We start from the raw sequence: 72089 nt of genomic DNA on the forward strand, positions 1-72089 counted from the left end.
TCTTCCAAAACCAGAAGTCATGCCCATCAAAGTTGTCGATCTTAATATTCCAATCTTCTGCCATGTTGACCCAATAATTAACTAGCTTGAGCTCTAATACCACTAAACAATATGACGACTTTATAAAAAGATTTCACAGATGGGACTCCCCTAGTAGATATAAATGAACCTACTGACTTCTAACAGACCTGCTGATCTGCGACTTTAGTCTTTATATTTATAATAATAAGAGGATAAAGACTAAAACAGAGTAATTGATCTTCCTGCCTAAAATAGCTGATTTGCAATTAATTAGAATTCTTTCCTTATGTGGCTAGGGCCGGCTGCCAAAACAACCTCCACAACCTAACAGTTTTCACTCTCATATTCTAAAACATTTTAAGTATGCCTTGATTGTTGAAAAAAAGGTGAATTTATAATTAGGTGGACTTAACATTAGGAAGAGCACTGTTGAAGTCACAGAAACTCCGTCTGACATGCTAAAAGCTATAAACCAATTACTAATATTTCACAAGATTGCAATTAAATGAAAAAAGAAAAATAAAATAAAATCGAATTTTTAATAAGTCATAACATCTAAATTATTATCAAACAGAACTATTTACCTAGTCAAAACACAAAGCGTTGCTTTGCTTAACAATTGACGGCATAACTATATTGTAAACAGCTTTAACATAACCAGATCACAAAAAGATCAAGAAAAGTAACTACCTGATAAGAGTGTGTAAGTTTGTAACTATAACCAAAGTACCAAACATCTAAAATCCACTTACATGTTGACAGAATAATTAATTTTTGGAGCAAAAGCAATTAGCATAATTAGCATTAGTATTAATGTATAAACAGTTAGTCACTGCACAAACCGGTAACTTAAAGTTGACAAAATGGCAACAAAAATTTCGCAGTGTTGATGTAAAATCAAACAATCAATCATATTGTTGTAATTTTGTCCGAGATGAGAGTAAAAGTTGCACCCTACTAGTGAATCACAGAGTGCCAAATCTATAACTTTGAGACGAACCAAATATGTGAAATACAACATACAATTACTAAACAATTGGTCTATTATAAGCCCCAGCAGACAAAATACATAACTAGCAAAGTATACTAGAACAGAGTTAGCAGATAAAAATATATAATGAAATTAATAATTTGGGAGTAAAGAAAGCCTAAAATCATTTTCTGGGGCCTTAAACCCTAACAAAAGGCAAACTGGTGTACGAGGCAATAATAATTGAAATGAATAATGCATAAACCCTAGGAAACATAAATCAGTACCTTGTGCTGTGAATCCAGAAGAGAATGAAACTGATTTCCAAAGATTGAATTCGAGAGAAGATTATTATTATTATGAGGTCCGCCACGGAGGATTAAAGAGCTCCGGAACCGAGTAACGACGGTCCTTGCAATCCTGCCGACTAACATATCTCAATTTCTACAACTGATGATGAATGATGAAATGTGTAATTATTAGGGTTTTAAGAAGAAGAGAGTGTAATTACTTTAGGGTTCTTATTTGTCCGGAATTAAACAAAACGGGTCGGATCCAGATTTTATTCCGATCCTACTATTTTACACAATTAAAAAAAATTATAAAATTATGACACCTTGTTATTTCTATACACTAAAATTTGTTTTTCACGAAGAAAAATCCCTAACAAGTTCGACTAATCATTCTATCAAACCTTTTTTGTCAAGCTTATGCTTCTCTTACCCTAATCAGTAACACTAAAAAAAGTCAACCCAAGTTAACACGTCACCTCGCCTTAAAAAATCCTTTCTTTACATGAAATAAGGATGTTTTTTCGACTGAGGCGGGTCAAGTCGAGCAAGGCTTCCGCAAATAACACCTGGGAACATGTAGAATCTTGGAGTTCGAGATTGCCTATGGAAAGAAGGTAATATAAATTCATACACCCTCAAACATCTCTTATATCATTCATTACTCTCGCATTTACTACTCCCTATATACACATGCGCATTAATCGCCCATACAACCTGCTTTCAATAGAGCAACATTCACGAGCATATGTGTAGCACGAGAATGAAAATTACTTTTTCTTAACAAATTCTCATAATAGTCATACAACATAACATATGACATGAATCTTATCTTTCTTAATGGTTCACGAAAGGCGGCGGGTGGGTGACTCCATGTTTTCGAGTGAAGTGGATTTGAAAATAAACGATTTACCCCCCCCCCTCCCAAAAAAAATTCCCACCAATACCTCCTGCAACGCGGGGGTGTAAATACTAGTTTTCACTTTGTTGTACCCATGAGCGGACCTAGCTTGTAGCTAGGGGCAACCTCCGCTACCCCTCAACTTTCGTTGGTAGTGCAAATTTATTAATATTTTGGTCGGTTTTTGTAGTTCGCTACCACTGAAAATATATAACGTTACCCCTATTTATGTATAGTCCAACCAAATTAAAAAGCTAAAATTAATTAAAGTCCAAACCAAATAATACATTGTTTGTTGTTTCCTGATATTGGAAGTTTGGTTTAATCCGGACATCAACATTCAACAAAACAAAGTTTCATTCAGCAATTTCTTCCACCCTACAATTCCCCGACCCCCAACTGCCCTCCTCTGGCCACTGGGGCTCCACCCTACAGCCGAGTAGCCGACGTCCTATGCTTCCTCAATCTCTCTTCTACGGTTACTTGTTCAATTTATGTGTTCTTCTACTTTTATCTAAAAATGTAATTGTCATTTATTTATATAAATTGTGTATATTAGTTAGATATTTAAGGTTTATGTGTAAATTGAAGTTGATTTTGGGTTTATAGTTTAAATTTTGTTTCTTTTAATATTAGGGAACTTGGAAGATGAAACGGAAACATCTTAGTACTAATCTTTTTAAATGAAAAATCTAAGAAAACTATGACATCGATCCAACATCATGTTAAATAAAATATTGTATGAATACAGTAACAAAAAATTTCAGTTGTATGAAATACGGTAAGAAAACTTGTTGGTTATTTTATGAAATATGGTGTAAAAAAATTCGTACATAGTATGGAAGACGGTAAAAATAAATTGAACGTTACCCCTAAGATTTTGGTCTAAATCCACCACTGATTGTACCTTTTGTTTCATATGTTGTATTTTTTGTATTTTAATATATGGTAAATGTGCATTGTTGATGGGTGGTCCATGGGACAACCTTTAAGTGGTTTAAGAACAATAATAATCATGTGTTTAATGGGGTTATCTTGTTGAATTAGTTGACTATTGTTACTCATATAATTGCAAGTACGAGAAGATAGAGAATGTAATTACGAGAACGTGGGCGAAAACGGTGAAGAAAGCGGACTTGAAACGAGAAAGTTATGACGAAAACAAGGAGGCCATGTTAAAGGCCACCGTAGCTTACGGTAGCCACCGTAAGCTACGGTGGAATCTGAAGAAAAACCCACCGTATGGCAGTTTAAAACCACCGTAAGGCATTTGGAAGCCACCGTAAGCTACGGTGGCCACCGTAGCTTACGGTGGGCCTGACGCTGAAACTCGTAACAGCCTTATAAACTCGTTTTAGGGACGCCTTTTGAGATCCTAATCATATCTTTTCACCCTAGAGCAACCAAGAGGCGATTTTGGAGTGCAAGAACAATATTTTGAGTGTGGTAATCATTAAAGACTCGTTTTTTATTCATATGCAAACTATAATCGAAGGAATGATGAACCGAATCATGCTCGGCTAAACTCCTTATTGTTTTCCCTCGGATTGTAAAGTTTATTTATGAATGTTTTGTTGAATGTTTATGCAATTTCTGAGATAATAATTGATCTTATTGATTTCATTATTATGGTGTTTATGTACTGATTGATAGATTGTTAGTTTATCGAATTTGTGTTCTAAACCGTCAGTTCTTGGTGCTTTAAGTAATCGAGATTAATCGGGAGGGATTCGGGGTTGGATAAACTAATTGGTTTTTGAATGATTACCTTGCGTTTTATAATCCAAGTACTTGATCCTCAATTATCGCAATCGTATACATAAACACGAACTTTATTTATTGTTTATCTCAGTTAAACATTAACGTTGACATTCATAGAAACCTGAAACCAAGGAAGGCATATTATCTCATATTGATTAAAACTCGTTTATTGTTTTAGCTATTTTTGTTAATCAAAACCAACAACCAAATCTTTGAATTTACTTTTTGCACTTAGTTTAATATAGTTTAATTATAAAACTACTTAGTAATACATTTTCCACAAACTCCCTGTGTTCGATATCCGCTTACCGCTATCTAATTAGTTGTATTCGGTTTATTTTTGAGTGAGTCTTCGACCTCACGTCAATTGTTCATGAAGGCTAAATTCCTTTATGTATCTATACATGTGTGTATATATATAATAGGATGGAGAGCTACTTCAACATGCATTATCTTTCTATCAATTAAAGCGGTTTTGTTGGAACATCGTATAAGCGGTTTTAAAGGGGTGTTTGGCTGAGCTTTTAAAATTATTTGTTTGCTTATTTACTTTTTGAAAAACAAAAGCCACTGTTGAAAAGCTTCAATTTGAAGCTTTTGAAGGAGCGTTGTCAGACACATTTTGCTTTTTAACAAACTAACAAGCAAATAAGCAAGTTTTAAAAGCTCACTCAAACACCCCCTAAAATGCCTTTACCACAGTCTTGTCCTATGGAATTTGCATGCATGCCTAAACATTTTGTGGAATGTGTCATGGAATTTCTTGCTTTTGCACCTGGGATTTCACGAGCGTTAGATGGTGTCAAATTGGTAAAAAAAAAGAAATATTAATATTTGTTTGCGTTTTGTAGCATTGTATAACTGTTTCTTTATGAATGTATCCATCTTTATTTGGTAGAATGATTTTATGAACTTCATTTCATGGCAAATTCGGAGTACATTTAGAAATCCCTAATTAAGAGCAAAGATGGTTGAAGTACTTAAGTGTTGGATGCCATGTAGGAGGTTCTTTATATTCTATATCTTTGATACTTTTATTTTTTATTTATGGTTTTTACATTTTTGTGTTTGTAGTGGCACATTGTCAATCATACGTACACTTTTTTAGGGGCACCAACCAACTGCCCAGTATCCCGTGAGAAATATTTTTGAAACCTTATGTCGATATTGAGTTCACAGGCTCACACACTCGAGTGATATTTCTACAATAATAATTTTGTTTTGGTGGGCGTTATTACCTAGCGAGTAATTCACACGTTTTTAACTGTTGTGCAGTTCTGTCACACCCCAAACCACGGGCTAGGCGTATGACACATATGTTGGTACCACAATTGTAATTAAATCAGAGTAGCGGGTTTTATGCGGAAATATTAGCGTGGGTTAAAATATTATATTCACATTAACAAAAGACGGGATTTAAAAGTTTCCTGTTCAATGTTTTACAAAAGTATTACTTGTTTCTTTAAAACCACCATTGCATATATTTAAAGTTAATCAAAATAATCCGAGCCATCAGATATCTTAAGCACTTCGGCATCCCATGCTCTTATTCTTGATTACCTACAAAATGTTTAGAAAATACGTCAGCAACACATGCTGGTGAATATGCTGACGCTAAAATATTTTCTTTTACTTGATTACCCCTCGAGACATAACTTAGGTCCTGCTCATCGTGGCTTAGTAATAATCAAGCTTTTAAAACAAACACACAATTATAAACTTAAGTCTCACACAAGACACCCCAGCAAACACCGTAGCGTTCGACATGACTTAGGTATCATACGTATACACATGGTCAGTCTCACACGGACGTAACATAGGTCCGGCCCATCGTGGCGGAGGTCATGGCCAAGTGTGGTGCGGTGTGCCCACCGACTTTTTACCACATATGTATGGATCCAAACAAACGTACACGACAACCTGAGGGCTAGCAATTACTTTTGTTTATAACGTTTTAGAGATACGTAGTCCCATGTAATTATATTTCATTTATTTGACTCGATTAAACAAGTTTGTAAAGTTGGGGCGTATTCGTCTTTTCTTTTTGGATCAGCTTCAATACACTGTCCGATGGTCTTTCCCTTTTCTTTGTTATCTCGCACCTATGGTACGAGTATAATCATTTGTTAGTCGGATCTTATATCCGGCTTAAGACTTTTAGTCTCTTTTTATATTTTTTAACTCGATTATATTTTCTTTATGAACCTTTTAGTTCAAAACATTCTTTCTATACTTAAAACTTTTAACTTATTTACTTTTCTTTATAAGATAGTCCTTTAGTTTAACTTATTTGACTTTTCTATAAAACCCTACGTTTCTTCTTCTATAAAAAACGTATACTTTCTTTTCTTTATCTAAGATTATAATAATTATAAACTTAAATAACATGTATAACAAAGATTCATATTATAATCATATTTCCTTTTTTCTTTTCTTCGTTATGATTTCTTTTGTTATTTATCGAGGTATCGAGTATATCCTCGACTTAGGGTTTTAAGCCTTTATTTTATTATTATTTTATTCGGGCATTATGTCTACCTTACTTGGCTTATATTAACCCTAGATAATAGAGCAGCACTTCGACGCCGCTTCGTTTTCTTGAACTTCTTTAATCAACCCTTTCTTCGACACCTTTTCCTTTGCACGCAAAACGAGACACCAATACTTCTCCACACGCCGGCATGCTTATCAAGGCGGGTCGTTGGGACGTCTCTTGGCTCGAACTTCAAGATAACATCGTCGGTATCATCGTTGTATTGCACGTAGATTGAGAAAACGTCGGTATTTGGCACAGTTATCGAGGAAGGCTTGCACGAACTTCGAGGTAGTGAGAGGGAGTATTTTAGAGAGAGAGGGGGGGAGCTGTGGATTTGGGTTGAGGAGTGAGAGAGAGCCCTAAGCCCTCTATTTATAGGCTGATCAGGGTTCCCATCGTGATACGTGATGGCCCCTTGATCAGCCTGTTGCGTATCGCGACGTAGGCTCGGCCAGTCACCCATAGGTTTGCCACATGGCGACACGTGGCACACGTGATGCCACGTGGTGACACGTGGCGGACGTTGTGCCATGTGTGGACATGTGGCAGGCCACGTGTCTACCCTGTCAGACAACCCATCACGATCGCGATGGGTTTTCCTTTTGATCCATCGCGTATAGTAAGGGTCAGGAAAATAGATTTTCATTATATACCCTGGAGTTTTGATTTTGACATTTTTGGTCCTTTAACTTTCAAACTTGGTATTTTAAACCCGAAACTTTCACGATGTTACATCCTCCCCACCTTGGAATGAATCTCGTCCACGAGATTCGCTTCTTAGAACAAGTGGGGGTACTTTTTCTTCATTTCATATTCAAGTTCCCAAGTGTATTCGGGGCATCTTCTTGAGTCCCACTTTACTTTCACAATTTTCAATGTTCGTCTTTTTAATTTCTTTGTCTTCGAATACTCGATTTGGATTGGTCGTTCTACGAATTTTTAGTTTTCATTTATTTCGACATCTCTTAGAGGCATAGACAAAGATTCGCCAGCTAAACATTTTCGCAGATTAGAGACATGGAATACATCGTGTATCCCGTTCATTTCCTCGGGTAGTTGCAAACGGTATGCAACAGTACCAATTCGTTCAAGTACCTCTAAAGGTCCAACGAATCGAGGACTTAACTTTCCTTTCTTGCCGAAGCGAATGACACCTTTCCATGGTGAAACTTTCAATAGAACTTTATCACCGACGTTGAATTCCAACGGCTTACGAAGGACATCGGCGTGCCGTCTTAAGTCGTTCTCGGATTTATAAGACTTTGTTGGTGGTTTCTTGGACTACCAAGGGTCAAGACAATTGATTATCTCCAGTTTCAGACCAGCACACAAACGTTCTACATTTTCGGCCATATAACGCTTCAAACGGTGTGGATTGAATACTCGTGTGATAGCTATTGTTATATGAGAATTCCATTAGTGGTAGATGGTCATCCCAACTTTCACCTAAGTCTATCACATAAGCACAAAGCATATCTTCCAACGTTTGAATTGTCCTTTCGCTTTGCCCATCAGTTTGTGAATGATAGGCAGTGTTAAGGTTTAACTTTGTGCCTAACGCTTGTTGGAAGCTTTTCCAGAAATGAGACGTGAATCGGCTGTCTCGATCAGAAATTATAGACAACAGTACTCCATGCAAAGCAACGATGTTGCTTACATAGATACGCGCTAATCTATCCATTGAGTATGATTCATTTATGGGTATAAAGTGTGCGGATTTTGTTAGTCTATCCACAATGACCCAAATAGCATTATGTTGACGAGTCGTTTTTGGGAGTTTTATGATAAAATCCATTGTTATTAACTCCCACTTCCAAACAGGAAGTTCGGGTTGCTGAAGCAATCCCGATGACTTTTGATGTTCAGCCTTGACTTTCAAACAAGTTAGACATTTCGCAACATGCGAAGCGATATCCTTTTTCATTCCGTTCCACCAGTAGTTTGGTTTTAGGTTTTGGTACATTTTGTCACTACCGGGGTGCATCATGTACTTGGACTTGTGAGCTTCGCTCATGATCTTTTCACGTAAGTCTCCAAGGATTGGTACCCAAATCTGGTTTCCCATTCTTAGGATACCATCGTCGCCCTTGACTAGCGAGTCAATGGTGCCGTTACGTTTTTCAACGGAGATCTTTTTTCATTGATAGCTTGGAGTTGAGCGGATTTGATTTGTTCGAGGAGATCTGCTTGAAGTTCTAGTCGTAACGCTCGAACTCTTATTGGCTTTTCATGTTCTTTACGACTTAGGGCATCCGCTACAACGTTAGCTTTCCCTTCATGATAAACAATTTCACAGTCGTAGTCATTCAGAGTTTCCATCCAGCGCCTTTGACGCATGTTAAGTTCTTTTTGCTCGAATATGTGTTTCAAACTTTTGTGATCGGTAAACACGACAAATTTGACTCCATAGAGATAGTGCCTCCATATCTTTAACGCAAAGATTATGGCGCCAGATCATGAGTTGTGTAGTTATTTTCGTGTACCTTGAGTTGACGAGAGGCGTAAGCGATCACTTTCTTTCGTTGCATTAGTACGCTTCCTAATCCAGAATGGGACGCGTCACTAAAGATTACAAAATCTTTGGTACCTTCTGGAAAGGCCAGTATAGGTGCTTGGGTGAGTCTTTGCTTAAGTATATCGAATGTCTCTTGTTGTTTAGTTCCCCATTCATACTTGATATTTTTACGAGTCAACGAGGTTAGGGGACCGACTATACGAGAAGTTTTCAATGAACCTACGATAATAACCAGCCAACCTAAGAAACTTTGGATCTCGATTGGCGACTTAGGGATTTCCCACTTTTAGATAGCTTCAATCTTAGCGGGGTCCACTTGAATACCGTTCAAGTTTATGATGTGACCAAGGAATTGCACTCCGTGAAGCCAAAATTTGTATTTCAAGAACTTGTCGTACAATTTCTCGGTTCTAAGTAATTCAAGTAAGGTTCGGAGGTGAGTTGCATGATCTACCTTAGACTTAGAGTAAATAAGTATGTCATCGGTGAATACGATAACAAATTTATCCAAGTATGGCTTACAGATTAGATTCATCATATCCATGAACACGGCTGGGATATTAGTGAGACCAAACGACATGACCGTGAACTTATAATGTCCATACCTTGTCCGGAATGCGGTTTTTGGAATGTCTTCGGATTGGACTTTGAGTTGGTGATAGCTAGAACGAAGATCGATTATAGAGAAATAGCTTGCGCCTTGGAGTTGGTCGAAAATATCGTCGATTCGAGGGAGTGGATATCGATTCTTGATGGTTACTTTGTTTAGAGCTCGGTAGTCGATACACATGCGCATTGATCAATCTTTCTTCTTGACAAATAGAATTGGCGCTCCCCACGGCGATGAACTTGGGGGAATGAAACCTTTCTCTAGTAGCTCATCAAGTTGTTTCTTTAACTCCTTCATTTTGGTTGGTGCTAAGCGATACGGAGCTTTGGCGATCAGAGCAGTTCTGGGCATGAGATCAATCCTAAATTTGACTTCTCTATCGGGAGGGATTCCAGGAAGTTCATCGGGAAAGACATCGGAAAAGTCGGAGATAATAGGTACGTCATTTATCTCCTTGGGTTTGGATTCTTCGGTGACGTAGGCCATGAATGCTAGGCATATTTTATTTAAACATTTGTTAGCCTTAGTCATAGAAATTATGCTAACTTGGCTAGCGTTTGTCCCCTTCAATTTGAATAGTTCGTTTATCAGGGGCTCGAAGTTCCACGGTTTTGCTATTGTAAATGATACGAGCGTGGTTGTTTGATAATCAATCCATACCAAGTATAATGTCAAAGCCAGCAAGAGTCATCGGTAGCAATTGAATCGGGAGAACATAACCAGCTAATAAGATTTTTTTGTTTTCTAGAGCTTCAGAGATTTTAACGATTTCACCACTAGCGGTCTCAACGCTTAGAGTTTTATTTAGTTTTGATAATGGTTCATTTAGTAGACTACAAAAGCTATAAAACTCTAGCATACGTGTCGTAACTAGGAACGTACCGGTGATGGTTTCCGGCATGTCGCCCACTTTCTTCGTGTCAAGCATGAAAACTCTTGCATCGCCTTTCTTCGCTTGGCCACTTCCACCCGCACCACCAGTAATGAGTTTGTTTTTAGGGCACTCGAAGCTTAAGTGTCTCATTTCCATGCAATTGTAGCAAGTCATCGTCTTCTTCAAGCAGTCGGCCGTTGCGTGGCCAGGTCTGTGACACGATTCACAGACAGTTGTGGTTGAAGACGGAGCGAAGTGGCAGCGTTTGTGGTACTTTTTGCAAGTTTTGCATTGAGAGAAGTTGGAGTTAAATCCAGAATTGTGTTGGTCAACACCTTTGCCCTTGAAGCGGGCATTCCTCCTTTCTTTTGGTCGTGAGACGGCACAACCTTTTTGTCTTCTTCCTTGTTGCAGACTAGGCCGCTTATCAAATAACTTGCCAATTCCATTGCGGAGTCAGCGGTTTGAAGGAGATGTGATCTCACCATGTCGCGGATTTCCCGTGGAAGTCCTCAAATGTAACGAGTGACTTTGCTGGACTCAAGGATTACCAGATGAGGCACGAGTCAGCAGTACTCGTGGAATTTGGTATTATACTCTCGATGATTAGTTCCTACGACTTTATGATTAAGAAATTTTGTTTGGATTTGGTTGATTTCATGCATCAGGCAGAACTTTGCCATCATCATTTCTTTGAATTCTTCCCACATCAGATTGTACATAACTTGCCTTCCCTTGCTCAATATTAACGTGTTCCACCACTCTAAAGCCTCTTTCTTGAACATTTGGGCAGAGTATTGGATCTTTTCTTGCTCAGTACACTTACTTATTATTACATTGGATTCCATCTCCTCAAGCCATCTCACAGTCGCAATGGCGCCCTTGTCGTCATAGAACTCCTTTGATGCAAAGTACTTAAAATCCTTAAATGAGCAACCTTCGATTTTTAATTTCTTTTGTCTAACATCACCATCAGCATTGGACTCATGAACACTTTCTTCTACATGAGACGGTTTAGGACGGGATTTGACAGATTTACGAGAATGTTCAACGGATTGGGATTGCCTAGATTGAGTTCTAGGTTGAGATTCAGCCTTAATGGCTTCTTTTATCATTAGTTGTATTTGGTTCATGTATTTTTCGGGGATTTGCTCTTACTGTTCTTTTTATTGTTCTTTTTCTTTTCTATTTTCTGCTTCCTTTCGAGAAGCTTCAGCATCGTTGTGATTTGACATTGCTGAAATTTAATTTACAATTTTATTTCTTAAACACATATTTTATTTATTCGCTTATATATATATATGTTAAAAGACACACACACACACACACACACACATATATATATATATATATATATTACATTTATTCATTGCACACACACACACACACACACATATATATGTATATATATATATATATCATCACTTTGATATATATATTTTTCTTATCCTTAGCAAGATGATTTAACGTCCTTTATTAAATACATAAAACACACAAACATTACAACCATGATAACACGTCATTCATTCCTTCATCTCTCAGTCTCTCATGAACTTCTTCACCATCTTGGTAATCTTATTACATTTTCGAAGAAGCTTGTCTCCTATCTTCGTCTTCTTGGCTCCATCAACAACTACCTTCTTCCTCCGATCATCAGTCTCGTGCAAGGCCATATCAAGATGCTTTTCCTGCGATTGCGGGATTTCATTTGGGTATCCATATCGAGGTGGCGGATGACGGTACTCCATCATGACGATGTCGTAGTGGTTCTTGGGGTACGGTGATGATGTCACATCAGACGGGTAGTTGAAGAAAGCCTCGGCCTCTTCATTTTGTTGACGGATCTCATTCGCCTGTTCCTCAATTGTCGGAATTGTGCCTTAATATGGTGGGAAACTTGAGGACGACTTGTTCTTGAGTTCTTGGAGGTATTGCATGTACGGGTCCACAGAGTCATAGCTTAAGTCTTTGTGGAAGAACGGTTGCACACATCATTGTCTAGGTGGGCAGTCACAATCTGAAGGTTCCTCCATTGGAGTTGTTTCCTCACCGGGTTCTTCTTCGGGGTCTTCTTCCTCTTTAGGATCTTCCTCCTCTATCAACTGGGCAGTCTCTTTTTGTAAGACCCAAAAATAAATAGTTACAAACTTACTCTTTTATTTCCATTAGATATAACAATAAAGTTTTAAATATATGTATATATATATTTTTTTCTCGTAACTATGCAATTTGTTATTTAGTATGCTACACTATATACAATAAAAAAAATGTGTATGTCAAACTAATAATAAAGAAAATATTCAATATGCATAAAAAAAAGAAAGATTCTGATTTCTTGAACCAATATAATTAACCTCAGACTTTATTTGTCGTATCAATAGGGAGTAGTTAATGTACTTGTCATATAAAGCAAACATATGTTGAAAGTCAAAATAAAAACACTCCCTCCAGAAAAACGCATGAACCTCAATTCATCAATCCTTCTGCACATGTCTTTGGAATTAGCATGTTCATTACTCTTCATTACACCATTCTCTGGCACCTCATAAACTCATCCACGTTTCAACCAGATATGACCTCCCTAGAACAACCCTCCAATAATTATACCTTTATAACCTCCTGGAAATTTATCATTTCAAGCACATAAATTCCATCCCTTTCTCAATCAATTCTGCTATGTTTAAGGTGTAATTCAAGAATCTTGAAGCTATCTTCACATCTCTGTTATCTCATTTCTCTAGGTGAGTAATTTTGGGTCTAAGACCTAATTTTAATCTAATTTTGGGGTTCTTAAAGAATTTGGTATAAACACAGGCTTGATATAATAGAAGGCTTAAAATCATTCAATTCTCTATTTATATTAAGTAATCAATAAAACCCCACTAAAATGGATGACGACTTCTTTTAATTGGGCGGCATTTCAAACGAAGAGAAAGCTGAAAACTAATAACCCTATTATTTAGTTATCATACTATTATTTTCAAACGATAACAATCAAACTGACTTCTAAAGAAGAATTTTAATTTAATCAATTAGTGATATACGGAATATTAAAAAAAGAATATAAAATAATAAAATATTATGTTTCTGAATTAAGTAAACTTAAGGTATACATCATATATTTTATATAATTAATATCTTTACAAGTTTTAAAAATACAGTGTAATTTAATATTATATTTCTTTTAAGCGAATTCATACGAGCACCGCAATTGAACCTACATTAGAATCTGAAATATGCAAGCAATACAGGTTATAGGCGAATTTCAAGTTAGAGGTCCAAAGGAAAACAATTATCAACCAAGGTGGATTTTCATGATAAATCCCCCTTTTAAATTATTTTTTTTTTGGTGGATACATGCTATAAATGTTTATCAAGTTGAAATATTTTTGAAGTGTATCTTGTTGAAGGTAAACACATGCTAGTCATTAAGTTTCTTAACTCGGGGCATATATACGTATAGTCGTCGGTACCGTTACTATATTTAAAAGATATACATTCTTGCGTCGAATGTGGTGTAAAAGGGTGGTGTGACATGTTCGTGGATGTCGTGAACTTAAAAGTATATATGTTAGCAAATATTCTTGCGAGAATAAGAATTGATTTATCGGCATGTTATGTTTGTACTTTACAAGATGATACACTTAAATTGATTATTGTTTTCTACTCTCATGAACTCACCAACTTTATGTTGACACAAATATTTTTGAGCATGTATTTCAAGGAATTAGAAATCAATAAGGAAATAAGAAGCCAACCGAAGGAATATTGCGTATAAATAAATGTTGGTGGAGTCACGATGTTGTTTAAAATCCTATGCATGTATTAATAGTTTTCTTTAAAAAAACACTCATGTATCAAATAAAGTTTGTAAGATTAATAAATTTATCGTTTCCACTGTTTAATTGATATCAATCGGTCACGTTTTAGCCCCATCTCGGCGGGGCGGGGCGGGATACTTTTACTATAGGATGCATACGAAAACTCTCATACGACATCATAACCCTCATCTTTGACTTTCGCGAAGGTCCATCATAGGTGTTGGGGTGAGAATCATCTGAGTTGTAGGCATAGGTTCCAGTATGCCATCTTCTTTGGTCGAAGTGGCTCATGTTATCCTTTGGTAGTGGTTCGGGAATTCCAGCTCTTCTCGCGTTTCTCATGAATTCATCCATCATCTTCTTGAACGACATCTATGGGTTTGGGTGGTTTAGATTGAGAAGGGATAGAAAAGGTTTACCAACCTATCTTATCCCTATTTTAAATTTAAACAAGTAATAAAAATATTTTTCCTATTTACTTGGATCGAAGCTTAGGTATTATCTATTAATACCTAATACGCTAAGATCGATGGCTCTGATACCAACACTTGTCACACCCCAAACCACGGCCTAGACGTATGACACGTATGTTGGTACCACAATTGTAATTAAATCAGAGTAGCGGGTTTTATGCGGAAATATTAGTGTGGGTTAAAATATTATATTCACATTAACAAAAGACAGGATTTAAAAGTTTCCCGTTTAATGTTTTACGAAAGTATTACTTGTTTCTTTAAAACCACCATTACATATATTTAAAGTTTATCAAAATAATCCTAGCCATCGGATATCTTAAGTACTTCAGCATCCCAAGCTCCTATTCTTGATTACCTGCAAAATGTTTAGAAAATACGTCTGGTGAATATGCTGACGCTAAAATATTTTCTTTTACTTGATTACCTCTCGAGACATAACTTAGGTCCGGCACATCATGGCTTAGGAATAATCAAGCTTTTAAAACAAACACACAATTATAAACTTAAGTCTCACACAAGACACCTGAGCAAAAACTGCAGCGTTCAACATTACTTAGCACCATACGTATACACATGGTCAGTCTCACACGGACGTAACTTAGGTCCGATTCATCATGGCGCAGGTCATGGCCAAGTGTGGTGCGGTGTGCCCCCGACTTTTTACCACATATGTAAGGATCCAAACAAACGTACACGACATTCCGAGGGCTAGCGATTACTTTTGTTTATAACGTTTTAGAGACACGTGGTCCCATGTAATTCTTTTTCATTTATTTGACTCGATTAAACAAGTTTGTAAAGTTGGGACGTATTCACCTTTTCTTTTTGGATCGGCTTCAAGACACCGTCCGAGGGTCTTTCCCTTTTCTTTGTTATCTCGCACCTATAGTACGAGTATAATAATTTGTTAGTCGAATCCTAAATCCGGCTTAAGACCTTTAGTCTCTTTTTATAATTTTTACCTCTTATATTTTCTTTATGAACCTTTCAGTTCAAAACATTCTTTCTTTACTTTAAACTTTTAGTTTAAAAGTATCTTTTCTTTCTTTTATAAGTTCAAACTCTTTCTTTTAACTTATTTACTTTTCTTTATAAGATAAACATTTAGTTTAACTTATTTTACTTTTCTTTAAAACCCTACGTTTCTTCTTCTATAAGAAAGGTATACTTTCTTGTCTTTATCTAAGATTATAATAATTATAAACTTATATACCATGTATAACAAAGATTCATATTATAATCATATTTCTTTCTTTTATTTTCTTTGTTATGATTCTTTTGTTATTCATCGAGGTATCGAGTATATCCTCGACTTAGGGTTTTAAGCCTTTATTTTATTATTATTTTATTCGGGCATTATGTCTACCTTACTTGGCTTATATTAACCCTAGATAATCGAGCAGCACTTCGACGCCGCTTCGTTTTCTTGAACTTCTTTAATCAACCCTTTCTTCGACACCTTTTCCTTTGCACGTAAAACAAGACACCAATACTTTTCCACACGTCGGCACGCTTATCAAGGTGGGTCGTTGGGACGTCTCTTGGCTCGAACTTCAAGATAACATCGTCAGTATCATCGGTGTATTGCACGTAGATTGAGGAAACGTCGATATTTGGCACAGTTATCGAGGAAGGCTTGCACGAACTTCGAGGTATTGAGAGGAAGTATTTTAAAGAGAGAGAGGGGAGCTGTGGAATTGGTTTGAGGAGTGAGAGAGCCCTAAGCCCTCTATTTATAGGCTGATAAGGGTCCCATTGTGATACGCGATGGCCCCTTGATCGGCCCGTCGCGTATCGCGACGTAGACTCGGCCAGTCACCCATAGGTTTGCCACATGGCGACACGTGGCAGACGTGATGCCACGTGGTGACACGTGGCAGACGTTGTGCCATGTGTGGACATGTGGCAGGCCACGTGTCTAGCCTGTCAGACAACCCATTGCGATGCGCGATGGATTTTCCTTTTGGTCAATCGCGTATCGCGATGGGTCAGGAAAACAGATTTTTCATTTTAAACCCTGGAGTTTAGATTTTGAAATTTTTGGTCCTTTAACTTTCAAACTTGGTATTTTAAACCCGAAACTTTCACGATGTTACAAGTTCTATGACAAAACTAATATATGGCATAACATTTCCGAGCACATGTACGGGTTTTTATTAGACGTTTGTTGCTTTTATTGCTGTTAAAAATATAAATAACGTAAAACCTAGTATATACATATGAAATCAAAACAAAACTCGGTTTAAAAATAAAACAAATTATTAGACTAATAAAATTGGAAAATGATTAAGAACAAAAGGCCTAAATAAACCCGCGAAATACGCATGCTAAAAGCTAGTACTTTATAAATAGATTGAACGTATACACATTCTAAAAGGTAAGATATATCGACGTCTTTAAAGAAAGATTACACGTATTCACCTTATCGTCCTTTGATAACCATTGTTAATAACCTTGACACTTGATTATGTTCCTTGAGCTAATACCAAAATAAGTCATTTCAATACTTTGATCAGTTACTTGATCTAATGCCAGACCTTTACAGGGTATGATTTTCATATCTTCAAAACCTTTTTTAAAACCGTTAACTTCGTTTTATAGTTAAAACATAGATTTTAAAACATTCTTTATAAACTATCATATAAGATGGCCCTTCGGCCTTTTGTTCGAATAGTCATCTTTACTTAATGGAAATAACATTCCTTCTTGATGAAGAAACATACGTTTGTCAAAATCTTCAAGTATAAATTTAAACCAATAGTTGAACTTTTATTGTTTTGGTTATATTCATTTTTAAGGCCGTAGCTTAGATAATAATTTATTAAAACAACAACAATTACATTAATTATGAGTGATCGGGCAAAATCTTCACTTAAATAAACGTTGGGACTTCAAAAATACGACTCAAACTTCAAGGGCTCGGGAACATGCCTTGGGCTTGATGGGAACTCACGGAATCAAGGGAAATCATCGGGTTGGAACGCTCCAAATGAGCACCCTGGATCCCTATTTATAGTCGAGTTCGCTAACCCAAACGGACCGTTGGAACTTTCTGAGTGGTCTGTTGCCAATCTCGGAGGACCGTTGGGGTGTAATATTGTCGAATTATTAGACATGTGTCAAAATATGCCACTCCAAATATTAGAGTAATAACCATAACCAAACAAATATGGCATGTATATGTATGAAGTTCAATTGTAGTTTTGATGAAACTAGTCCAATTAATCTTGATTTGCCTTTTTTATTTAAACATCTTATCGCCTCCACGCTGTTGTAATGAATTGTAATTCTGTTTTCTTTCAATATTGAGAATCAAAATATTGTGCATAAAAAAGTATTTTGCACAGACAAACAAGTTATGAAAGTATTTTGAGTTTATGAGTAATTAATGTAAATCAATAACGTAAAGAAAATAATAAATATTATTTAGTATTGATTATAACCGAATTTCCCATTAACAAGTATGAACAACACTATAAATAGCATGTGGTTAATTGTAAGCATGAATAAAAAAAACTTCTTAAATCTCAAAAAGATCTGTGTTAGCGATGAAGAAAAATATCACATATTTTCTATTCCTTCACTTGTTATTTATAAATTATAATAACAATGTTATCGCTCAGTCTGTGACATTTGTCAATTTTTATTTGTATTTGTATTCGTTAAACCGACCCGTTGTGTCGTTTCAATAAATTCGTGTTTGTCGTTTATCATTTAATATTAATTACAACGATTTATGGTTATTACTCGTTCATTGACTATTTGTATAATTCAATCAACGAATCTCCGAGCTATAAAAGTCTATAAAATATTCAAGGTTCAAATCTATCAGGCATAAAATGTAAGCAATCTAAGGATATTAAAAATATAACAAGTTTTAATCAACTTTGCAAAATTATAAAGCTCAAGGTTCAAGTGTAAACAAAGTTTAAAATAAGTTTATATATATATATATATATATATATATATATATATATATATATATATATATATATATATATATTCTTAAAGTCTAGGGTTTAAATTGAAACTTGGATTTTAAATTATAATATAATAATAATAATAATCAACACCAACCGCCCCTGCCCATCTTCCTCACGTTTTTCCGGCAAGGCATCTCCGGCCGGCGACGAATAAAATCCGGCGACCTTTAAAACCCCTTCAAAACGCCATATTAACCCAATTCTAATGATAAAAATTCGTTTCTCCATCATCTTAAATCCTAATCAAGTCGTATATGTGTATTAACACACTAAAACGAATACACTAAAACGTTCAGATTAATCCCCTAAACCGATGGATAGTAATTAAGTTTCATTAACTCGATTTAATCATCCAACAGATCAATTTAGGCTATAAATAGCACCCTAATCTTCTTCTAAACGTGCTACAAACATAAAATCACACTAACAAAGCTCTTAATATCACCAAATTGTTTTTATAAACTCGGTTCCTGCCAACTCGTCGTTCACCCACTTTCCGGCATCTTTAGAGGTAATTGATAGGTGGGTTTTCATTGGTTTGATCCGTCTAACAAAACCCTTAACCTAAATCTAACAAACATGGAACGATTTTGGATAATTGATTCTAGGGTTTTGTGGGGAAGAATATGAGTATGAGATCTTGTTTATAACTAATAGTTTCCATCTTTTAACAATAGAAGCTGTCTGGTCTAATGGTTATGCTTGTTGGCTGAGTTCATGAGGACCCGGGTTCAAACCCGGGTCACAACAATTCTATTTCATTTTTTAAACCATTTTTACTAGTTTTAATAAATTAAATATATATTTATAAATCATACAAAACAAATAAAATTAGTTTTATAGTTAAATAAAAGATGTTTTGATTTCCGTTAACAATTTCCGTTCAAGAATCAACTACTACAAACCAAACCACTCGTTAAATAATTATGTAGATAATATATATATATATATATATATATATATATATATATAATAACGTTGTAACTATATAAATTCTAACCAAAAACGATAAATTCCGTAAATATGATTTAAATCTAATATTCGACATATAAGTAGTATTATAATAAGATTCATGAAAAAAAACCCGTCAACTTAAATATTAATACACTTAAAAATGTGTAATAAAATACTTATAAATAATAATGCATGAACCTTAAAACCAACACTTTATTTTCCATAAAAGTAGTTAGTAATTCTTGTGTTTTTATTATTTTAGCTCGTGAGATTCGATCGTTCGGTTTCATATAACGCGCTTTCGTTTCATTTTCAAGTTTCTCATCCCAATTCAAAGGTGAGTTTCTCATACCCCCTTTTTACCCTTTTTACTATTTTTGGGGTAGCATATATATCCTATCAACAATGAAATTTCGTTTAATTATTATTACAAACTACAATTCGTTACATGGACTTGTGTGCTTATTTGCTTACCTGCTCAAAAACTATTTGCTCATGGTTTCCTCAATAAGTATGATCATACGCCCCCCCTATGCACTCAGGAGGTGGTTGCCAAAGCTCCGAGTGAACCCGAAATAGGCCATGGACTTGGATCTACCAAATGATATGAGTGCCTCTGAGATTCAATCATAAACAACTTTGCCTCGGTTGCAAGTAAACCCCCCCTTCACCCCCGCCTTCTAAAGTGGTAAAGAAGGCTCTTTGGGGTCCCTCTTTCTATCTGACAGGACAAACAAAAAGGAATGGATGGTTCTTTCATTGCAAGAAGTCTAACTAGAAAAGGATCTCCCTATTACTTTGAGAAGAGAATTGTTGGTTTGACCGACGAACTACGTGGGAAAATGGACCTTCTTTCTTTTCAGAAAGCATTTTTGAAAGTAACAATTCCATTCAGTTCGGTTTCGGAAAACTTTCCGCCGGGGCCTAACATCAAAGGCGCAGGTTGATCTCTCTGGTTGAGGCTGCAATTCATTTTGACACGTGGGAAGGGCTTACTCTACTAGTGGCTCGGCTTGGTCTCGCTCCCTTCCCGTACTATTCCTCCCCACTAAAAAAAGAGCGATTGAGAATCTGGAGAACCTTTCTGAACGTCTGTCTTCGCGGGGCAATGACCTCTATGTTATGAGTGGAATAGGGACCCCCGATCCGAGTACATTTGGTTGTTACCGAATGGAAAAGACATTGCTTGCGCTATTACTACACCAAGTTTCATGGAATTGTATGGTTTTATGTACTTGTATCAAACTTGTGTGAACTCACAAACTATTCAATTAGTTGACTTTATTTTATATATACGCTACAGGTACTTACATTAGAGGATAAAATGGCGAAAGACACTAGAAGTTAGGTTATTTAAAGAATAAACAAGAAGATGTGTTTTATTGTTTTTCCTTTATATTTGTCTTATTGAACAACTTGTGTACTTGGGATTTGAATGAATTAATGATATTATTGTCACTTAATAGTGTCACATGTGTTTTGGGCAATCTGTACGTCACACTCGGGCGTATTCCGCTAAAGCCAGGGTGATACACAGTCCCCCGGAGAAGATTTTTGCAAGGGCTCCGGTAATACTTTGGAAAGTCCTATATCATTGTCCACTAACACCTATTATTTCTTGTTTTTCATTATCTTATTTTTCTCTATCTTATTTTGTTTTGCATGTCCTGATCTAACACCTGTTGTTTATAATTTTGAGCCCGCACTTTGCCAAGGCGGTAATTGTGCACGAGTGTGCCTAGATCGTGCACCTAGACCAGGACCCCTAGTGCTTTATGAATGCCAAGGGACACTTTGTATTTGTTGTATGAAATACGAATAACTATTAAATACGTCAATACAAAGACGTGATAATATAGTCATCTTAATCATTGTCTTTTCCATGAATTTCTTTTTAATTATTTTAGCATTGTTAGAAGAACGTAGACTAAGTCTTTTTCTACACATGAACTCACTTTACAACGAGCATTCTCACATACTCTTTTCATTTATTCAGTCTTCACATATTTCCTTCGCCGAGCTCGACAAGCAAATTTCAAGAAAGTTCTTGTTCTTATTCATGATTTTTAGGAGCCTTAATTAATCATACATAAAAATTATTTGAGAGGTTTAATAGAGACATGCACACTACATTTAAAAAAAATAGATAATGTTCAGACATATAGTACCTGACACTCTAAGTCACTGCTAAAGTTTGATGCGAGACTTACTAGTTACTACCAATGTTTTTAAAACCCGTGTTTTATTTGTACCGAATTTAGATCAAAAATGATACAATCGGTTGAACCGAAATATACCGGGAGATTCAACGGGTTGAATAATTAACCTTGTAATTTCATATAAATACAAATGCAACTCAAAAAATAACCCAAGACTACATTAATACACATCACATTAACCAGATATCACGCATGAACATGGTCTTGCCAGATAGAAAGTTTGCACTTTGTAAACAAAATTAATCAATTACAAAAGATGTAAATAAACCAGCATTGGATTTGCATGATACAAAATTGGTTGATGAACGAATTGTCGTTTACTGTTTATACTCGTTTCAATTTTTATCCGCTATGTTAAAAGTCATTTTTAAAGATATAGGCCGCAAAAAATGTCAAAAATCTTTTTGGTATAAAACGGGTATTTTTTTTAAACACCGACGGTACAATGTTTTAGCAAACCGCCAAAAAATACCGGACTCTAAAAACCAGTTGCCTTATAAAAATTCGATATAACCAATTTAACCGGCCTTTACGATTGGTTACTACAAAGGATAGTGTATGTGTCAACATTATTCATCGTAATCGTTTCTAGTAGAACGTGGCATTAACTAAAATTGGTTATTTGGCCAACAGTCCAACATATACTATCTACTTCTACTATACCTAAAATATCTCTATTTTCCACCGAAAGTATCATTTTAAATAAAGGTTTATATTTAAAGTACACAAATTTAAATTTAAAAGAAAACTATGATTTGCTTCCCTATGTAATATTGATGGGGGCACCATTAACTCATAAAAACTAAATTTCGGGTATTGTATCCATATGTTTTTATAATGCTGACATGAGCCACTAGTTGCGCGTATTGAACCCTTGTTTTTAAGTTGACCCTTGGTTGACCGTTTGGTTCAAGGGCACTTTAGTAATTAGATAGATAAATAATAATAATAATAATAATAAGAAGAAGAAGAAGAAGAAGAAGAAGAAGAAGAAGAAGAATACAGATCATCATCATCATCTCACAACCTCAGGACTCTCATCTTTCCTCTACCGTCGCCGTCCACCGGAAAACTTCCCACCACCAAACCCAAACACGAACCACATTCAATTCAAACTAAACATCATCCTCATCCAGATTTAAACCCCTAACCACATGTGTTTTATACAAGAATATAAAAAAAACATAGATCTAAGGTGTGTGAATGATTAGAAGCTACGGCGAAGGATACACGACGACAGGGACGGGTACGGGGAGGTGGAGTGGAGCTACGGGGACGGCGACGGGAGGTGGTGTGGCGACGGACGGGAGCGGTGGTGTGGAGCTACGGCGACGGGGAGGTGGAGTGGAACTACGAAGACGGCGACGAGAGGTGGTATGGTTATTATAGTACTAACCATAACCAAACAAATATGGCATGTATATGTATGAAGTTCAATAGTAGTTTTGTTGAAACTAGTCCAATTAATCTTGATTTGCTTTTTTTATTTAAACATGTTATCGCCTCCACGGCGTTGTAATGAATTGTTATTCTATTTTCTTTCAATATTGAGAATCAAAATATTGTGCATAAAAGAGTATTTTGCACAAACAAACAAGTTATGAAAGTATTTTGAGTTTATGAGTAATTAATGTAAATCAATAACGTAAAGAAAGTAATAAATATTATTTAGTATTAATTATAACCGAATTTCCAATTAAAAGTATGAACAACACTATAAATAGCATGTGGTTAATTGTGAGCATGAATAAAATAAAACTTCTTAAATCTAAAAAAGATCTGTGTTAGCGATTTAAGAAAAATATCACATATTTTCTATTCCTTCACCACTTATTTATAAATTATAATAACAATGTTATTGCTCAGTCCCCTGGAGAAGATTTTTGCAAGGGCTCCGGTAATGTTTTGGAAAGTTCTATATCATTGTCCACTAACACCTATTATTTCTCATTTTTCATTATATTATTTTTCTCTATCTTATTTTGTTTTGCAGGTCTTGATCTAACACCTGTTGTTTATAATTTTGCGCCCGCGACTTGCCAAGGCGGTAATTGTGCGCAAGTGTTCCTAGATCGTGCGCCTAGACCAAGACCCCTAGTGCTTTATGAATGCCAAGGGACACTTTGTATTTGTTGTATGAAATACGGATAACTATTAACTACGTCAATACAAAGACGTGATAATATAGTCACCTTAATCAATGTCTTTTCCATGAATTTCTTCTTAATTGTTTTAACGTTGTTAGAAGAACATAGACTAAGTCTTTTTCTACACATAAACTCACTTTACAATGAGCATCCTCACATACTCTTTTCATTTATTCAGTCTTCACATATTTCCTTCGCCGAGCTCGACAAGCAAATTTCAAGAAAGTTCTTGTTCTTATTCATGATTTCAGTAAAGTTCTTGTTCTTATTCATGATTTTTAGGAGCCTTAATTAATCATACATAAAAATTATTTGATAGGTTTAATAGAGACATGCACACTACATTTAAAAATTTTAATAAATAATGTTCCGACATATAGTACATGACACTCTAACAGCCACTGCTAAAGTTTGATGCGAGACTTACTAGTTACTACCAATGTTTTTAAAAACCGGTGTTTTATTTGTACCGAATTTAGTTCAAAAATGATACAACCGGTTGAACCGGAATATATCGGGAGATTCAACGGGTTGAATAATTAACCTTGTAATTTTATATAAATACAAATGCAACTCAAAAAATAACCCAAAAGTACATTAATACACATCACATTAACCAGATATCACGCATGAACAATGGTCGGGCTAGATTGAAAGTTTTCACTTTGTAAACAAAATTAATCAATTACAAAAGATATAAATAAACCAGCATTGGATTTGCACGATACAAAATTGGTTGATGAACGAATTGTCGTTTACTGTTTACACTAGTTTCAATTTTTATCCGCTATGTTAAAAGTCATTTTTAAAAATATAGGCCGCAAAAAATGTCAAAAATCTTTTTGGTTGAAAACTATTTTTTTAAACACCGACGGTACGATGTTTTAGCAAACCGCCAAAAAATACCGGACTCTAAAAACCAGTTGCCTTATAAAAATTCGATATAACCAATTTAAATGGCCTTTACGATTGGTCTACAAAGGATAGTGTATGTGGCAACATTATTCATCGTAAGCGTTTCTAGTAGAACGTGGCATTAACTAAAATTGGTTCTTTGGCCAACAGTCCAACATATACTATCTATTTCTACTATACCTAAAATATCTCTATTTTCCACCGAAAGAATCATTTTCAATAAAGGTTTATATTTAAAGGACACAAATTTAAATTTAAAAGAAAACTATGATTTGCCTCCCTGTGTAATATCGACGGGGGCACCATTAACCCATAAAAACTAAATTTCGGGTATTGTATCCATATGTTTTTATATTGCTGACATGAGCCACTGGTTGCGCGTATTGAACCCTTGTTTTTAAGTTGACCCTTGGTTGACCGTTTGGTTCAAGGGCACTTTAGTAATTAGATAGATAAATAATAATAATAATAATAATAATAATAATAATAATAATAAGAAGAAGAAGAAGAATAAGAAGAACACAGATCAACATCTCACAACCACAGGACTCTCATCCTTCCTCTACCGTCGCTGTCCACCGGAAAACTTCCCACCACCAAACCCAAACACGAACCACATTCTATTCAAACCAAACATCATCCTCATCCAGATTTAAACCCCTAACCACATGGGTTTTATACAAGAATATTAAAAAAAACATAGATCTAAGGTGTGTAAATGATTAGAAGCTACGGCGACGGATACACGACGACGGGGACGGGGACAGCGACGGGAGGTGGTGTGGCGACGGACGGGAGTGTGCCTAGACCGTGCGCCTAGACCAGGACCCCTAGTGCTTTATGAATGCCAAGGGACACTTTGTATTTTTTGTATGAAATACGAATAACTATTAACTACGTCAATACAATGACGTGATAATATAGTCACCTTAATCAATGTCTTTTCCATGAATATCTTCTTAAGAGTACCACAGTTTCAACAACAATTTGTGCAGCCAAGGCCCGTTTATAAACCAATGGGTCAACCAAGAGTACCAATAGGGGTACCAAGAAGACATGCAAGAGAGATGGTTAGGGGGATTGAAGCCCATTTCCGACCCATAGTTACTAATAATCCTTTTCCGGTGGTTATCCCTCTCAATAATCAAGGGAGGACATTTGAAGTAAGAACCAATTCCCTTCAAAGTCTTCGGAAGTATAAAGGTCTAGCAACGGAGGAACCTTACTTTCACTTGGAGGCATATGACTCCATTTGCAACACAATTGGGGGTCAGGGTTTTACATCGGATGATATGAAGTTGGTTCTATTTAAGTTCTCATTGGAAGACAAGACAAAGAGATGGTTTTATACTTTGCCTTCCGCGTCTGTTTATACTTGGGCCGAAATGCAACAAATATTTTTAGAATAATTTTACACGGCCTAAAAGACCAATGATGCGAGAAGAAGTTTGAGAACCTTCCAACAACAATCGGGTGAAATGTTTCATGAAGCATTTGAGAGGTTCAATATGATGATAAAGAATTGTCCTCATCACGGTATTGCTTTATGGGAGTTGTTGAATGCGTTTCATGAGGTTTTGAGTATGGAGGATGAACGGGATCTGCGGTCGATCACTAATGGTACATTTGGTACCAATTATGAACAAGATGATTGGGCGTATTTGGAACAAATGGCGGTTACATCAAAGAGAAATACCCAAACCGGACGAAGAGCAAGACCGGCGATTGGTAGACCGCAAGTGCAAGCCGTGGAAGAAGGAAATGTACAAACCACTAATCTAGTAATCGATTTGTACAAATTGCAACGAGTTGGGTCATGCAACGGAGGTGTGTGGGGTAGGTCAAGCACCGGTGGAAGAGGTGAATGCACTTCAAGGGGGAGGTGGTAGAAATTACAACATGAACTCCAACACCTACCACCCCGGGTTAAGAAATCACCCGAATTTTTGTTATGGAAATCCGGCCACTCAATCTAATCCGAATTTTTAAGGATGTCAAAGCAATTATGCCCCTCGCCAACAATATAATAACCAAGGTAATTATCATGGCGGGAATAATCAAGGATTTCAAGGTCAAGGGGGTGGCGGTCAAAGCGGGTCAACGGGTCAAAGTTCATCGAGTGGAAATGAGGTTATGGACATGTAGAATTTGATGCAACAAGACATGCAACGAAGAAATCAACCTGATGAGGCGCGAATGCAAAAGGATGAAGTAAGAGATAAGGCCATCCAATCTTTGACTACACAAATGGGTCAACTCACAACTAAAGTGTCCGAGTTGAAGAAGAATAAAGGTCAATTGCCAAGCGATACAAAGGTAAATCCTTCTCATAACTCTTCTCGTAATGTTCCTATTAATCACGTTAGTGTTTTAAGAAGTGGTAAAGAATATAAAAAAGATTTATCACCGGGTGTGGTTGATGGGGAAGTTGAGGATATTACGGGTAATGAAAGTGATGATGAAATAGTAACAAATAAACCCACTAAACATGTCACTTTTGAAAAACTGTTAAAAAATCCGGGTCAAACTTCAAATGTAAATGATGAAAATAAGGAAGTAGAACCAAAGGTGGTTCCATTTCCTTCGGCTTTACTTGACCTGGGTAAGAAAAATATAATTTCCAGAAGAGGTCCTCAAAAAGAAGAGATGTGGGAAGTTTTTAAACAAGTAAAGGTAAATTTACCTCTACTTGAGGCAATTAAGCAAGTACCCGCATATGTAAAATTTTTGAAAGAATTGTGCACTCAAAAGAGACAACAAAAAGTGCCTCTACGAGTGGATTTAACTGAGCGTGTGAGTGCTGTTTTAAAAGGAGATCTTCCTCCTAAGCTTCAAGATCTGGGGACGCCCTTAATTAACATTCAAGTAGGCGATTTTCAAATGTCTAGGGCGTTACTAGATCTTGGGGCCGGAGTAAGTATTCTTCCGGGGGGTTTATACGACCAATATGATTTTGGTCCTTTAAACCGAGTTGAGACAACGATTGTGTTAGCCAATTTGTCCCATAAACTTCCCCGAGGAATTGTGCGGGATGTGATAGTAAAAGTTGAAGAATTTTACTATCCGGTTGACTTTTTGGTCTTAGACTACTCATCGGTTGATTCGACCCAACAACAAAATGTTATATTGGGTCGACCGTTTTTAAACACCGCTCATGCTATTATTGACTGTCGCTCGGACACAGTTGATATGACTTTTGGAAATAGAAAAATGAGATTAAATGTGTTCACTAATGGATCTAATGCTTTATGTGGTGATGAGTGTTTCATGGCAGATATTGTTGACACGTTTGAACCGCACGATTATGAGGACGATGCTTTGGAAGCATGTGTTTGTGATTATTCTGAACAGGTACATCTTTGTGCGTTGAGGATGGAAGAGAAAAATCAAGACGTGTTGGCGGTTAAAGAAGGACGACCACCATGGACTCATCAAATTGAAAGTCTGCCAGCTGTGATTGATTCGGGTACAAAACCGTCATTGGAAAGTCCACCAAAGTTGGAATTGAAGGATTTACCAAGCCACTTGAAGTATGCGTTTTTGGGGGACAATGACACATTACCGGTCATTATTGCATCTAATTTGGAAGATGCCCAAGAACAAGAATTGTTGAAGGTGTTGAAGGTGAATAAAGCGGCCATAGGTTGGACAATTGCCGATTTAAAAGGCATTAGTCCATCTATAGTTATGCACAAAATCATCACCAATGAGGAGGAAAAACCAACTCGAGAGACTCAAAGAAGGTTGAATCCCAATTTGAGAGAAATTGTGAAGAAAGAAGTAATAAAGTGGTTGGATGCGGGAATCATCTATCCCATCTCGGATAGCGCATGGGTAAGTCCTACACAGGTTGTACCGAAAAAAGCAGGTATACCGGTAATTAAAGATGAAAGCGGTGAACAAATCGCCACCCGACCGGTCACCGGGTGGCGAGTTTGCATTGATTATCGTAAATTAAATGTTGCTACATCTAAAGACCATTTTCCATTACCTTTCATTGACCAAATTATTGAAAATTTATCGGGTCAAAAATATTACTGTTTTTTGGACGGGTACCCGGGTTATAACCAAATTGCTATTCACCCGGATGACCAACACAAGACCACTTTCACCTGTCCCTATGGCACTTTTGCTTTTCGGCGAATGCCATTCGAATTGTGTAACGCTCCGGCCACATTCCAACGTTGTATGATGAGTATTTTTTCGGATATGGTCGGGGAATCACTTGAGGTATTTATGGATGACATTTCAATTTTTGGTCCAACTTATGAAACTTGTCTCAATGAATTATAAAAAGTTTTAAAAATATGTGTTGAGACAAATTTAGTTCTAAGTTGGGAGAAAAGTCACTTCATGGTGCAAGAGGGTATCGTGTTGGGTCACGTAATTTCGGAAAGGGGAATGGAAGTGGATAAGGAAAAATTCCGGGTAATATCATCTTTACCACCACCTAAAAACATTAAAGGGGTAAGGTCATTTTTGGGACATGCGGGTTTTTATAGAAGATTTATTAAAGGCTTTAGTGTGATCACAAAACCTTTATGTAATTTATTGTTAAAAGATGCACCTTTTGATTTTACTAATGAATGATTGCAAGCGTTTGATGTTTTGAAGGAACAGTTGGTGAAAGATCTCATTCTACAACCACCGGATTGGTCAAAGCTGTTTGAGATCATGTGTGATGCTAGTGATACCACTATCGGAGCGGTGTTGGGTCAACGAGTTGATAAAAAACCGGTGGTCATTTATTATGCGAGGAAAACATTATCCGAAGCGTAACTTAATTATACAACCACCGAAAAAGAATTGCTTGCGGTGGTGTATGCTTTGGATAAGTTCCGCTCGTATATTTAGGGGAGTAAGGTGATTGTTTATTCGGACCATAGCGCGGTCCGATATTTGATGGAGAAGAAGGATGCAAAAGCACGTTTAATTCGATGGGTATTGCTTTTGCAAGAGTTCGATTTAGAAGTTCGGGATAAAAAGGGGTGTGAAAATGTCATGGCGGATCACCTATCCCGAATTCCGCTAGAGGGTGTTGATGACCCGATGGAGATAAACGAACGGTTTCCCGATGAACAATTGTTAGCCGTGTCGACCACACCATGGTATGCCCACTTTGTGAATTATTTAGCAATGGGGTCTATTCCAAGTCATTGGGTGAAGAAAAGAAGACAACGGTTCATCGCCCAAGTGAAACAATGTATTTGGGATGAACCGGATTTGTTCAAGATTGGTTCGGATCAAATAATAAGGAGGTGTATTCCCGATTCCGAGGTGTGGGAAGTTTTGACTCATGCACATGCATCGGCGTGTGGAGGTCATTTTAGCGGTCAAAAGACGGGTTACCGGGTGCTCCAATGTGGTTTTTATTGGCCCACAATTTTTAAAGATGCAAGTGAATATGCCCGACATTGTTTGAATTGCCAAAAGTTGGGTAGTATCTCGAAACGGGATGAAATGCCATTGCAACCGATTTTGGTGTTAGAGATTTTCGATGTATAGGGAATTGACTTTATGGGTCCGTTTCCAAACTCGAATGGATTTTTATATATCTTGGTTGCGGTTGATTATGTGTCCAAGTGGGTAGAAGCGGTAGCAACAAGAACCAATGACCATTCGGTTGTTTGCAAATTTGTTCAATCCAATATCTTTGCTCGGTTTGGTATCCCGCAGGTTATTATAATTGATGGTGGGTCACATTTCAAGAATTTCAACTTTGGGAAACTTACCGAATTGCTACTCCTTATCATCCACAAACAAGTGGACAAGTTGAAGTGTCCAATCGTCAAATTAAAGAAATCTTGATGAAGACGGTGCGGGTCGATAGGAAGGATTGGTCTTCTAAGTTAAATGATGCATTGTGGGCGTATCGGACCGCCTACAAAACTCCTATCGGCACAACTCCTTATCGGTTAGTTTATGGGAAAGGGTGTCATTTACCAATGGAGTTGGCACATAAGGTGCTTTGGGCGATCAAGAATGTTAACACGGATTATAAGGAAGCGGGTGAATTGAGAAAGTTGAAATTGAATGAGATTGAGGACATCTGGGATGAAGCGTATGAATGTGCTTCCGCGTACAAAGACAAACTAAAGAAAGTCCATGATGCAAAGTTGAGAAAACGGACTTTTGAAGTGGGTCAAAAGGTGTGGTTGTATAATTCAAGGCTAAAGTTATTTCCGGGTAAGTTAAAGAGCAAGTGGATGGGCCCATATGTCATCACAAAAGTGGGTCAATTTGGTGATGTGGAGATAGAAGATGTTCAAGAGCAAACAAAACAAGTGGTGATCGTTTAAAGACTTAAACCTTACTTGGAAGGAAAGGACATCAATATGCTCGATATGGACCGGGTGAGTTATTTGTTACGCTCACCGGATGAGGAAACGAATTAAAAAGGCCAAGGTATGTTGTATATTTTAGTTTATTTTAATTTAGTTTTTGTTAAAATTCGTTTTAAAAATTACCTTCTTCGCTTTGGAGTTGTCCAAATCAAGTGTGGGGAAGTCCTTGCGATTTTTATACCGTGTTGAGGACAACTCGGGTTTTTCATGGGGGGGTCGGGTAATTTTTATTTTTATTTTAATTTGGTAGATAAGTTTTTATTATTGTTTTTATGTAATCTTTGGTTTTTGTAGTTTTCGGTTTGTTTTTTTTTTTAAAAAAATTGATTGAAAACTTACAGGGGCCACCGTAGCCTACGGTACCTACCGTAAGCTACGATGGGGAGAAAAAACATTACGCTGGCTAGCAACTGTTGTACGGTAGGATTTTGTGATCCAAGGCCACCGTAGGCTACGGTGTCCACCATAGCTTACGGTGGACCCTGGAGCTGCGAATCGGAAACCGGGTTATTATATAAAAAAATAATAAGTTTTTATTTTACTCACATTTAACCTACACCACACATCTCTTTTACCATTCATTCCACTAAACATCATCTTCTTCAAAACTTTCAAAACCCTAACTCTTCAATCTACCATAACTTTCTTATTTCTTAACCAAATCAATTGATTCTTTGGTCTAAATTGGCTAGAATCTTACAAGGTTTTCAATTATACCACTGTATTTGAGAGAATCTCTCGTTTTGCTTGTCGATTTTGGATAATCAAATCCGAAATTTTGTCGGTTTTGGTGTATTTTGAAGTTTTGTTCATCTTCATCTTCTACAACACCAAGGTATGTAATCTATTGTCATTCTTGATGGTGTATTGCAATGAAATTGTAAGTTGTTTATAATTGTTTCTATAACCACACTTGCTTGAATTGTTGAATTTGTGAATAATGAGTTTGAATGTGTTATGGTTGAAGATGATTAGTATGAGTTGGAACATAGTTATGGGCAAATTATTAGTTACATAGGGGACATAATGCTAATTTTTTTTTTGAAAAAAAAATTGTTTGAAAAAGTGAATATGTGTCTAAGTAGCATCTTCAATCATAATGTTAAATAAGTGTGGGGATGTTTAAAGTTGAAAAGTGAATAACTTGCTCTTTTGTTGTTGTTTGTATGTTTAGAATGGGTAGAAAAGGGAAAGAACCGGTTGGCTCGTCAAGCAAACAGGATGAACAACCAAAGAGAAGAAGACTGGTACTTCAAGTAGAGGTGGAAGAAGAGGAAGAAGATCAAATAAGGTAAAAGCCAATTTGGAGGTTAGGGTCTTTAGCAGATTAACCTCAAGAATGGCAAGCGGAGCTCTTCCATGATCAAATGAACGCGTTGAGACAACGAACTGATGTGTTTATTTACGAAAAAGAAGTTAGAGAAGAGGACTTTGGGCCATTTGGGGTTACCGATAAATTTAGAGCATTGGGTTGGGAAGCAGCCTTAAAGTGTTGGGACAACGAATCAACCAACTTATTTGACGTAGAAATTCAAGAATGGATGGCTACTCTAAGACGGGTTACAGGTGACCATCCATCAAAGAACAGGTTGATTGGTACTGTGAATGGGGTTGAAGTGGAAATGTCGTTTGATAGTTTGAGACGGGTGGCAAAGTTTGATAGTAAACCGCAAAATCAGTATAAGTGCCCGGATTTGGAAGATTTGTTTTTGTTTCCCGAGAAGCACCCGATGTGGAACACCATGTTAGATAATCTGTTTTTGACCGGGACATACGCCGGGAAATTGTACCGAAAAAATTTGAAGATTGAAGCAAAATTGATGTTAACGATAAGCATCAATAACGTCATTCCGCGTCGGGGTGACAAGTTCGAGGTACGATATCCCAAAGTTCCAATATTATACACGTTGCTACATGGCTCACCGCTTATTTCATACCGATTTTTGGTAATGAGAAACGTATGGATAAGCCGAAACAGTGTGAACCGGAAGATCATACCGCATTGTCAATTAATAACAACATTGTTGAAGAAATATGGTGCTATTCAGACGGGTGATATGGGGTCTTACAAAAAGTTCAAACCTTTCAACATCGCACATTTGGGGTCGGGTTGGGTATATTCCCAATCCGAACGGTACCATAAATTGAAGAGTGATGGGAGAAGATGGAGAGTGTTGAAGGAAGATGCAAGACCATTAAATGCGGGTGAAGCGGATGACCCGGAAAGTGAAGATGAGGTGAGTGGTGATGAGGCGTATCAAGATAATCCAAATGTAGTTCACATGGAAACGTATCAAGCGGGACCGAGTTGGGATGGAAGGCAAGCGGGTACGCAATCGTGTTATGTGGGAAGTGCATTTGACTATGCACAAAGACCGTATGATTCGAACTAGGCTTATCAAGGAACAATGCAAGAGGTGGTAGAAAGACAGAGACCGCCCACGTTTGGGAATTGGCCCGAATATTCCCAAGCCATTTTTGATCAACAAACCTTCATGTGCGCGAGCATGGAAAGGGCATTAAAGCAGAATTATGATCGACAAGAGCAGTGGAATCGCACGCATGCATATGCCTTTGAGAATGACATGAACAACTGATACCTTGATGACCGTCAGCGACGGATGCATGACGCGTGGCATGCGGGACAACCAGTTGTGTCCGACCCCCATATGTGGATTACACCACTTTGCCACCGTATGATGGTAGTGTGTCATACCCTACACCACCATTGCATCATTATATGTGGGTGGATCCCAATCAAGGTTCAAGTCAAAGCACCTCGCAACAACAAGGAGGTGAGCAAGGTGGTGATGGTCAAGATGCATTTGGATTTGGTGAGTTCAACGATGTGATGACATCCATTTTCGGGCCGGCCCGACCGCCTTTCTTTTGATGGAATCTAGTGTTACCAGGTGAACATCATTTTGTATAGTTTTGTATAAGTTATCTTTTGTGTTTTTATTTGTTTGGGTGGATGGGTGGTGGACAAAATACTTTTGATTAAGTATTAAGGGTTGTGTTGGAAAGAGGGTTGTGTTTTTTTTAAGTAGTCTGTTTTTTTTTTCTTTCTCAAAATCATACATTGGGGACAATGTATCCTAAGTGTGGGGATGAGGAAATTTTCGTTAATCATAAAAAAAAATTAAAAAAATCAGAAAAAAAATAAAAAAATGTTTTAATGAAACCGGAAAGTGGTAAGATGACGGGGAGAAGTTTTGGTCCGTTTTCATGGTCACAATTCCTTAAATAACATGTGCCTAGTTGTTTTAAAAAAAGGAAAATTAAAATGGACCGTTTAGATGGGATAACGAGTCACGGGGACGGGTACACATGTTTCATATCGGCAGCCTATTTCCTCCGGTACGTGTGTGAGATTTGCTTTATATATAATACACATATAATATATAGTATATACACATGTCATATGAGTGCCATTATAGAGAGTAACCGGTATGCCCATGATATCTAGCTTGGTTGTCTCATGCATTTCGAGATCTTAATACCACCACCTGTATGGAGAAATAAGACTTTAGAAAACCCATTTTATATTGACCTTACAAATATATATATATATATATATATATATATATATATATATAATAGTAATAAAAATATTAAATAATACTTCCTACCCTACATTATCCCTTAGGAGCCAAGTTTCTGCATTTTACCTTTCGTTTGTTTAACCACATTACAAGCCATGTTAGCCTTGGCCTTTTGTTTTAACCCTGTGGATGAAACCCGGTATGTTAAGAGTTGTATATAAGTTGTTTGTCGAGCATAGTACACAATGTACGTATGTTTCAGGTAAGTTGTTTGTATATATTAATGTTAGTATTTGTCAAAAAAAATTTGGAAAATCAAAGAAAAGCTCAAAAAGAGTCGATGTTTGAGTTAGTATCGTTTGTAAATAATTGTGAGTGAGTTGTTTCTTTGTTGAATAAATTGGGTTTCATCCACCATAACTCACAAAATAAATCCGCTTCCACACCCTAACCTAAGCCACAACAAAACCCTTAGTTCTATTCTCTATGCAACCGGTGGGTAATGGGTGGAGATATAACTTGCTTCCAAGCTTATTACATTGTGTTTATACTTGGTATTGAGGGCAGAGAGATACTAGCACATTTTATGCTGGTCCAGATATTAAACCGAGAGGAGAGATGTTATATTATGAGGGGTGTGATCATGTGTGCCCTAACCGGAAACAAAGTAGACTCGTTTGGGTGGTTCCATAGTTTTAAATTGTAACATCAAATTATTTGGTGGGTTATCAACTTTGACAGTGTCGGTTCTTAGGAATAGGGTATGACTTGGGACCTTAACTGAACCTGAATTGTGGTAAGATTGGTGGATACAAGTTGAATGTAATAGAAAGTTTGTGTTGAGATGTTGCTTGAGGGCAAGCAACGTGTAAGTGTGGGAATGTGACGGGTGGTCCATGGGACAACCCTTAAGTGGTTTAAGACCGTTAATATTCATGTGTTTAATTGGTTTATTTTGTTGAATTGGATAACTACATTTACTCGTGTAATGGTAGGTATGAAAAGCTAGATGATGGAATTACGAGAACGTAGGCGAAAACGGTGGCGAAAACGGACTTGGAACGAAGAAAATATCAAGAAAATAAGTTGGAAAAGAGTGAAGTCCACCGTAGCTTATGGTACCCACCATAAGCTACAGTGGGAGTTGAAGATATAAGCTGCCATAAGGCAGTTTAAACCCAGCGTGGTTTTTTTGGAAGCCACCGTAAGCTACGGTGGACGCGTGCTGCAAATTGTAACTGCCGTTTTTATTTGTCTTTTTGGTCGGCTTTTGAGATCATTATGGGATATCTTATCATCTAAGAAACACCTGGAGGCGATTTTGGGAGACAAGAATATTATTTTGAGTGTGGTAATCTTAAAGACTTGTTTTTGATTCATATGCAAATTATAATCGAAGGAATGATGAACCGAATCATGCTCGGCTAAACTCCTTTATATTTTCCCTCGGATTGTAAGGTTTATTATGCTTGTTTGGTTGAATGTTTGATCAATTTCTGAGATAATATTTAATCTTATTGATTTCATTATTATGATGTTTATGTATTGATTGATAGATTATTAGCTTATCGACTTTGTGTTCTAAACCGTCAGTTCTTGGTTCTTTAAGTAATCGAGATTAATCGGGAGGGATTTGGGGTTGGATAAACTAATTGGTTTTGAGTGATTACCTTGCGTTATATAATCCAAGTACTTGATCTTCAATTATCGCAATCGTTTACATAAACACGAACTCAGTTTAAACATCAACTGTAACATTCATGGAAACCTGAAACCGAGGGAGGACATATTTTCTCATATTGCTTAAAACTCGTTTATCTGTTTCAGTTCTTTTCGTTAATCAAAACAACAAAATACTTGAGTTTATTTTCTGCATTTAGTTTAATATAGATTAATTACAAAGCTACTTAGTAACACATTTTCTACAAACTCCCTGTGTTCGATACCCGCTTGCCACTATCTAATTAGTTGTAATCGTTTTATTTTTGAGCGAGTCTTCGACCTCACGTCAACAGCCACTGCTAAAGTTTGATGCGAGACTTACTAGTTACTACCAATGTTATTAAAAACCGGTGTTTTATTTGTACCGAATTTAGTTCAAAAATGATACAACCGGGTGAACCGGAATATACCGGGAGATTCAACGGGTTGAATAATTAACCTTGTAATTTCATATAAATACAAATGCAACTCAAAAAATAACCCAGAAGTACATTAATACACATCACATTAACCAGATATCACGCATGAACAACGGTCAGGTCTGATAGAAAGTTTGCACTTTTTAAACAAAATTAATCAATTAAAAAAGATGTAAATAAACCAGCATTGGATTTGCATGATACAAAATTGGTTGATGAACGAATTGTCGTTTACGGTTTATACTCGTTTCAATTTTTATCCGCTATGTTAAAAGTCATTTTTAAAAATATAGGACGCAAAAAATGTTAAAATCTTTTTAGTTTAAAACCGGTATTTTTTTAAACACCCACGGTACGAAGTTTTAGCAAACTGCCAAAAAATACCGGACTTTAAAAACCAGTTGCCTTATAAAAATTTGATATAACCAATTTAACCGGCCTCTACGATTGGTTACTACAAAGGATAGTGTATGTGGCAACTTTATTCATCGTAATCGTTTCTAGTAGAACGTGGCATTAACTAAAATTGGTTCTTTGGCCAACATTCCAACATATACTATCTATTTCTACTATACCTAAAATATCTCTATTTTCCACCGAAAGTATCATTTTCAATAAAGGTTTATATTTAAAGGACACGAAATTAAATTTAAAAGAAAACTTTGATTTGCCTCCTAGTGTAATATCGGCGGGGGTACCATTAACCCATAAAAACTAAATTTCGGGTATTGTATACATATGTTTTTATAATGCTTATATGAGCCACTGGTTGCGCGTATTGAACCCTTGTTTTTAAGTTGACCCTTGGTTGACTGTTTGGTTCAAGGGCACTTTAGTAATAATAATAATAATAAGAAGAAGAAGAAGAAGAAGAAGAAGAAAGATCATCATCATCATCATCATCTCACAACCTTAGGACTCTCATCCTTCCTCTACCGTCGCCGTCCACTAGAAAACTTCCCGCCAAAAAACCCAAACACGAACCACATTCAATTCAAACCAAACATCATCCTCATCCAGATTTAAACCCCTAACCACATGGGTTTTATACAAGAATATAAAAAAAACATAGATCTAAGGTGTGTAAATGATTAGAAGCTACGGCGACGAATACACGACGACGGAGACGGGGACGGGGAGGTGGATTAGAGCTACGGGGAGGGCGACGGGAGGTGGTGTGGCAATGGACGGGAGCGGTGGTATGGAACAACGGGGACAGGGAGGTGGAGTGGAGCTACGGGGACGGCGACGGGAGGTGGTATGGTTATTAGAGTAATAACCATAACAAAACAAATACGACATGCATTAAGTATGAAGTTCAATAGTAGTTTTGATGAAACTAGTCCAATTAATCTTGATTTACTTTTTTTATTTAAACATCGTATCGCCTCCACGCCGTTGTAATGAATTGTAATTCTATTTTCTTTCAATATTGAGAATCAAAATATTGTGCATAAAAAAGTATTTTGCACAGACAAACAAGTTATGAAAAGTATTTTGAGTTTATGAGTAATTAATGTAAATCAATAACGTAAAGAATATAATAAATATTATTTAGTATTGATTATAACCGAATTTCCCATTAACAAGTATTAACAACTCTATAAATAGCATGTGGTTAATTGTGAGCATGAATAAAAAAACTTCTTAAATCTAAAAAAAATCTGTGTTAGCGATGAAGAAAAATATCACATATTTTCCATTCCTTCACTTGTTATTTATAAATTATAACAACAATGTTATTGCTGAGACCCCGGAGAAGAATTTTGCAAGGGCTCCGGTAAAACTTTGGAAAGTCCTATATCATTGTCCACTAACACCTATTATTTCTCGTTTTTCATTATCTTATTTTTCTCTATCTTATTTTGTTTTGCAGGTCCTGATCTAACACCTGTTGTTTATAATTTTGCGCCCGCGCCTTGCCAAGGCGGTAATTGTGCACAAGTGTGCCTAGATCGTGCACCTAGACCAGGACCCCTAGTGCTTTATGAATGCCAAGGGACACTTTGTATTTGTTGTATGAAATACGAATAACTATTAACTAAGTCAATACAAAGACGTGATAATATAGTCACCTTAATCAATGTCTTTTCCATGAATTTCTTCTTAATTATTTTAACGTTGTTAGAAGAACGTAGACTAAGTCTTTTTCTACACATAAACTCACTTTACAACGAGCATTCTCACATACTCTTTTCATTTATTCAGTCTTCACATATTTCCTTCGCCGAGCTCGACAAGCAAATTTCAAGAAAGTTCTTGTTCTTATTCATGATTTTTAGGAGCCTTAATTAATCATACATAAAAATTATTTGAGAGGTTTAATAGAGACATGCACACTACATTTAAAAATTTTAATAGATAATTTTCAGACATATAGTACCTGACACTCTACAGCCACTGCTAAAGTTTGATGCGAGACTTACTAGTTACTATCAATGTTTTTAAAAACCGGTGTTTTATTTGTACCAAATTTAGTTCAAAAATGATACAACCGGTTGAACCGGAATATACTGGGAGATTCAAAGGGTTGAATAATTAACCTTGTAATTTCATATAAATACAAATGCAACTCAAAAAATAACCCAAAAGTACATTAATACACATCACATTAACCAGATATCACGCATGAACAATGGTCGGGTCAGATAGAAAGTTTGCACTTTGTAAACAAAATTAATCAATTACAAAATATGTAAATAAACCAGCATTGGATTTGCATGATACAAAATTGGTTGATGAACGAATTGTCGTTTACTGTTTATACTCGTTTCTATTTTTATCTGATATGTTAAAAGTCATTTTTAAATATATAGGCCGCAAAAAATGTCAAAAATCTTTTTGGTATAAAACCGGTATTTTTTTAAACACCGACGGTACGATGTTTTAGCAAACCGCCAAAATATCGGACTCTAAAAACCAGTTGCATTATAAAAATTCGATATAACCAATTTAACCGGCCTTCACGATTGGTTACTACAGAGGATAGTGTATGTGGCAACATTATTCATCATAATCGTTTCTAGTATAACGTGGCATTAACTAAAATTGGTTCTTTGGCCAACAGTCCAACATATACTATCTATTTCTACTATACCTAAAATATCTCTATTTTCCACCAAAACTATCATTTTCAATAAACGTTTATATTTAAAGGACACAAATTTAAATTTAAAAGAAAACTATGATTTGTCTCTCTGTGTAATATCGGCGGGAGCACCATTAACCCATAAAAACTAAATTTCGGGTATTGTATCCATATGTTTTTATAATGCTGACATGAGCCACTGGTTGCGTGTATTGAACCCTTGTTTTTAAGTTGACCCTTGGTTGACTGTTTGGTTCAAGGGCACTTTAGTAATTAGATAGATAAATAATAATAATAATAATAATAATAATAATAATGATGATGATGAGAAGAAGAAGAAGAAGAAGAAGAAGAAGAAGAAGACAGATCATCATTATCATCTCACAACCTCAGGACTCTCATCCTTCCTCTACCGTCGCCGCCCACCGGAAAACTGAAAAGATGAAGAAGAAGAACACAGATCATCATCATCTCACAACCTCAGGACTCTCATCCTTCCTCTACCGTCGACGTCCATCGAAAAACTTCCCACCACCAAACCCAAACACGAACCACATTCTATTCAAACCAAACATCATCCTCATCCAGATTTAAACCTCTAACCACATGGGTTTTATACAAGAAAATAAAAAAACATAGATCTAAGGTGTGTGAATGATTAGAAGCTACGGCGACGGATACACGATGACGGGACGGGGACGGGGAGGTGGAGTGGTGCTACGGGGACGGCGACGGGAGGTGGTGTGGCAACGGACGAGAGCGGTGGTGTGGCAACGGGAGCGGGGTGCGGCGACGGAATGGTGGTGACGTCGGTGGTGACGAGGTGTAGGTGAAGTGGGGAAGAAGACATGTGTTATAAATATATAAAAGATGGGTATTGATTGGATGAATTATAAAAGACGGAATGGTGTTCTTGATTTTCCGGCAACATGTTCTTGATTTTCCGGCGGCCACCTCTGTCGAAATTATGTACGATGGTACTGGTGTTGGTGGTGATATAAGATTTATGGGTTTGTATAACATACCCACTTGGGTTTAAGTGGGTATGTTGATGATGTTAATTTATGTATTTGTACAAGATTTATGTGTTTTCTGGGTTTGGGTTAGGGTTCTTAGCCGGAGATTTTCTGGGTTTGGGTATGATGATGATGAAGATCAGGGTTTGTGTTTGAATGTTGATGATGAAGATGAAGATGAAAGGTATATTGGCCATTTAACCAATAATTACACTACAGTGAGCATTCTGAGCCCGCCAAAAAAACATATGATTACAATACCCGAAATTTAGTTTTCAGGGGTTAATGGTGCCCCCGTCGATATTACACAGGGAGGCAAATCGTAGTTCCCTCTAAATTTAAATCAATAGTTATGTTGATTTGTTGTATTTGGATGTTGACGGATTTATTTTTTGGTACGACATTACGTTTACTTTTTTGGGTTTTTTTGGTTTTATTTTTTGGGTTTTGATCTAGGCTATGCAACAATTCGGAACCGCAAAAACAGAACCGAAATTGACTGAAAGGTAGAACCGGAACTGGAACCTATTATAGTACACCGGTTAGGTTCCAGAACGGGTAAATTTGTTTCTCGCTAATCAGTTATATGCCAGAACCGATTCAGTCGTTTATTTGTCAAACAGGTTGTGCAAACTTTGCAAATTATTAAACAAATGTATATAATTGTATGTTTTCTTTCATGATAAAATTAATTCAGATTACAAAATGAACACCCATTATATTTTTTATTGAAGTATAATTGTTGAAGTTCAATAAATCATAAGTGGTGATAGATTAAAGAAAATATCATATCATTTTATATTATGTTACCTTAAAAGCTTGAATCAAAATTGATTTGGCTGCTAGGTATTGAACGCAAAGAAAAAAAATAAATTAAAGAATGATCAAATGAATGCTAATGCTGACTAATATAAAAAATAGGGATTGATAAATTTATTTTAAAATTTTTTAATATTCCGGTTTTTCGATTCCACGTCTAGAACCGTCGGTTTTACCCGGAACCGAACCAAGAGCTGTTCAATGCAATACCGAGAACCGTAAGGTAACACATTAACGGTTATGAGGCACCGATTCGGTTCCGGTTCTTCGGTTCTAACGGTTCCGAACCGTTTCTTGCTCACCCTTATTTTGATACCCAGTTAATATTTAATACTGACATTCTACATCAGCTGCCAACAAAGCCATCATATCAGCAGATTTAATGAAAATGTTTTCCGTTACAACATAGATTCCTCTGAAACTTGAAGAACAAGATTCAAGTGAAACATGTGATACACCCACAGATTCTGCCACCCTACATTATCATCTCATTTCTTAAAGAATCATAAAAGCCACAAAATCGGTATCTAATGGTATACTTTTGCCCCACAAAACAAAATGACACGTAAACAACATTAATGCAACATTTGATACAAAAAAGTTTATCAATCACATTTCCATCTTTAAAAACTCAATCAACCTGCTTCATTATTAATAATATCTGCTTACTTGCGACAATTAATGGCAGGAATAATAAACATACCTTTGCTGTTATTTGGTTGTTTTCTTGCTCATTTAATAATAACTCATGCAAAAGTAACCTCGATTATCGTGTTCGGGGACTCTTCTGTGGATCCTGGTAACAATAACCAAATGGCTACTATTGCCAAGAGTAATTTTCAGCCCTATGGTTGTGACTTTTTTGATGCCCGACCCACGGGTCGCTTTTCTAATGGGCGGATCGCAACGGATTTTATCTCCGAGGGTTTCGGGATCAGGTCTATAATACCTGCCTATTTGGACCCACATTATGGTATGACGGATTTTGCAAAAGGAGTCAGTTTTGCTTCAGCTGGAACCGGTTATGATAATCTTACCTCTGCAATTATGGTAAGTTAACTTTTTTTATAAGTGGCAATGGGCAGGTTAGGTAACGGGTCAAATTGGTAATTAGTGTGGCCGTGTGGGATACCGGGCCAAATATGGTCAAACGTTCATGTTAAGTTGGTCAACGCACTTAATTTCCCTTTCTTATATTGTTATAGTCTCCAGTCTCATTGAAACTTCAAGATTTGGTTTCTTAGTGAAGCTAATACAATGACTTTGTTTACTCATTAACAATTTAATTATAGGTGACAATTTTGACATATTTGATCATGAACGCGTCGATTTAGGTTATGTATTATCTCTTAACATCTTAAAAGAAAAAGGGTCACACAGAAAGTCATGCAAAATGTATGTTTATTGTATAAAATTTCCTGATTATCTTCAGTAAAAGTTTATGCTAAAAAGAAAACTTTGCATAAAAACTAAAAAGTGTAAAAAGTAAATTATAATGGTGCGTTAAACATTTATAGCGATGTGTCAGCACGTTTTCTTTAACGAGCGTCAGCATATGTTTTTTTCAATGGTGCATCAACGTGTTTTATTGATCCCGGAATTTCCTTAGGCACGTGGTGTCTTCTGATGACTTCTTACACTTTTTTAGGTATAATCTATTTTTTAGCATAACTCTACTAATAAGTATCTTTATTCCTAAGAAGTAGATTATCAATAAAATAATATACTTTATGCAATCATTTGTGACACACCAATTACTTAAACATGTTAAATAAATTTTAGATAAAAAAAGGTGTTTAGCAGATTAACATGAAGCTGTTTTGATCATTTATCAACCTGCTCGAACCACCCATTTTAGCACCTCTAAGGAAAACATACAACTTATATTCAGAAAGTAATTGCAGTCGGTCATACCGCTATGGAGGCAGCTCGAATACTTCAAGGAATACCAGAACAAAATGATGATTGAATTTGGAGGTGCAGAAGCTACCAAAATATTAAGTGAAGCACTTTACCTTATAAGTCTAGGAACAAATGACTTCATAGAAAACTATTATGCACTTCCAGTTAGACGAATGGCTTATTCCGTTGACGAATATGAGAATTTTCTCTTAGTGAAAGCCAGAAACTTCGTCACAGATTTATATAATCTAGGAGGGCGAAAAATATCCATAGCCGGGCTTCCTCCAATGGGATGTTTGCCGTTAGAAAGAACCAAACATTACTTAATATGTATAGATAAATACAATTATGTGGCTCGTGAGTACAATATGAAGTTGCAGCAGTTGGTCACAAATTTGAACCAGGAGTTGGGTGGCATACAATTGGTCTATTCAGACATTTATACCATTCTCGATGATATCATCAATAATCCAAGCTCTTTTGGTAAGTTTTTATTTAACTTTGACGATTATTATACGTGATATCAACGGTTTAGAATGTATATAATTAATGATCAAGTGCAAACTATCTCAGGGTTTGTGGTTGGAGAGAGAGCATGTTGTGCAACAGGAAGATATGAAATGAGTTACTTGTGCAACAAATTCAACCCGTTCACATGTGACATTGCGAATAAGTATGTATTTTGGGATTCGTTTCACCCATCCGAGAAGACAAACTTCATCGTTGCAGAACATGCATTGAACAACACTTTGGCAGGATTTCTGTAGCTAATCTTGTATAGATAAGTGAATGGTTTGTGCAACATCACTAGATTGTATTATCCGCTTGCACAAATGCTATATAGCAACATTGCCATGACATTTCCTACTTTGTTTCGCTTGTTTTAATCCGGTCTTCCATTTTTCCATTATAAAATTGAGACGTTAAGGGAAGAAAAAAAAAGGTTTGGGGTGGTTAGGGTGATACGGTCCACTCAACATATATCAGAGCCTAAAGCTAGGGTCATCTTAAAAAATCGTTAAAAAATTGATGGCTCGGGGCGGGTAAAATATTAGCCCCAATAAACCCCGTTAAACCACAAAACAAGGGGGTGCTATCCTTTTTTCACCTTTTTCATTAACCCACTAACGCCCTTTTGGTTAAATTTAAGTAAAGTCCACCAAGGCACCAACTAACAACCAATCAAAACAAAAAACAAAAAAAATCTCTAATCCCTCCACCTCATAAGTAGCTAGTTAAAACAAATTAACCCATAACAACCAAGTTTATGTAAGGGCTAGTTAAACTCCAATGCTTAAGTTGTGATGACCCAACTCGTTAACCAACACATATTAGTTAGCTCACAATACATAGCCTAAGTAAATGTGTTTGCAGTCCAGTTAATATATTAATTAGCCATAAATTAGAGGTGCACAAACCGAGTATTTTTAAGAACCGGGAACCGGTTTCGGGTATGGTCAACAAAGTCAAAACCGGGTCTAGGTAGGAACCGGTTCCACCGGGTTTTTTTCGGGTTGAGGGTAAGGTAGGGTTGGCTTTTGACCGGGTATGGCTCCGAGGAGAAACCCTATACCTGATCCTACCCACGGGCCAAATACAGGTAGGAAATGGTTCAGGGTCAGGTACACCGGTAGTGTTCGGAACCGGGTATTTTGTTAGAAAAGTGGGCTTGTTGATATTATGGGTCGATAATAATAATAATAATAATAATAGAACGACGAGCCCTGTGTTAGGTTATTAACAACCGGAGCCTCTCTCTCCTCCGGCGAGCATTTCCACCGTCGCAACGACGAAATGGCCGGAGCTTCATCATCAAGACTGCTAGTCTTTTCTTCATCTCTACTACTTCACCACCAACGCCCCATCAATCTCTTCCGATTAGCTCGCCGTCACAATATTATTAATATTAATATTAATATTAATATTACTACCCTATACCACCACCTCCATCTCACCCCCCAAACTCCGACCATAAGGTTTTACTCCGGAGGAACTAATTATGCATTCCAGGTTAATAATATTTCCCATGCTCATCCACCGTCTCATCCGTGGCCGGAGTGGTCCCACCTACTTGAAACCCTATCTATTGCAAGCTACTATAACGGATATAATATTAATAATATTGAGGATGAGTTTATGGAGAATGAGAATTTATCCAAGGAATTTGTAGCTGCTGCTAATTTGTGCTTGGCGTTTGCGACTCATAGACCTGATCTTTTAGGGTATGCAATACGAATCTCTTTCTATCCTTTAGTTATTATAGATTAGAGGTGTACACGAGTCAAGCCCGATAGCCAAGCTCGCTTTGAATTAGGAGAGAGCTCTTTTTCGGGTGAGTCGTTTTTTTCAAGCCGAGTTTGGTTCGGGCTCGGCTCGTTTAAAATATGTTAATTTATTATTTTTATACATTTTGAGAAAAACCTTAATGAGTCTAGGCTCGAGCTCCGCTGTGCAGTGAAATTAATACTTACAAGTTTATATAAGAGTTAAAACTTAAAAATACAATAAGCTCATTAAGGTTCGATGAGCCTAAACGATATTCCCATACAAGGCTTGATCTCAGGCTTGATAACTAAACGAGCTTTATTTGAGGCTCGCGCTCGATGAGGTTAGGCTTGTTCCGTGCTTATTATCTGTCCAATCTCGAGTAGCTCGTGAGCTGCTTGGCTCAGCTCGTTTTCACCCCTGGTTACTAACCCTAAATTACCAGTTCATCTGTTACTAAGCAAATTGTGGAAATTGAATAAACAATACTAATCAGATTGTTTGTATGATGAATCTTTTTTCAGGTGGCTTGCAATGAAAGATATTGAGGTGATTATCAACAATGGATATCCATTTCTGTTCAAAAGCGTGGGTGAAACCGAGAGAAGAATGAGGTCTTTCTTACAGGTTACCTTCTTATAGTGTTTTGTATGCTTTATTTAGTATGTATAACTATGATCATGAAGCATTTAGGGGACGAATTTTACGTGATTTCATTTGTTATGTTAAACTGAAGACAGGGATCAAATGAAGCATCATCAGTAGACTTGATGAAGTATATATTGAGTTATGCAAGCAATCCTCAAAGAAACATCAAAGAGGCTACTGAATCATCTGTTAGAAGAGTGTTGCAAGAGATCGTTAATCTTGCCAATAGAGGCCGGGAGCAGCATGAACAAATGCCAAGAAATCTTGGACCAAATATTACAATGAAGAGGGGTGATTGGATATGCCCAAAGTAAGCTGTGCTTCTCATTTGATTCATTTAATCTTGACATCGTTCTTTGAGTATTTGGATAAGCATGTCTAAGCTACTAGTTTTCTGTAAGTAGAGCTATGAATGTAGAACATGACTCAAACCTAACATGAAAGTCACATCTTTGGGTTTAGTCTAAACAGGGTCATGACTATTTCTGGTTGAACCCGCAAACACTTTTATGTAAATGGGTTGTGTTTAGGTGTTCATGGGTTGACCCATTTAAGCAGCTTATTTATATATGTTTCTTTCAAAAATGTGTTTTATATCATATATTAAAGACAAATGAGCATCAAGTTTTATACTTTTATTGTTTAAACATAATTATTTTGTATACATTTTTACTTTCTTTCTTTTTTTGTTTGTTTAATTTTAGAGTACTAATATGCGAAAAGGTAGTATAATTATTTTGGGTTAAACATGGGATTTTCGTGTTAACCCATGAATACACATGCCGTGTTTGGGTTTGTGTGTGTGACAAAATTTTCAAATGTTTTGAGGCTGATTTACCTCTCACGTGATGGGCCTGGGACGGTCTGGCGTGGGTCGGTTTGCATGTCCGGAACAACACGTTTTGGAACAATAAAATTTTCAAATGTGTTGTCAAATTTCCGTACTTCATGTCGGGTTTGACCCACCAACATGACCCATTTAACAGCATTAACTGTAATTGTCTAATTTTATAATCTTCATGTTTCATGCAGATGTAGTTTCATGAACTTTGCAAGGAACACAAAATGCCTTGAATGTGAAGAGACAAGACCACAGAGAGAACTTACTGATGGGGAATGGGATTGCCCTCGGTAAAAATCACTTCAAAGTTCAAACACTACATTTACAGGTTATGAACCATTGTTTTAAATCCGACACCATAGCGCTCATTTTATTTTCAGATGCAATTTCTTTAATTACCGAAAAAACACGGTGTGCTTGAAATGTGAATGTAGCCGACCCGATACAGCTCCATTAAACGGAAGCAACTCAGGTTATGTTCCGAGCAAGCATACTCAAGATTCTGAGAAAGAAGATAAAACACAAAGATGGTTCAAGAAAGTAAAGGAGTTGCATGGTGTCACCGACTCGAAAAACGAAATTTCACATGATATTCCCCAAATTACCCCTATACATAAAGAGGAAAACCGAGTTATAGATAATAAAGGAAATATTAGCAGCTTTGTTCCATTTCCACCTAACCATTTTGCCAAAAAAGAGAACCAAGAGCAACCCAATAACGCACATTCAACCATAAGGCCAACTAATGAGAATTCTTACAGAAATTTGAATAATGCCCCGTTTTATCAAAATCTTCAGCAAGATACAAGAAACCAGTTTAGAACAAACGAGCCCAAACGTGAAACGTTGACTGTTAGTCAACAAACACCAGAAAGTATGAATGGAAAAAGTGGGTGGACAGGAAAGAGTCTTGAGGGGTCAGTAGTGACAGAACCTGACCCGTTAGACATGTCAGAAGAGGCCAAGGCGGAAAGTTGGTTCAAACGTGTTGCACAAATTAAAGATATATCTGAGTTGAGTCAAATTCCTGATGAAGATTTTCCTTCAATCATGCCAATGCGCAAAGGGGTTAATCGGTTTGTTGTTAGCAAGAGGAAAACACCTTTAGAAAGGAGATTAACGTCTCCTCAGTACAGAAAGAATTTAAGAGTAATGAGTTCTGATCCAATGAAAAAGGAAGGCAATAATGATGATTGAAGAATAAAAGTGTATGTGTTCAGTTAGTGGTGAAATGTATTTTGTTATTTTTGGAATTGTGTTATAGATAAATGCAGTAGTATAGTATTGGCAAATGCTTATGTGCTACTGGATAATGGATGTATGAATAGCAATTGCAAAAACACGTTTTTCTTCATTTTATGACAAATTTGTTTTTTTGTACCAAATTAATGTGCAACTATTATAGGAGCGGTTATTCATGCACAGAAATCATTAGGTTTTGGGTAGTTTATTAAACAAGTCAACCTGGATATGACATGTTTACTAAATGGGAAGTTTGTTGATGGAGAATGAGAGAGACGAAAAAATAAAACAGATTTTACTAAAAGGACAACAATTACAAAAATGTTTATTTGAAAAGTTATTGGTTGATTCTCGTTGAGTTTGGCAATGAGTTAATGTCCATGATGAGAAGTTGAGAACTTGGCGTGAAAAGATATGATTAAAGTAAGGTGTTGAAAAAGGAATTCGGTTACACGAATTAATCGTTCAATTGAAGTAGAACTGCTGTCTCTTGATCATTACTAACAACTTGTTTCCACAAACGATCTGATAAAGAAAACACGTGTGCAACCTCAGGCTCGTGACTTGATCACCAGCAATACAACTATTGGTCCGACTAACGTACGCTGAGACAGCGCATTGTCTGAACAGAGATGCGAATCTATTTTAAAAAGAACCATCAAACATGTGGCCTAGGCCAACTCTAATCTTCCTATTTAGCTTGATTCTTGCAGCTGCATAACCCAGTATAAATCTATTATATTCTGCTATGTTTATGTAAACTTGTTTAGCACACATTTCATTGCAAATGCAATCAGTTTTGTATCAAAGGTATTGTATCATACCGTCTCCAACAAGATAAAGGGAAAACCTATATGGCTATATTTATATTCTCAACGAAAATTGTTCCCTACAGTGTTATTAAAAGCAATCAAAACCTGGCAGTTATACAGTGATAAATAAAAAGGTCTATTGCATAATGTGAACTTCCACATGTATGAATCTCAGATTATGGAATCACTTCTGCACCTTCGGAAAATGCAGCTTTTACTAGCCTAGGAAGTTCAGCTAGCTCCACCTGAGGTTTTCCCAACAGAATACTCTTCAGTTTTGCATCACAATTAACTATGTTTTTGTTGTTTGGATCCTGAATCACAAAAGTAGCAGCATATGCATTAGTAGCAGCTAACACAAACACAAGAATCTTGGTTAATGATTAACAAAAGAACTAGACAAAAGGTTGGACTTTATGTTTAGTTTAAGTTTTAAGGCAACGCCATTTGGTTGGATTTTAGTTTTTTTGTTGAGCAAAAGGTTTCATTGATGTTGAATTGTTGATACTCAATGATAACTCAAACCATGTGTATTAACCAGGTCACGCAAGGGGTCCTCCCGATCATTCGGTCTACGATTAGATTAGTCATTAGCTTATACGAGTGTTTACTTTGCACATTCTAGCCCATGTTAATGTGTAACCTAAAAAGTCTTTTGGTCTAGTGTAAATCTCAACTACACAAATGAATGATCACACAAAAGAAGCACATGGTTAACTCATTCCACATATGGAATTTGGTAATATCATAGTGTTATTAAAAGCCCTCGCTTCTTGTGCCTTGGCCCATTTTTCAGGCGAGTCTCAATAAATGCGCTTCTAGTTCCTAGGCGAGCGCTTCGGCATTGTCTATGCTAAGAACATGATAACATAAAAGCCGAGCAAAAGACACGCAAGGGTTGCTATTGAAACTTACATATAGGAGAAGTCAAAGGCATTATATTGATACATTTTGTTATTCAAGTTTTGGAATTACATTTGAATCTTGACTACTTTAAAAATTTTGGTACTATTTAGATGATATTAAATGTTATATAATAGCTTTTGTTTATTTTATTTGAAACATAATATATTTTAAATGTTTTATTTAAGTGCACTTATTTTTCCTCATGCCTGCTTTTTTGCGCCTTACACCTAGGCCTTAGGAGGCCTATGCGCCTTGAGTGCGCCTAACACATTTGAGAACTATCGGTAATATTGAGTTTAACCAGGTCCGTATATATATTCAAAACAACATATTGAAACATCAATCATTAAAGGCACTTCGTGGCGGTTATTTACACATTGTCTCGAGAGTATGAGCTTTTGGCTTTCAACAATACGGCGCGATATGAGAACGACACTAAATTAATAGCATTAGTACACACCTGGAGATTGTTGTCTTTAATGTAGGACCACACATGTTTAAAAAAGCCTAGTTGAGAACATTGGGACCGTCCAATAAACTCTCGAAGTGTGGAAGGCAAGTTAACAAGATCAATCAAGGTTGCAAGTTTCTTCGGGTTATCAGTGGCAACCTTCTTAATCCTTGGTGGTAACATTATCACTGTTCAGATTCAAAAATATTAAAACAAAAAAATACAATCCACAGCAAGTGTTCATAGTTTTTGTAAACGGTAACTAGCATTGCATATTTTTGGTGCAAACACCGTAAAAGTTATATATTGTTGACAAGGTTCAGTAAATTGTGGAATGCATTTCTGTGAGGCATTTCATCGAACACCTGGTGTGCATTTGATTTTAATTATAATATACATTTAACAGTATAAACCATGAATGAACGATCACAAATTAATTACAATACAACCGTGCACATATGACATACTATAATCTAATAATAAATTGACAATCATAGTTATATGAACTACTAAGAGGATTTTACAGCAGTAAAACGAATTAAGCAGTTGTAACAGTTAAGTAGAGAATGTTTTCGGAATCATACCAGAGATTTTGACGGTTGGAAAGCAACCAATTGAGGCTTATATAAATAAATCGGCCGGTTTTAACTTTGCCGTCCGTCGCTAATAAGAAGAGAAGCAGGAGTGTGGTTATTATTATTTGCGTTATGTTAGTTTGAAAACTAACCACTAAACTTTGCGAATTTACAAATCACACACAAGAGAATATGGTATTAATTTTATGGACAGAATTACAAATTTTGTCCTTTAAAAAAAGTCAAATTACGGTTCATAATAGGGTATGACTTGGGACCTTAACTAAACCGGAATTGTGGTAAGATTGGTGGATACAAGTTGAATGTAATAGAAAGTTTGTGTTGAGATGTTGCTTGAGGGCAAGCAACGTGTAAGTGTGGGAATGTGACGAGTGGTCCATGGGACAACCCTTAAATGGTTTAAGACCGTTAATATTCATGTGTTTAATTGGTTTATTTTGTTGAATTGGATAACTACATTTACTCGTGTAATGGTAGGTATGAAAAGCTAGATGATGGAATTACGAGAACGTAGGCGAAAACGGACTTGGAACGAAGAAAATATCAAGAAAATAAGTTGGAAAAGAGTGAAGTCCACCGTAGCTTACGGTACCCACCATAAGCTACGGTGGGAGTTGAAGATATAAGCTGCCGTAAGGCAGTTTAAACCCAGCGTGGTTTTTTTGGAAGCCACCGTAAGCTACGGTGGCCACCGTAGCTTACGGTGGACGCGTGCTGCAAATTTTAACTGCCGTTTTTATTTGTCTTTTTGGTCGGCTTTTGAGATCTTTATGGGATATCATATCATCTAAGAAACACCTGGAGGCGATTTTGGGAGACAAGAATATTATTTTGAGTGTGGTAATCGTTAAAGACTTGTTTTTGATTCATATGCAAATTATAATCGAAGGAATGATGAACCGAATCATGCTCGGCTAAACTCCTTTATGTTTTCCCTCGGATTGTAAGGTTTATTATGCTTGTTTGGTTGAATGTTTTATCAATTTCTGAGATAATATTTAATCTTAATGATTTCATTATTATGATGTTTATGTATTGATTGATAGATTATTAGCTTATCGACTTTGTGTTCTAAACCGTCAGTTCTTGGTTCTTTAAGTAATCGAGATTAATCGGGAGGGATTTAGGGTTGGATAAACTAATTGGTTTTTGAGTGATTACCTTGCGTTATATAATCCAAGTACTTGATCTTCAATTATCGCAATCGTTTACATAAACACGAACTCAGTTTAAACATCAACTGTAACATTCATGGAAACCTGAAACCGAGGGAGGACATATTTTCTCATATTGCTTAAAACTTGTTTATCTGTTTCAGTTCTTTTCGTTAATCAAAACAACAAAATACTTGAGTTTATTTTCTGCATTTAGTTTAACATAGATTAATTACAAAGCTACTTAGTAACACAGTTTCCACAAACTCCCTGTGTTCGATACCCGCTTGCCACTATCTAATTAGTTGTAATCGGTTTATTTTTGAGTGAGTATTCGACCTCACGTCAAATTTTGGCGCCGTTGTCGGGGAGTAGTGCGCAACATGTGTTAGCTTTAGTAGTTTTTGTTTGTTATTTTCGGGTTTACGCTGGTTGTGTTAGTTTGCAGGTACCTACAGGTGTATGCATACTAGAAGATCTAACAGGTCATCACCGCTAGTTATTGATCCCGAGATTGACAAAACACTTCGAAGAAACCGAGTCTTACTTAGGGAGAATAAGCTTCTTGGTTCTCCAACCGCATCAAACAACATGGATTCACCAGCTCCCACTTCGGGTCAAACAATCCCGACTACACCTCCACCAAATCCACCTCCACCGATTACTACTAATATACCTACATCATCAAGTAAACTCTAACCACCACCCACAACCGAACCCATAGCTGCTCAATACACCTACTCAACATCATCCACATTGCCACCTATTACCAATCTTTTTCCTACATTTGGTGCGTCATCATCATCTCATCAATATCAACCACCACCACCCTTTCAACAATCACAATCAAACTACCAATACCAATACCAACCCCAACCGTTTATGCAACATTCAAGATCACAAGGTGATGGATACGGATATGGGTTTGACGGTGTATTCGAGGGGTATGAAGTGGAAGGTTACTACACGTGAGGTGACGGAAGCCAAAGGGTAAATCCGGGAAATTTGGCCTATAGTCAATGGCAACATCCGGAATCGGTGCAAGGGTTTAATAGACAACCACCACCGGTTGTTCAACAACAACCTCAACAACAACCCAGGGTGGTTGTTCAACAAAACGCGCAACCACCGATTTAACAACAAGCTCAACAACAACCACCGGTTATTGTTCATCAACAAGTTCAACCGCAACCAATTGTTCAACAACCACAAGGGCAACCTCAAGATCCACAATTTCAACAACAATTTGTGCAGCCAAGGCCCGTTTATAGACCAATGGGTCAACCAAGAGTACCAATAGGGGTACCAAGAAGACATGCAAGAGAGATGGTTAGGGGGATTGAAGCCCATTTCCGACCCATAGTTACTAATAATCCTTTTCCGGTGGTTATCCCTCTCAATAATCAAGGGAGGACATTTGAAGTAAGAACCAATTCCCTTCAAAGTCTTCGGAAGTATAAAGGTCTAGCAACGGAGGAACCTTACTTTCACTTGGAGGCATATGACTCCATTTGCAACACAATTGGGGGTCAGGGTTTTACATCGGATGATATGAAGTTGGTTCTATTTAAGTTCTCATTGGAAGACAAGACAAAGAGATGGTTTTATACTTTGCCTTCCGCGTCTGTTTATACTTGGGCCGAAATGCAACAAATATTTTTAGAAGAATTTTACACGGCCTAAAAGACCAATGATGCGAGAAGAAGTTTGAGAACCTTCCAACAACAATCGGGTGAAATGTTTCATGAAGCATTTGATAGGTTCAATATGATGATAAAGAATTGTCCTCATCACGGTATTGCTTTATGGGAGTTGTTGAATGCGTTTCATGAGGTTTTGAGTATGGAGGATGAACGGGATCTGTGGTCGATCACTAATGGTACATTTGGTACCAATTATGAACAAGATGATTGGGCGTATTTGGAACAAATGGCGGTTACATCAAAGAGAAATACCCAAACCGGACGAAGAGCAAGACCGGCGATTGGTAGACCGCAAGTGCAAGCATTGGAAGAAGGAAATGTACAAACCACTAATCTAGTAATCGATTTGTACAAATTGCAACGAGTTGGGTCATGCAACGGAGGTGTGTGGAGTAGGTCAAGCACCGATGGAAGAGGTGAATGCACTTCAAGGGGGAGGTGGTAGAAATTACAACATGAACTCCAACACCTACCACCCCGGGTTAAGAAATCACCCGAATTTTTGTTATGGAAATCCGGCCACTCAATCTAATCCGAATTTTTAAGGAAGTCAAAGCAATTATGCCCCTCGCCAACAATATAATAACCAAGGTAATTATCATGGCGGGAATAATCAAGGATTTCAAGGTCAAGGGGGTGGCGGTCAAAGCGGGTCAACGGGTCAAAGTTCATCGAGTGGAAATGAGGTTATGGACATGTAGAATTTGATGCAACAAGACATGCAACAAAGAAATCAACCTGATGAGGCGCGAATGCAAAAGGATGAAGTAAGAGATAAGGCCATCCAATCTTTAACTACACAAATGGGTCAACTCACAACTGAAGTGTCCGAGTTGAAGAAGAATAAAGGTCAATTGCCAAGCGACACAAAGGTAAATCCTTCTCATAACTCTTCTCGTAATGTTCCTATTAATCACGTTAGTGTTTTAAGAAGTGGTAAAGAATATAAAAAAGATTTATCACCGGGTGTGGTTGATGGGGAAGTTGAGGATATTACTGGTAATGAAAGTGATGATGAAATAGTAACAAATAAACCCACTAAACATGTCACTTTTGAAAAACTGTTAAAAAATCCGGGTCAAACTTCAAATGTAAATGATGAAAATAAGGAAGTAGAACCAAAGGTGGTTCCATTTCCTTCGGCTTTACTTGACCTGGGTAAGAAAAATATAATTTCCAGAAGTGGTCCTCAAAAAGAAGAGATGTGGGAAGTTTTTAAACAAGTAAAGGTAAATTTACCTCTACTTGAGGCAATTAAGCAAGTACCCGCATATGTAAAATTTTTGAAAGAATTGTGCACTCAAAAGAGACAACAAAAAGTGCCTCTACGAGTGGATTTAACTGAGCGTGTGAGTGCTGTTTTAAAAGGAGATCTTCCTCCTAAGCTTCAAGATCTGGGGACGCCCTTAATTAACATTCAAGTAGGCGATTTTCAAATGTCTAGGGCGTTACTAGATCTTGGGGCCGGAGTAAGTATTCTTCCGGGGGGTTTATACGACCAATATGATTTTGGTCCTTTAAACCGAGTTGAGACAACGATTGTGTTAGCCGATTTGTCCCATAAACTTCCCCGAGGAATTGTGCGGGATGTGATAGTAAAAGTTGAAGAATTTTACTATCCGGTTGACTTTTTGGTCTTAGACTACTCATCGGTTGATTCGATCCAACAACAAAATGTTATATTGGGTCGACCGTTTTTAAACACCGCTCATGCTATTATTGACTGTCGCTCGGGCACAGTTGATATTACTTTTGGAAATAGAAAAATGAGATTAGATGTGTTCACTAATGGATCTAATGCTTTATGTGGTGATGAGTGTTTCATGGCAGATATTGTTGACACGTTTGAACCGCACGATTATGAGGACGATGCTTTGGAAGCATGTGTTTGTGATTATTCTGAACAGGTACATCTTTGTGCGTTGAGGATGGAAGAGAAAAATCAAGACGTTTTGGCGGTTAAAGAAGGACGACCACCATGGACTCCGGGAAATTTGGCCTATAGTCAATGGCAACATCCGGAATCGGTGCAAGGGTTTAATAGACAACCACCACCGGTTGTTCAACAACAACCTCAACAACAACCCAGGGTGGTTGTTCAACAAAACGCGCAACCACCGATTTAACAACAAGCTCAACAACAACCACCGGTTATTGTTCATCAACAAGTTCAACCGCCACCAATTGTTCAACAACCACAAGGGCAACCTCAAGATCCACAATTTCAACAACAATTTGTGCAGCCAAGGCCCGTTTATAGACCAATGGGTCAACCATGAGTACCAATAGGGGTACCAAGAAGGCACACAAGAGAGATGGTTAGGGGGATTGAAGCTCATTTCCGACCCATAATTACTAATAATCCGTCTCCGGTTGTGACACCCGGTAAATTCCCAATCCCTTAAACCAAGTAATCAACCTAAATATTAGGTAATTATGTTATGTGCGCCCTGCGCGAGTGCGCCATGTTAGTCAGCGCGTGCATTTGTTATGTGCGCCCTGCGCGAGCGCGCCATGTTAGTCAGCGCGTGCATTTGTTATGTGCGCCCTGCGCGAGCGCGCCATGTTAGTCAGCGCGTGCATATGTTATGTGCGCCCTGCGCGAGCGCGCCATGTTAAGAACCTGCGTGGGCATATGTTATATGCGCCATGCGCGAGTATTGGTTTTATGTACCTTAACGTTATGTTGTCTAATGGGCTGACCATCCCGCATGATGCTAAGGCGGGTGCATCCTAAATCGTTTATGCGCGTGCGGAAGGGAACTAACCTCCCCGCATGGCGGGAACATTGAGAGCTAGTTTGTCTGAAGCTCCAAGATGGAATTGACTTCAACATAACTGATCACTATGTTGAAATACCAAGACCACCTGGAGAATCTACAAATGAAACTCAATGTCCCTAACTGCGAGAAGGTTACGTGCCTACCCGCAGCAAAGAAATGTCCTTCACGCAGAAAGCTATGCGCACCAAGTGATACGCGCAGAACACTTAGTCTATTCTCCAGACGTAAGGAAATTACTCCCGCCCAAAAGGAAACAATAGCGTGTTTCAGAGATTTTCCACTTTTTACTGTACACTAACAAAAGTACCTGAAAAAGCACACTGTAACACGAAAAGTCAACTGTCAGCCACCCTATTCTCACCAACCCCAGACCTGCATGTCCTGACCAAATCAAATCAAAATCTTTTATCCACTACTCCACTCTTAAATAAATAATAATAATTTCCATACTTTATCATCATTACCCCTAGATATGAAAAGATTACAATCCCCTAAAGCAAGGGATTGTGTTCCCTTGAGTTTGCCTATAAATATGTAACCTAAATTATCACCCAAAACACACTTCAAAGAACTGCAAACTTGCACTAATCCTCTCCCAAGCATCCGTTGTTTTCATTTCCGATCCTGTTACTAGGTAAGCCGAGAATATAACCTTGAGATCTACTTTCCAACCCTTATATTCTCCTATTTCTTGATCTTAATATATATACTTCTTGTTATTTAATCGTATTCTAGACCTTCAATTCCGAGGCCAACACCAAGAAAACCCGAATCTCGATTTAATCCCTTAACAAGAACCACAGGTGAGTCTCACAGCCCCTATTCTCGCTGTTTTCACTGTTTTTAAACTGCTTTCGGGGCGAGGGACACGTACTTAAATAATGTTTTATCATGGTATACTTACAAGCTATGCAAGCGATTATGTGTTTAAATTATATTTCATGATGAGCAATGCGAACGGTTATCTAAGGTTTTCGATGTATGTGCGCTAGAACTCGAGTAAGTGATCACTTTACCATTGGAACTCTAAGGGTAGGGACTGCTGGTTTGATCCACCCACTCGTAGGGGTCGCGCCTCTTTGCATAGACGAGTGCCTAGTATGGTCATGGGGCAGTACTATGGGTTTGAGCCCGCTCGTAGGGGTCGCGCCTCTTTGCATGGACGAGCGCCTTGTTTTCCGGCACAACGTCCGCGCGTAACCCGCGGGACGGAATTATTGATTAGCTCGTAGGGGCAGCGCCTCTTTGCATAGACGAGCACGGTTTTTCAGAAATGTCCACGCGTAAACCGCGGGACGGCATTATATTATTTAGCTCGTAGTGGCAGCGCCACTTTGCATGGACAAGCACACTTCCAGTAATGATCGCGCGTAGCCCGCGGAACGACTTTTATCAGAAATATGTGTCAGATCTATGTTTTCATACGGATTATCAAGTATATGTTTAGACATGAAATCATAAATGTGTTTCAATATGATTTTATCAAGACTATGATGCAATGCGATTTATCAAGTTACTAAAACTTGTGAACTCACTCAGTTTATACTGATTCAAATGTTATTACGTGTCTTTCAGGGGATAACTAGGTAGCGCATGGAGTCACACTTAGAGCACCTCACGCTGAACATCTAAAACTAGCTTTTTGGAAGATTTTAGTTCTATCCCTTCGATGCGCGTGGTTGTTCCCGCCGCGCAAGGGGATATGGCGTGGAAATCTTCAACAGTTTTTATACTTGGATGTTTTTATGTAATTTTTTAAACAATGTAATGTATTTGTATTAAACTTTTCATGCGCAATGAAAATCTTTGAATGTTTGCAATGGCCCGTGCTTAATTATCAATTCCCACTCGCGCGCGCCCGGCTGTTTCCGCCGCTCAGGGCCGGGTGTGACAGATTGGTATCAGAGCACTGGTTATAGCGAACTAGGAAAAGAAGTTTTAACCTAGACTATAACCGTTGGGGAATCGCATGAAATATTTTTCAAAGAAAATATTTTCAAAAGGAAACTATACACACACTTAGAAACACGGGTCACACAGTGTCTAGTAAATAATGATAACATTATGTGCTCAGAGTACATGCGCTAAGTTTGATATATTTTCATTCTCTTTTAAAGCGAGAATGCCTCCAACTAAAGCCAAAGGAATTACCATGACACCCGAGGAACTCGCGGAAATAATCGCGCAAGCAATCGCAACACATGAGGCCAGCAAGGCCGAATCAAGTCAGGGTCGTCAGAATGAGACCCCAGAACCCGAATCAGGAGCCTTGGACAAAGGATGCTCCTACAAGACATTCATGGCCTGTAAGCCTTGGCCATTCAAGGGTACCGAAGGGGCCATTGGGCTCTACAACTGGATTGACAAGATGGAGACAGTTCTCTCCATTAGCGGATGTAGTGAAAACCAGAAGGTCCTTTACGCGACCTGCATGTTCCAAGAAGCAGCTTCGTCTTGGTGGAAGCTTCAAACGAAAACATTGGGGCGAGAAGTTGCTCTCCACAAGACCTGGGAGGAACTGAAGGAAATGATGATGAGAAAGTTCTGCTCTCGCGCAGAAATCCAGAGTCTACAACAGGAATTCTGGAACCACACCATGGTAGGAACGGATATCGACGCCTACAACAACCGGTTCAACGAGCTTTGCCAGTTGGTGCCAGACATGGCAAACACGGAGGAAAAGAAGATCGAGAGGTATATTTTTGGGTTACCTCCTGTTGTTAGGGTTCTGCTCAACGCCGCAGCGCCTCCAACTTTTGATGAGGCGGTAGCGCGGGCCATCACCCTTACAAGGGATACGGTCCGTGCGGGTATGTTAACTACGCGCGGAATCGAGCAGCGAACCTCTGATCCCAAGAGGAAATGGAACTCTCACCACCGAGGGTCCGACTCCAAGCAGCCACCGTTCAAGAAACAGGAGAGCGCAAGGACTTACGCGATTCAGGCCGCGGAGCCACCACGAAAAGGATACAGCGGGCCTCGCCCATGGTGCAACAAATGCAAGTATCACCACGAGGGTGAATGCGCAAGAATCGAATGCGCCAAATGTGGCAGACCAGGGCACAAGACGATGAATTGCCGTGTCAGAGAAGCTGGAGCAAGCGACAACTGCTACGCATGCGGGAAGCCAGGGCATTTTAGTCGGGATTGCCCGCAAAAGGGGAACCAAGCTCGCGGGAGAGCTTTTGTGATCGGCGCAGGCGAAGCTAAAGAAGAGCCGAATGTGGTAACCGGTACGTTTTTGCTTAACGGACATTTTGCATCTGTCTTATTTGATACTGGCGCTGACCTAAGTTTTATATCCGCTGAGTTTAAAGACTCCCTAGGCCTAGCAACCAGTAGGCTAGACACGCCTTATACTATAGAACTAGCCAATGGTAGGCAGTTATGCGCGAACGAAAGAACTGAACAATGTGTAATAGTCATGGGAGGTCATGGGTTCAATATTAATTTGTTGCCAATAGACTTGGGAAGTTTTGACATTGTGGTAGGTATGGATTGGTTAGTCGAGAACCACGCGGAAGTTATTTGCCATGAGAAGCAGGTTCGGATCCCACTGTTGAACGGAGAAACCTTGGTAATTCAAGGGGAAAGAAGGGGAGTTGCGACGAAACTGATTTCGTGCCTAAAGGCGCGTAAGTGCCTAAGGAAAGGGTGCTACGCCTTCCTGGCGCATGTCGTAGAGAAGAAAGGAGATGAGCGAAGAATTGAAGACTTACCAGTAGTGCGCGAATTTCCAGAAGTTTTTCCTGAAGATTTGCCCGGATTACCGCCGCCGCGACAAGTCGAGTTTCGTATTGATTTGGTCCCAGGAGCTGCGCCAGTAGCTCGAGCGCCTTATCGATTAGCTCCATCTGAGATGCAAGAGCTATCCAATCAGTTACAGGAACTATTGGATAAGGGTTTCATACGCCCAAGCTTTTCACCTTGGGGAGCTCCAGTACTGTTTGTTAAGAAGAAGGATGGTTCGTTCAGAATGTGTATTGACTACAGGGAACTGAACAAGCTGACAGTCAAAAATCGGTACCCCTTACCGAGGATTGACGACTTATTTGACCAGTTGCAGGGATCCAGTTATTATTCGAAGATAGATCTACGGTCAGGATACCACCAACTTAGGGTCCATGAGGAAGATGTGCCGAAAACAGCCTTCCGATCTAGATACGGCCATTATGAGTTCTTAGTGATGCCTTTCGGGCTAACTAATGCGCCGGCTGTATTCATGGATCTGATGAACCGCGTATGCAAACCATACTTGGACAAGTTTGTGATTGTGTTTATAGATGATATTCTGATTTACTCACGGACCAAGGCCGAGCATGAGCAACACCTGAGATTGATTTTGGAATTGTTGAGGAAAGAAAAGTTGTATGCGAAGTTTTCCAAGTGCGAGTTTTGGCTTAGAGAAGTTCACTTTCTCGGTCACGTTGTAAACGAGAAAGGAATACACGTTGATCCTTCCAAAGTCAAGGCCATCGAAAACTGGGAAGCGCCAAAAACCCCAACCGAGGTGAGGCAATTCCTAGGACTAGCTGGCTACTATCGACGCTTCATTGAGAACTTCTCCAAGATAGCTCTACCTCTGACCGCGCTAACTCAGAAAGACAAGAAGTTTGTTTGGGGCGAAAATCAGGAAGCAGCGTTTCAAATGTTGAAACAAAAATTATGTAGTGCGCCAATTTTGTCTCTGCCCGAAGGGACGGACGACATCGTCGTTTACTGCGACGCTTCACATCAAGGACTCGGATGTGTCCTTATGCAGCGAGACAAAGTCATAGCATATGCCTCGCGCCAACTCAAGACCAATGAAAAGAACTACACAACGCATGATCTGGAACTTGGAGCGGTTGTCTTCGCGCTAAAGATTTGGCGCCATTACCTCTATGGTACAAAGTGTATAATCTTTACGGATCACAAGAGCCTTCAACATATATTTGATCAAAAGGATTTAAACATGAGGCAACGAAGATGGGTGGAGTTGTTGAATGATTATGATTGTGAAATTAAGTACCACCCTGGAAAGGCGAATGTGGTAGCAGACGCGCTAAGTAGGAAGGAGCGAATAAAAACGCTACGAGTCAAGGCTCTAAGGTTGACCATTCACGCAGATCTCTCTACCCGCATCCGAGACGCTCAGCAAGAAGTCTTGAAACCAGAGTTTGTTAAAAACGAATGCCTTGGGGGTATGATTAAGAGTTTGGAACTTAAAGAGAACGGCAATCTATATTTTGCTAACCGCATATGGGTCCCTCTCAAGGGAGGACTGCGCGAGCAAGTATTAAACGAAGCTCACAAGACACGGTATTCCGTACATCCTGGCGCAGACAAGATGTACCAAGATGTTAAAACGCTGTATTGGTGGCCCAATCTTAAAGGCGCCATCGCGACGTATGTCAGTAAATGCCTGACGTGTTCGAAGGTGAAGGCTGAATACCAGAAACCATCAGGGTTGCTTCAACAGCCAGAAATTCCCATGTGGAAGTGGGAACAAATCTCTATGGACTTCATCACCAAACTGCCAAGGACACCTGGGGGTTACGACACGATCTGGGTTATTGTGGATCGGCTAACTAAGTCAGCGCACTTCCTGCCGATCAAGGAAACCGATAAGATGGAAAAGTTAGCCCGATTGTATATTCGAGAAGTAGTTTCAAAACATGGAGTCCCAGTGTCCATCATTTCTGATAGAGATAGTCGGTTCACATCAAGGTTTTGGAGATCGTTACAAGGAGCTCTAGGTACTAGCCTTGATATGAGTACAGCTTATCATCCTCAAACGGATGGGCAAAGCGAGCGAACAATCCAGACATTGGAAGATATGCTACGCGCGTGTGCAATCGATTTCGGAGGTAGCTGGGATACTCATCTCCCATTGGTTGAATTTTCTTACAACAACAGTTATCACACAAGCATCAAGGCTGCGCCGTTCGAAGCTTTGTATGGGAGCAAGTGTAGATCCCCACTGTGCTGGGCTGAAGTGGGTGACAAGCAAATGACTGGTCCAGAATTGATCCAAGAAACAACAGACAAGATTTTTCAGATAAGGGATCGCCTTAAGACAGCGCGCGATAGACAGAAGAGCTACGCAGATGTGCGAAGGAAACCATTGGAGTTTCAGGTAGGGGATAGAGTACTTTTGAAAGTCTCTCCATGGAAAGGAGTCCCCCGTTTCGGCAAGCGAGGAAAGTTGAATCCGCGCTACATTGGACCATTTGAGATCCTGGAAAGGATCGGTCCGGTTGCTTATAAACTCCGTTTACCCGCCGAACTCAGTGGAGTTCATGATACGTTTCATGTGTCCAACCTCAAAAAGTGTTTATCTGACGAAACGTTGATTTTGCCGTTGGAAGAGATTCACATCGACAAACAGCTGCACTTCGTAGAAGAACCGATAGCAGTAACCGATTGGAAAGAACAAAAGTTACGCAGAAGCAGAATCAAGTTAGTAAAGGTTCAATGGAACTCGAGGCGTGGGCCTGAATTCACTTGGGAAAGAGAAGACCAGATGCGCCAGAAATACCCACACCTCTTTCAGAACATGGCTTCTGCCAGCAACGTCTCCTAAATTTCGGGACGAAATTCGCTTAACAGGGGGAGAATGTGACACCCGGTAAATTCCCAATCCCTTAAACCAAGTAATCAACCTAAATATTAGGTAATTATGTTATGTGCGCCCTGCGCGAGTGCGCCATGTTAGTCAGCGCGTGCATTTGTTATGTGCGCCCTGCGCGAGCGCGCCATGTTAGTCAGCGCGTGCATTTGTTATGTGCGCCCTGCGCGAGCGCGCCATGTTAGTCAGCGCGTGCATATGTTATGTGCGCCCTGCTCGAGCGCGCCATGTTAAGAACCTGCGTGGGCATATGTTATATGCGCCATGCGTGAGTATTGGTTTTATGTACCTTAACGTTATGTTGTCTAATGGGCTGACCATCCCGCATGATGCTAAGGCGGGTGCATCCTAAATCGTTTATGCGCGTGCGGAAGGGAACTAACCTCCCCGCATGGCGGGAACATTGAGAGCTAGTTTGTCTGAAGCTCCAAGATGGAATTGACTTCAACATAACTGATCACTATGTTGAAATACCAAGACCACCTGGAGAATCTACAAATGAAACTCAATGTCCCTAACTGCGAGAAGGTTACGTGCCTACCCGCAGCAAAGAAATGTCCTTCACGCAGAAAGCTATGCGCACCAAGTGATACGCGCAGAACACTTAGTCTATTCTCCAGACGTAAGGAAATTACTCCCGCCCAAAAGGAAACAATAGCGTGTTTCAGAGATTTTCCACTTTTTACTGTACACTAACAAAAGTACCTGAAAAAGCACACTGTAACACGAAAAGTCAACTGTCAGCCACCCTATTCTCACCAACCCCAGACCTGCATGTCCTGACCAAATCAAATCAAAATCTTTTATCCACTACTCCACTCTTAAATAAATAATAATAATTTCCATACTTTATCATCATTACCCCTAGATATGAAAAGATTACAATCCCCTAAAGCAAGGGATTGTGTTCCCTTGAGTTTGCCTATAAATATGTAACCTAAATTATCACCCAAAACACACTTCAAAGAACTGCAAACTTGCACTAATCCTCTCCCAAGCATCCGTTGTTTTCATTTCCGATCCTGTTACTAGGTAAGCCGAGAATATAACCTTGAGATCTACTTTCCAACCCTTATATTCTCCTATTTCTTGATCTTAATATATATACTTCTTGTTATTTAATCGTATTCTAGACCTTCAATTCCGAGGCCAACACCAAGAAAACCCGAATCTCGATTTAATCCCTTAACAAGAACCACAGGTGAGTCTCACAGCCCCTATTCTCGCTGTTTTCACTGTTTTTAAACTGCTTTCGGGGCGAGGGACACGTACTTAAATAATGTTTTATCATGGTATACTTACAAGCTATGCAAGCGATTATGTGTTTAAATTATATTTCATGATGAGCAATGCGAACGGTTATCTAAGGTTTTCGATGTATGTGCGCTAGAACTCGAGTAAGTGATCACTTTACCATTGGAACTCTAAGGGTAGGGACTGCTGGTTTGATCCACCCACTCGTAGGGGTCGCGCCTCTTTGCATAGACGAGTGCCTAGTATGGTCATGGGGCAGTACTATGGGTTTGAGCCCGCTCGTAGGGGTCGCGCCTCTTTGCATGGACGAGCGCCTTGTTTTCCGGCACAACGTCCGCGCGTAACCCGCGGGACGGAATTATTGATTAGCTCGTAGGGGCAGCGCCTCTTTGCATAGACGAGCACGGTTTTTCAGAAATGTCCACGCGTAAACCGCGGGACGGCATTATATTATTTAGCTCGTAGTGGCAGCGCCACTTTGCATGGACGAGCACACTTCCAGTAATGATCGCGCGTAGCCCGCGGAACGACTTTTATCAGAAATATGTGTCAGATCTATGTTTTCATACGGATTATCAAGTATATGTTTAGACATGAAATCATAAATGTGTTTCAATATGATTTTATCAAGACTATGATGCAATGCGATTTATCAAGTTACTAAAACTTGTGAACTCACTCAGTTTATACTGATTCAAATGTTTTTACGTGTCTTTCAGGGGATAACTAGGTAGCGCATGGAGTCACACTTAGAGCACCTCACGCTGAACATCTAAAACTAGGGTTTTGGAAGATTTTAGTTCTATCCCTTCGATGCGCGTGGTTGTTCCCGCCGCGCAAGGGGATATGGCGTGGAAATCTTCAACAGTTTTTATACTTGGATGTTTTTATGTAATTTTTTAAACAATGTAATGTATTTGTATTAAACTTTTCATGCGCAATGAAAATCTTTGAATGTTTGCAATGGCCCGTGCTTAATTATCAATTCCCACTCGCGCGCGCCCGGCTGTTTCCGCCGCTCAGGGCCGGGTGTGACACCGGTGGTTATCCCTCTCAATAATCAAGGGAGGACATTTGAAGTAAGAACCAATTCCCTTCAAAGTCTTCCGAAGTATAAAGGTCTAGCAACGGAGGAACCTTACTTTACTAGGAGGCATATGAATCCATTTGCAACACAATTGGGGGTCAAGTTTTTACATCGGATGATGTGAAGTTGGTTCTATTTCAGTTCTCATTGGAAGACAAGGCAAAGAGATGGTTTTATACTTTGCCTTCCGCGTCTGTTTATACTTGGGCCGAAATGCAACAAAGATTTTTAGAAGAATTTTACACGGCCCAAAAGACCAATGATACGAGAAGAAGTTTGAGAACCTTCCAACAACAATCGGGGGAAATATTTCATGAAGCATTTGAGAGGTTCAATATGATGATAAATAAGTGTCCTCAACATGGTATTGCTTTATGGGAGTTGTTGAACGCGTTTCATGAGGGTTTGAGTATGGAGGATGAACGGGATTTGCGGTCGATCACTAATGGTACATTTGGTACCAATTATAAACAAGATGATTGGGCGTATTTGGAACAAATGGCGGTTACATCAAAGAGAAAGGCCCAAATCGGACGAAGAGCAAGACCGGCGATTGGTAGACCGCAAGTGCGAGCCGTGAAAGAAGGAAATGTACAAACCACTAATCAAGTAATCGATGTTTGTACAAATTGCAACGAGTTGGGTCATGCAACGGAGGTGTGTGGGTAGGTCAAGCACCGGTGGAAGAGGTGAATGCACTTCGAAGAAATGGAGAGCATATTCCTCCATTGTGAATGTCTTGAGGACAAGAAAACCATTTACGCCTCGAGCATGCTCAAGAATAATGCCCTCAATTGGTGGAACAGTGAGAAGCGCACACTTGGCGTTGAGGTTGCCATGGCCTTGCCATGGTATGACCTCAAGAAACTCATGCTCAAGAAGTTTTGCCCGAAACATGAGCTTCGAAAGTTGGAAGAGGAGTTTTGGAATTTGAAACAAGAAAGTGGGAATGACGCCATCTACAACGATAGTTTCCATGAACTGAGCCTTCTCATCCCTCACATGGTCACTCCCCTTGAACGTTCAATCGACAAGTACATCTCGGGTTTGCCTATGCAAATCCAAGATTCCGTCCAAAGTCGTGACCCTCAAACCCTCCATGATGCCATCACCGTAGCCGGTACCCTCACCGAAAACCACGTTAAGGCCGGGACCTTGACGCGGAAAAATTCCAAGAAGCCCAATGATAAGCCTGCATCCGAGCCCACCAAAGAACCTAAGCCCGAATCCCCCAAACCCGAGTCTTCTAAGCCCGAATCATTCAAGCACAACAACTCTCCCCATTACCGCAACAATAAAGAAAGTCCAATTCCCAAAACTATGTCTTGGCCCAATCGCAAACCCAACCCACCAAGAAACCCTACACAGGACCCCACCCATTATGTTATACGTGTAACTTTCACCATTCGCCTAACCTCAAGTGTCGACAATGCACCCATCGCAATCGATTTGGTCACCTCTTTACCACATGTCGTAAACGCAACCAACTTTTGATGCAACCATTTACCTCACCTCTTACCCAACCCTTACCTTATGCTCAACCATTTACTCAAGCACCCTCAACTATTAGAGCTTGTTACAATTGTGGAGACCCTAGCCATTTTCGCAATGCATGCACAAGACTCGCACACATGAACCAAATTCAATCCTACCTAACTCAAACCGCTCAATATCAAGCCTACCAAGCCCAAGTAAATCAACTTCAACCAATCCAAGCTCAACCCATCCAAGTAATTCAAGCCCAACCCATTCAACCAATTCAAGTCAACCAAATCCCAATCAACCAACCAACCTCTAGTGACCAAGCTACTCAAGAGGAAGTGTGTTACATCAACGGTTCCCAAGTCTAAGCCTAACCCTTTATGAAGACATGCTACGCAAAGATGTTTCTTTTATTTAGTTCTTTTCATTTAAATCTAATGTATTGACTTCATTAAATCTCCAGAGTTGTTATGAATGAGAATTATGGTTATTTATAATGGTGTTCAATCACTCATTTATTCCTATTTTTTTGTTTAGTGCACTATTTATTATTACACAATTCATTATCATGATTTAAGTTTTCTATGACCGGTTAATTACCGGGACTATGTGCATGGTGATGTGCATAGTTATCTAATAGTACCGTATTTGTATCATAAACTACCTATGACCGATTTCCTACAAACGTGTTGGAAATTGGGACTATGAACATGTGTTGTACATAGTTATCTAATAGGAGTCACATGTACAAATTTTATTTTGATATTTTAATACATGGCTACCCAAACCCTCCAAACTCACCTCATCCTCATGGTACTCTTATCTCATCTCATCGATTTTATAATCTTGGTTTCAAACCTTATCTATTATTATACTCAAAAGTCATGTGATTTGTTTGTTGTGTGAACCTATTTATTATTACGTGAATTTTCTCGTCATCTCAAGTATTTTCTCTACATCATATATGTAAGTTACTTATATAATTTTAAAATTTTCCTCTATCTGTTTATTTCATTTTGTTGTTATTACTCTCGATGGTTAACTTCAACAATTACGTCATTTTTTTTATTTTACTATTTAATTATGTTCATCAATTTTCATTCAATTTTTAGTTCATTGTTCTTGATCAAATGATATCGATTTATAAAAAGTTTTCTTTTATCCAACCCTTACCTTATGTGCATCATGCGACGACCCATGTGCATCATGCGACGACCTAAATAATTATGAGTGCATGCATAATTATAGAAATCCTCGCATGAAACTCATGGTGAATACGGTTGTGTGTCATAACTCAGAACCTAGGGTGATTTAGGGTAACGGTACAAATATTGATGTGATAAGGGCATAGTGGATATGCTGCTGGTACATCCTATATATAAGTGTCCTTATCATACCTTCCATTTGTAGCGTTAAACAGTTCATTCGAAGTTTTGTGTTATTATTTATTATTATAAAAAAAAATCTCTCTTGATTTTTGTTTTCCTCCTTTATTCTATGGTATTTTTTTTCTTTTCTTTATTCTTAAATTTCGGGACAAAATTTCCAAAAAGTTGTGAATACTGTAACATTTCGGGTTTTCCGTTTCCCTTTCGGTTTTTGTAATCATTACCCGACCCGGGTTCAGGTTCAGGTATTTTATCAATTAAGTTCTGATATTAAAATAACATATTATAACCCAAACCACCTCCTGGTCCGACCAGTTGACCCAAACCCGACCCGACGGCCCCAAACCATTCAAACACCTCCAAATTCCCGCTCGTTATGATCAATTAAGTTAGGCAATTAGCATATTCCACCAATAAACACGTAACCGACACCTAATTATGGTATGAACGTGTTAATTAGTCCATAATTTGATAAACTAACCATTTAAAGTGTAACATCGTGAAATTTCCGAGTTCATAATGTCAACTTTTCAAAGTCAAGAGACCAAATTTGCCAAAATTCCAAACCTTAGGGTTTAAAATAAAAATTCTGTTTTCTTGTCCCCTTGCGATACGCGACGGGACAAAAGGACAAGCCATCACGTATCGCGATGGGGCTTTGACAAAGCTTCTAGAAGAAGTCAAAAGCGATACGCGATCGCTGTTAACTTACGTCATCGCATATCGCGATGACGTGGCCTGACACCTCTGGCACCAGCTCTGCCATGTATCCAGACGTGGCCACACGTGGCACTTCGTCCGCCACGTGTTAACACGTGGCACACCATCTGCCACGTAGCAACACGTGGCAGACCTACATTGTGACTGCGCAGGTCTACGTCGCGCTACGCGACGGGTGCCCAGGAGGCCGTCGCGTACCGCGACGGGTTCCAGATTTTGCCTATAAATAGCAGGCCACGGGTTCAGTTCATTCACACCTCAATCACAGCTCTCTTACATCTCTCTAGCCTCTCTCTATAATATATAAACCATACCCTCGATCCACCTCGATAATCGTGCCATAATACCTCGATTTCCGTGTCCCGACTCTCGATTTCTGTGCCGACGTTTCCTCGAAGTTCGTGCCACCCTCCACTCACATACCAAGAAGGCGTTTGTTATCATGGCGATGAGTCTCGAGAAGCGTGCCAACGAGTGTTAAAGATTGGCGGTTTCGTTGGTATACAAAAGGAAGTGTTGATTTAGAAGTCAAAGGAAGCCAAGCGGCATTAGAGTGCTGCTCAAATTCTTAGAGTTTCCAAAACGCCAAAAAGGTTAGGCGTAATGTCAAATGAATATAATAATTATAAAGGCTTAAAACTTAAGTCGAGGTTATACTCGATACCTCGATAAAAGAAAAGAAAACATAAAAAAGAAAAGGTAAAAGATATGTTGTTATAAGATAAATATATATATATATATATATTTGTGTGTGTGTGTGTGTGCAAGTATATATATTCTTTGTTATGATAATATTATTTAAGTAATAATGAGTATTCTTAAATAATAAAGAAAAGAATACGTTTCTTAGAGAAGAAGAAACGTCGGGTTTCTATAAATAAACTAAAGGTTTATAATTACTTTTAAACTAAAGGTTTTCAAGTAAAAGAGATTTATGAACTAAAGGTTCATCGAGGTAAAGAATATAAGACTAAAGTTCTAAATCCGGATTGTATATCCGACTAACAAATGGTTATACTCGTACTATAGGTGCGAGATAGCAAGGGAAAGACCCTCGGACGATGTTGAAGCCGATCCCAAAGCGATAAGGTGTATACGTCCCCAAACTTTTAAAACTTGTTTTCAAATGAGTCAAACATGTTATATGAAAATGATTACAAGGGACTACGTGTCCCTAAAACCATTATAAATGAAAGTATAAACCTAGCCCTCAGGCTGTGGTATACGTGTGTCTGGATCCTTACATATGTGGTAGTACGCGATGGGCACATCGCACCACCCTGATTGTAGGACGCTTTCCCGCGGGAAGTACGATCATTGTGTATACTTACGGGTACTTAACTAAGTCGAACGCTGCGGTGTTTGATGAGGTGACCTAGATTAAAGACTTGAATTTATAAATGTGATTTGACTTTGTTATTCCTAAGCCACGATGGGCTGAGGCAGGCGTAGTCTCGAGGGGTAATAAAGTAAAAGAAAATGTTTTTGCGTCAGCGTGTTCACCAGCATTCGTTGCTGACGTATTTTATTTACATTTTGCAGGTGAACAAGGTTAGCGCTTGGAGTGTCGAAGTGCTACTTATATATCCGATGGCTCGGATTTCGTTTTGTATAAACTTGAATATATAATGGTGGTTTTTGTAATGATAAAACAAGTAATCTTTTGAACTTAAACGGGAATCTTTTATAAACCCGTCTTTATTATATTACAACTTTAACCCACAAGTTTATAAGTCTTCCGCTAATATAACGTAACTCTGATTTATTTGCAAATGTGGTACCAACTATTGGTCGCACTCCTAGGCCATGTTTTGGGGTGTGACAAGCGTTGGTATCAGAGCCATCGATCTTAGCGAATTGGGTGTCATAAAACAATACCCAAGCTTCGATCCAAGTATAGGAAATAATTGATTATTTGTTCTAGGGATAAGATAGGCTGGTAACCTTTTCTTTCCCTCATCATTCTAAACCACCCAAAATGTAGATGTTATTCAAAGCTTATATGGAGAACTACGTGCGCAAGGCTAAAGAAGCCGGAATCGCCGAACCATTCCCCGAGGACAATATGAGTGATGGGTACTACGAAGCGTACTTCGATCAAGACGTAGAACATGACTTGACCAAGCCGATATACTATCCCGGAAGCAAACATTATCCAATCAATGTTCCCGACAGTCCACCGAAACAAGGAAATGAACCACCAAGACACTCAAGCTACCACCCACTGACAATACCCATGTATCACCCCTCAGAAGTACCGACGTACCACCTCTCGGAAATCCCCACATATCAACCATCA

General features: G+C 38.2%; 3 protein-coding genes and 1 long non-coding RNA gene across 4 annotated transcripts in view; 2 read left to right on the top strand and 2 right to left on the bottom strand.

Annotated features, from left to right (window-relative positions):
- Positions 1 to 1525, bottom strand: part of LOC143621541 (grpE protein homolog 2, mitochondrial-like) — a 4422-nt gene extending 2897 nt beyond the window's left edge. The window contains exon 1 of the mRNA XM_077092944.1: positions 1279 to 1525. Within this exon, the coding sequence (XP_076949059.1) occupies positions 1279 to 1425 (147 nt within the window). The 5' untranslated portion in view covers positions 1426 to 1525. The remainder of the gene's footprint in view (positions 1 to 1278) is intronic.
- Positions 1526 to 42604: 41079 nt separating this feature from the next.
- Positions 42605 to 44615, top strand: LOC143621489 (GDSL esterase/lipase At4g26790-like). Its single transcript, XM_077092901.1, has 3 exons — positions 42605 to 42996; positions 43851 to 44331; positions 44422 to 44615. Exons 1-3 carry the CDS (start codon positions 42628 to 42630, stop codon positions 44613 to 44615), a joined length of 1044 nt encoding a protein of 347 aa, XP_076949016.1. The 5' UTR covers positions 42605 to 42627.
- A 1027-nt stretch (positions 44616 to 45642) lies between these two features.
- LOC143621490 (zinc finger protein VAR3, chloroplastic-like) lies at positions 45643 to 48912 on the top strand. Its single transcript, XM_077092902.1, has 5 exons — positions 45643 to 46070; positions 46638 to 46740; positions 46854 to 47071; positions 47794 to 47892; positions 47983 to 48912. The coding sequence occupies exons 1-5, from the start codon at positions 45643 to 45645 to the stop codon at positions 48797 to 48799; spliced, it is 1665 nt and encodes a 554-aa protein (XP_076949017.1). The 3' UTR covers positions 48800 to 48912.
- Positions 48913 to 49675: 763 nt separating this feature from the next.
- On the bottom strand, positions 49676 to 51702 carry LOC143621491 (uncharacterized). The gene is made up of 3 exons (XR_013151530.1): positions 51598 to 51702; positions 51023 to 51201; positions 49676 to 49970 (listed from the first exon to the last, which is right to left on the bottom strand). It is a non-coding gene; the product is annotated as an uncharacterized LOC143621491 (long non-coding RNA).
- Between the last annotated feature and the right edge of the window lie 20387 nt (positions 51703 to 72089).

Source organism: Bidens hawaiensis, unplaced genomic scaffold (genome assembly GCF_021521415.1).
Source record: "Bidens hawaiensis isolate Kalapana, Puna unplaced genomic scaffold, B.hawaiensis_p1.1 tig00002866_1, whole genome shotgun sequence".
Taxonomy (NCBI): domain Eukaryota; kingdom Viridiplantae; phylum Streptophyta; class Magnoliopsida; order Asterales; family Asteraceae; genus Bidens; species Bidens hawaiensis.

Bases quoted from the DNA above. Each gene is read 5' to 3' on its own strand.
- LOC143621490 (XM_077092902.1), top strand. From the start codon at position 45,643: ATGGCCGGAGCTTCATCATCAAGACTGCTAGTCTTTTCTTCATCTCTA. The intron at 46,071-46,637 runs GTATGCAATACG...ATCTTTTTTCAG, and splicing joins CATAGACCTGATCTTTTAGG to GTGGCTTGCAATGAAAGATA. The intron at 46,741-46,853 runs GTTACCTTCTTA...AACTGAAGACAG, and splicing joins GAATGAGGTCTTTCTTACAG to GGATCAAATGAAGCATCATC.
- LOC143621489 (XM_077092901.1), top strand. From the start codon at position 42,628: ATGGCAGGAATAATAAACATACCTTTGCTGTTATTTGGTTGTTTTCTT. The intron at 42,997-43,850 runs GTAAGTTAACTT...AAGTAATTGCAG, and splicing joins ATCTTACCTCTGCAATTATG to TCGGTCATACCGCTATGGAG. The intron at 44,332-44,421 runs GTAAGTTTTTAT...AAACTATCTCAG, and splicing joins CAATAATCCAAGCTCTTTTG to GGTTTGTGGTTGGAGAGAGA.